This window comes from Anolis sagrei, chromosome 6 (assembly GCF_037176765.1).
Source record: "Anolis sagrei isolate rAnoSag1 chromosome 6, rAnoSag1.mat, whole genome shotgun sequence".
In the NCBI taxonomy this organism is placed as follows: Eukaryota; Metazoa; Chordata; class Lepidosauria; order Squamata; family Dactyloidae; genus Anolis; species Anolis sagrei.
Window position 1 is genome coordinate 52,738,718 of NC_090026.1, and position 66,339 is coordinate 52,805,056.

At 41.9% G+C, this 66,339-nt stretch overlaps 1 protein-coding gene across 1 annotated transcript; it reads right to left on the minus strand.

The window, feature by feature from the left end:
• Nucleotides 1-380: 380 nt before the first annotated feature.
• Nucleotides 381-27,449, minus strand: AREG (amphiregulin). Its single transcript, XM_060783162.2, has 6 exons — nt 27,251-27,449; nt 22,319-22,495; nt 12,196-12,385; nt 8,547-8,717; nt 4,986-5,079; nt 381-2,460 (listed from the first exon to the last, which is right to left on the minus strand). The coding sequence occupies exons 1-5, from the start codon at nt 27,294-27,296 to the stop codon at nt 4,998-5,000; spliced, it is 666 nt and encodes a 221-aa protein (XP_060639145.2). The 5' UTR covers nt 27,297-27,449; the 3' UTR covers nt 381-2,460; nt 4,986-4,997.
• Nucleotides 27,450-66,339: the final 38,890 nt, after the last annotated feature.

Consider the following 66,339-nt stretch of genomic DNA (forward strand, 5'->3'; position numbering starts at 1 on the left):
TAATTATAAATAAATAGATTTTTGAGTGGTGTGAACAATATTAAATACAGGAACACTTATTTACAATGATAGAAAATATCTCTACTTACATATTTACAAAGATAGCATGAAACCGTGTTAAGTACTGATTTTCTGTTACCAACAATGCAATAGACAGGCAATTGTAACTAACAGTTATTTACAGTTAAAGAGAAATACTGAAAAACATGCATAACTTGAGTAAATTAAGGTGCATATCTGTAAAAAGTATTTGACAGCAAGCTGTGGGTTGCTGTGAGTTTTTGGGGCTGTATGGCCATGTTCCAGTAGCATTCTCTCCTGATGCTTTCCCTGTATCCATGGCTGACATCTTCAGAAGTTCTGTTGTCAATGAAACGCCTGTCTGTCTGTCTGTCTGTCTGTCTGTCTGTCTATCTATCTATCTATCTATCTATCTATCTATCTATCTATGCAATGTCCAGGCTGGGAGAAAGAACCCATGTCTGTTTAAAGCAAGTATGAACGTTGCAATTAGTATGCTTGAAAAGTATTAAATAGCCATGAAGCTGCAAAGTCAATCAGTGAGAGTATCTGTATAGAGGTAGCCTGGCCTTTGTTGCTTGGCGGCATCCTCTATTTCAAACATTCCAGGAGAGAATGCTACAAGAACATGGCAATCCAGTCTGAAAAATTCACAGCAACCCAACGATTCTGGCCATGAAAGCCTTCAACAACACATTGAATTAAAGTTATCTTATACTGTACTTCAACAAGAATTCCTAGGGAAGTTTACATTTTTTTTCAAAATCACACTAAAGTTGCTGATTATCATATTGATCTCTCATTTTATTTTGACTGTGAAACAGAGCGGATTACCTTTGTTGGAATTGGGCATCTTTTACTAGGAACCTGCCCCGAGACAATTTCTATACGGATGAATGCATACTAAGACAAAACAGCTCCCAGAATATTGGCCCAAATATATTTTCTTCGAGATAGCAGAGGACTCTGCTATTCAATAGAGAGATCATGAGTATACTGAGGAGTCAAAATGAGGATGTTTTTACTCAATATTTTTCTAAGAGTTTCTTGAATAACTGAATGCCAATGTAGAGCTCATTGTCCAATCTACTTAAATCCAAAGTAGTCTCCAATTTGATAAGGACTTTAGTATGGACTTTTAACACTATTATTCTACAGCTGTGTATCTTGAACACCCTAATACCGTGATGGAACCTATGACATGCGTGTCAGCACTGACATGCATGGCTATTTTTGATGACACGCAGGCACATGTGGCCACATACAGAGAAATACACCTTATAAGAGCCAATCTAATTCCATCCTTAAATTTGGAAAAGGCTCTACAAATTTAACATATGCATGTTTGAGCATTGTTCACTCCATAACTCAGCATGAATTATACATTGTTCTTATTTAAACTATAAATATTGCAAAATTATGGTTTTTTTTCTTGAAGTGACACTCCACCTAAGTTATGCTCAGGTTTTGGGCAAATCTTGCCACATCAAGCTCAACAGGTTGCCCATCACTGCCCTAATATATCTGCTCATAAGACATCAGGTTTCTACTTCCACCTCAGCTTCAGAATCCTAAGGCAATAAATCCGTCTTGTATTCATGCATTGTAGATAATGGGCAGTAGAATATACTCCCAAAAAGCACAAAATTACCATAAAGCAATTAATCTTTCACAATTGGATGCAATCTGTCAATCTTTAAAATAATCTATTGTATCTTCCAACATACATGTTTAAAAATTATAGCAGCAGAAACCTTGAGAAAGGCTACAATTGCACACGTATCTTCAAATGGGATGTCCGGTATAAAAAGTAGATTGTAGTGAGTAATGACGCTCCTGGCCCGCTGCCTTTTCACACAGCCAGTGGGAAACCTCCAGTTGACAGAGGTGGAGGTGTGGGAGAAGGGAGGCACACCCTATGCCATTTGTCCCAGTTCTTTAAGCAGTGTGAGAGACTTAATCAAAGCCTTCTTTCTTTCTTTCTCCTTTCAGGGTGTGTGGAAGTCAGTTTTTTTTAATTAAAAACCTCTGTGTAACCATGAGCATCTCCTAAAATCTTCTCTTTCCTCATCTTTATCAGACATACATTCTCTGTGACACACACGCTTTTTCTCTGTCACACACACACACTTCTTTGTCAACCCTCTCAGTAAACAAGTCTCTGATGACAGATGTACATGCAAAAAGGGAAGTCTGCAAAGGCAATAAGCATTCGATAAGACTTTCCAGTGTTCCAAAGCTCCTCGGTGGCTATGAGAATTACAGGTGTTACTTCCTGAAAGTGCAGTGGCATGTTCTACATCCATTGGCAGTAGATGGGAATGCAAAATCCCTCTCTGTATTCTCTTCCATGTTGGGGCAAACAAGATCTCAGTCTCACGTTCTTCCACATGTGCCTCCATGGAATAAAATGTGCTTCGGCAATAGCTTGTTCATCACCTAAAAGGAATAAACATTATGGGAAGTTTAAAAAAATCATGGTAACTCATGATTATTAACATATTTCAGAAAAGTTAAAACTATGAAATATTGTAACACCTGTATAAACGCAAGCTTAGTTTCTCACAAATCTATCAATGAGAGAGCCATGAGTTGCCCCCGGTGGCACAGTGGGTTAAAGCCCTGTGCCGGCAGGGCTGAAGACCGACAGGTCGCAGGTTCAAATTCGGGGAGAGCGTGGATGAGCTCCCTCTATCAGCTCCAGCTCTTCATGCGGGGACATGAGAGAAGCCTCCCACAAGGATGATAAAACATTTATTTATTTATTTATTTCACTTGTATACCGCTTTTCTCAGCCAACGGCGACTCAGAGCGGTTAACAACCAGTATCAACAATACAGTACAAAATCATTAGTCATTTAAAACAGTAATATCAATTAATTAACATCAGGACATCAATACAATACGAGAAAACACCAATCCATCACGTCTCATCAATAGAATCAGCATCCGATCTCGTTGTCCATTAATCCATATTCCAGTAATCAATCAATTGCACTGCTTAGTTGAAAGCCTGTTCGAAGAGCAGGCTTTCAACTTCACTCTCTTCCTGAATGCCAATAAGGAGGGGGGCGATCTAATGTCTGTAGGAAGGGCGTTCCACAGCCTGGGGGCCACTACTGAGAAGGCCCTGTCTCTCATCCCCGCCAGGCATGCTTGTGAAGCCAGCGGGACCGAGAGCAGGGCCTCCCCAGACGATCTTAACGTCCTAACTGGTTCATAACATCAAAACATCCAGGCATCCCCTGGGCAATGTCCTTTCAGATGGCCAATTCTCTCACACCAGAAGCGACTTGCAATTTCTCAAGTCGCTTCTGAAACACACACACACACAAAGGTAGATGACCACAGGCTTTAAACACAAAAATATTCCAGGTTTAGTTATTGTTCACCCACATCTATTAAAGCATCCTAAGCAGCAGGATCAAGAAAAGTTCCAATGTGAAATTTGAGAGACTTGCTTCTACTCTGGACAGTTTATTCTTGGTCAGATTGACCAATGGGCTCACTAAATATATCATTTCTGCATGCTCCATCTCAAACACATTGCCCTGCTCAGGAAAGTCAGAAGAGCCCCTTCCCTGCTGTGCTTCCAGCAACAGGCTAAAACCTTTTTATTCAGGCAGGCTTTTAAAGAAGATGTTTAAGATCTAGTCAGGGGGTGATGTGGTTTTAACTTTGAATATGTTTTGATGGATTTTCACTGATTTTTTAGTGTTGTTTGTATTTAATTCTGTTTTAATTTTTATATATGTTTATATTGGAAATTCTGTGTTAATACTTTTATGTCAAGTTGCTTTGAGTCCCCTTTGAGGAGGTAAAGCGGGGTATAAAGAAATATAATAATAACTAGCTGTTCCCTGCCACACGTTGCTGTGGCCCACATGGGGGTTCTGTGTGGGAGGCTTGGCCCAATTCTATCGTTGGTGTGGTTCAGAATGCTCTGTGATTGTAGGTGAACTACAAATCCCAGCAACCACAGCTCCCAAATGTCAAGATTCTATTTTCCCCAAACTCCACCAGTATTCACATTTGGGCATATTGCGTATTCGTGTAGAGTTTGGTCCACATCCATCATTGTTTGAGTCCACAGTGATCTCTGGATGTAGGTGAACTACAACTCCAAAACCAAAGGATACTGCCCACCAAACCCTTCCAGTATTTTCTGTTGGTCTTGGGAGAACTGTGTGCCAAGTCTGGTTCAATTTCATTGTTGGTGCGGTTCAGAATGTTCTTTGATTGTAGGTGAACTATAAATCCCAGGAACTACAACTCCCAAATGACAAAATCAAAAATTTTTGAGTGAAGGACATACATTGGGTTGCTAGGTGTCTTGTGTCCAGATTGGGGGTCAATTCGTCCAGTGGTTTTTGAGTTCTGTTAATCCCACAAACGAATATTACATTTTTATTTATATAGATAATAATAATAATAATAATAATAATAATAATAATGTCCTAGACAAAAAAAATAAAAAGTCCTAGACACTTGGGAAGTGTCCGACGTGTGATCCAATACAACAGCCAGCAGAGTGATCTTGTCTGCTGTGGACTCATCTTGTGTTTCAAATAATAATGCAATATGAGGGGATAATCTCACAATGATAATCCTTCAACTAGATGTCTTAACAAGCCGAGAATGCCTGTAATTCTATTATTTTGACATATAGTAGTTTAATAAAACTCTATCCATTACATTTAAATTTTAATCAATTATATATCTTCTCAGAATAAATAAGAAGAAGCAAATGGGTATAGCATCACAATCCAGCATTCATTGAGGACCATGTAAGGAACAGCCAACAGAAAAACTGGAGAAAGAATACTACTACACGTATATTCCCCACTTCCCTGATTCAAGAAAGTACCACACACACCATCTTATACCTTTAAGCAAACCCCATTGTTTCCAATGAGACTTATTCCCAAATATGTACTGTGGAACATATTCTGAGAAACTCCTACCTCTTCTTCTCTTTAAACTCCATTGCTGGAACTTGCATTTTCATGTCGGAGCTTTTTCCTCTCCTCTTTTTCATCATATTTAGAACATCTTTTTCTAAATACAAATATTGGACTCTGTTATACACATTTATAAAAATGAAACTAATTTCTCCAATCCCACCAAAAACATAAGCACAAAATGGGTTTCGAACTACAGAGGCAATACAGATAGATCAATAAAAGGAAAAAACCAACAAGAATGAACAACTTTAAATAAAGAATTTGTAAAAACTCTATATTTAATACTATAATTAAAGACAGGCAGGCATCAATGCTTGTGGGCAGGGGTAGGCAGGGTGGAAGGAAATGCAAAGATTTCGGCATGAAGGCTAAAATGGAAATAAAAATTCAGGTAATGTTTATGGACAAGGGCACAATCCAGTGAAAAAAGGTCCCATGTAGCCCATATTGAAATGAATGGGAAATGAACAAAAGCTCAATACTGTTCTTTTGGAGCTTCCATTCATTTTAAATGGAGACTACATAGGAGAACTTTCTGCTGGATCATTCCTCTGGTCGATGGCAGCACAACATCACCAAGACACTGGATTATAGGATGAAAAATGAAAAACTTCATAAAATAGCTTCTTTGATACCAATAAACAGCACAGATTCAAGTCACAGCTTTTGAAACTCGATTTGCACAATCAGGCATGTAGCCGGGGGGGGGGGGGGGGTGGGGTGTGGTGGGGAGGGTTGGGGGTTGAGGGGCTTCAGCCCCCCCCCCAAATTCTCAGGGTGGTCCGCGAGAAGGCCTTACTGGTACATTATTTAAACTGTTATGTTTATTTATATCATGATCACCATGCTCAATATATCCCATATGCATGGGGCTATTGGGATAACGATACAAAAGGTTTGCTAGGGTAGATCCTCAGCCCCCCCCCCCCTTGAATCAAACTCAGCCCCCCCCCCCCCCCGAATCAAAATCCTGGCTATGGGCTCGTGAACAATGAAACCTTTCCCTGTTTCAGACTAGGAAAGCTATGAGAGATGTTCTTAACTCTCTCTGGAAAATCTACTTTTAACTCAGATTGACATCTAAACAATGGTGTCCTTAGCTGGATATTGTGCTACTAGTTCCCAGCATCATTGCAGGCAATATATGAATTGCTTCCTTTCATCAGACCATTCTCTACTAATATCAGATGCAAGATCATTTTGTCCAGTACAAGTAGTGAAAGGTATGACAGGAGTGGAGGATGACATCAGTGACATTAGTCATTGGCCATATGGAGACTGGCCATCAAGTTCTGGCCAATATTATCCTTAATTCCTTAATTTTTAATGTTGACTGTAGAATACATTGTGCATTGCCACTTATCCACAAAGATTTGAAAAAGCTGCTGTTCTATGTCACATTATTAAATCAGATCTCACCTATTTTAACACAAATTCCTACTATGACTGATATAAAATGCACCGTAGTTTAGCCATGGGCAATTGTTAAAGACCCATTTTCTCAGGTTAAACTTCATATAGCTCCACACCATGTTTGTGTACAATGAGTGATGAGGCTGGTTTATACCACCATATGCAATGCCGTTACGTGGAGGCCACATTCTGCTAGAGACTTTTAACATGAAAATGAAATCAAACATTGTTAGCAAGGTTCCTGCCCATAGAATCATAGAGTTGGACGAGACCTCATGGGCCATCCAGTCCAACCCCCTGCCAAGAAGCAGGAAAACTGCATTCAAAGCACCCCTGACAGATGGCCATCCAGCCTCTGTTTAAAAGCTTCCAAAGAAGGAGCCTCCACCACACTCCGGGGCAGAGAGTTCCACTGCTGAACAGCTCTCACAGTCAGGAAGTTCTTCCTAATGTTCAAATGGAATCTCGTTTCTTGTAGTTTGAAGCCATTTTTCCACATCCTAGTCTCCAGGGTAGCAGAAAACAAGTTCCTGCCCATCACAGCCAGAAGTCTCAATGACAGGGAAAATCACACTGAAATGAACTGGTGTACCATTTATAAATCCAGTATTAGCTTCATGGTGCCTCCTCATAGTAAAATGACTTTTGCCCAGACTATTGAGACCCATTACGTACCAACTATCAACGCTTGTGTATGAGACATTTACATCATATTTTTAGATCCAAATTTAATAATACTTGTAATAGATGTCCAAAATTCAATGGGATTTAAGGTACTCATGAAATATCAAGATTGAGGAGTGAAGATGCGGGAACTAATAGAAATGGATAAGTTAGCAACTTTGTTGAAGGATAAATCACTGGAAACATGCTTAGAAGAATGGAAAGTTTTCTATCAATGTATATCTGAGGAGAGGAAAAGGCTTTATGTACAGGTTTGGAGAAATAAATAACTTGCTGGATATAAGGTAGAAGAAAAAAAAATAAACTGTAGAGAAACTGAAAAAAGTGAAGCAGGAAATTCTCTTTTGAAAGTAATTTATGTATGTGTGTTTGTATTTTAGATGTATATGTACGTAAGCTGGAGTAGATACGTATATTTGTGAGAGAAACCGAGTAGCTAGTTATATAAATGTTTTTTTCTGTGAAAAATTGAATTAACAAATGACCAAAAAGAAAAAGAAAATCACTGCCATTTGATTTCAATAAATCTACTCTAATGGTCAAATTTGCATCCAACTCATCACGATCCCTCCTTATTAACACTGCCCAGGACCTGCAGATCTGAATGAGATCACAACCTGAGAACTGCATTTCATAACTTCAGCCAATTAAATGGCTAACATTCAGTCTTTTCTTACCTATTCACTTAAAGCTTTACCTTGGTACTTTAACAATGATATTTTAAAAATTATCTTTAACTTTTAGCTTAATCAAGTTTTAATTGTGTTTTAATGTATGTTCACTATTACAAGAGTTCTAGGACAGTGATTAGTATCTATTTGTGTGTTTACTTGTTTTTGTCTTTTACTGTTGATATGGTCAGTGGACTAATCAATAAACTTTACTTACTCATTTAAAGCATTTCTGACACATTTGCAACATACCTCATATAGGGTGCTTAAAAGAATAAACTTTCAAAGTCAACAATGTTCTCAAATAATTATTAAGTTATTGCCCTAACAAGGGCTTCAAAGGTGGAGCTAAACCCTTCATTAGCCAACCCTTCATTGTACTAATGATCTTTTTCATGTAATTGAGGCTATACAACTTCATTATGACGACTTTACTTTGCTTTTCTGCCACACAACATTCAGCTGGTATGTGGTCTCCTGGATAACTACTACAGTTCTGTGTTGTCAAAGGGTGTTTTAATGTATTTAAAATATCATATAGGCAGTGGAAATTTTTATTGTACTATGATTTGCTCACATAGGGCCCTTCCACACAGCCCCTATATTCCAGGATCTGATCCCAGATTACCTATTTATTTCATGTTATCTGGCAGTGAAGACTCATATATTCCAGTTTCAATAAGATAATCTGGGATCAGATCCTGGGATAAAGGGCAGTGTGGAAGGGCCCATGGCTGAATAATTCTAAGTCCACCTTAATAAACTCCAACTATAGACTTAGCATGTTACTTACCGCACTATGATAATGATGACAATGATGACAAAACTAAGGACTGTAAGCCCAAAAACGGCTCCCAAAATGGACCCAAGTACTTCAGATGATTTATTTGGTGCTTCAATATCACTCCTATGTGTCTTCAAAAACTGTTCAACACAACGCTCACCAAAGTAATCTGGAAGGCACCTGAAAATTAACCATGCAAATAATCATTTATTGTGTACTCACAACTTTTCTACATTTTGAAGAAGCACAAATACAGAGTGAAAGGAAGAAACATATTAAGAGGATATCACAGCAAATCCTTGCTGTGTCCACCATCCATCTGGAAATATATATCCTCAATGTGAAAGACTATGTGGCTCCAGAATAGGTCTTCATAATCATCTGTCCGAATGGATCTCCCTCTACGTTCCACCTCGGAGTCTAAGATCCTCTGAGGAGGCCCTGCTCTCGGCCCCGCCTCTATCACAAGTGAGGCTGGCGGGGACGAGGAGCAGGGCCTTCACAGTGGTGGCCCCTCACCCATGGAATTCACTTCCCGGGGAAATTAGATCGGCAACATCCCTCCTTTCCTTTAGGAGGAAATTAAAAACATGGATTTGGGACTAGGCGTTTGGACAATCTGGCAGATAAAGAAAGGACTACGACGACTGATAAGAATGGACAAAGTGGAATGAAGTTATGGACCCTGAGTGGCGAACGCTGAGCATGAGATTAGTTTATTGATTGTGTTATATATTGATTGTTTTAACTGCTATAACTGTTTAACTGCTATAACTGTTTAACTGCTATAACTGTTTTAATTGCTGTTTTATCCGTTTATCTGTATTATTGTGTAGGCATCGAATTGTGCCTTTGGTAAGCCGCCCTGAGTCCCCCCTCAGAGGTTGAGAAGGGCGGGGTAGAAGTACACGAAACAAACAAACAAACAAATAAATAAATACATTTACAGACCCACCATCAAGGCCCTACCTCTGGGAGATAACCAAACTTGGCCGCCAATGATCACCCATGATGATTATTCTACACAAAAGGCAAGCACTATTTTAGTGCTTCACTATAAAATTACAATAACTGGCTTTTAAAGATTTGAAATCCTTGTTTATTCATTATTTGAATATTTACAAAAATAGAACTGTCAGAAATAAAACAAGACAAGTTTTCACATTCCACATATCCCAAAGGATCTCCATCCCCCTAAAGAGCATCAAAACAGTCTGTGTTAATGCAAGGTTTGTTAGCAGTAGAGTAAGTGGTGTTTAGTTTGGATGGGATGCCTCTGGGAAGGCACACCTCATTCTTTCTTTTAACATATGACCACATTATGAATTCAGTGGCCTATTATGCAGCTCATGAATTCCACAATCATTTAAAATTTGCATAGCAGAAGGCTTTCTAAGTGATGCAATGAATGAATCAGGAATATTATTAAGTATTCCAGCATTCATGTCAACAGTGCTCTCACCTTTCAAAGCCCTGTCCCACAAAGACCACATAGCTCTTCCTACTTCTATGGTTCCTCAACTTGCACTTTCTCCCGTAGTGCTTGAGAAAATCACAGGAAACCAAGGGCTATAGCTAGGGCTACAAGTCATAGAATCATAGAATTGGAAGGCCATCCAGTCCAATCCCCTGCCAAGAAGCAGAAAAATCGCATTCAAAGAACCCCTGACAAATGGCCATCCAGCTTCTGCTTAAAAGCCTCCAAAGAAAGTGCCTCCACCCACACTCTGGGGCAGAGAGTTCCACTGCTGAACAGCTATCAGTCAGGAAGTTCTTCCTAATGTTCAGGTAGAATCTCCTTTCCTGTAGTTTGAAGCCATTGTTCTGTGTCCTGGTCTCCAGGGCCGCAAAAAAACAAGCTTGCTCCCTCCTCCCTATGACTTCCCCACACATATTTATATATGCCCATGATGTCTCCTCTCATCCTTCTCTTCTGCAGGCTAAACATGCCCAGCTCTTTAAGCCGCTCCTAATAGGGTTTGTCCTCCAGACCTTTGATCATTTTAGTTGTTCTCCTCTGGACAGATTGCAGCTTGTGAACACTTCCCTTAAATTATGGTGCCCAGAATTGGATAGAGTATTCCCGATGTGGTCTGTTTATAAAGCTATTGTCCTCCCAACCCTGCTATACGCCTTCGAGACATGGACTGTCTACAGACGTCACATGCAACTCCTGGAACAATTCCATTAGCGCTGTCTCCGGAAAATCCTGCAAATCTCTTGGGAAGATAGGAGGACAAACGTCAGTGTGCTGGAAGAAACAAAGACCACCAGCACTGAAGTGATGGTCCTCAGCCATCAGCTCCGCTGGACCGGCCAAGTTGTCTGGATGCCCGACAGTAAAGCAGTTGCTCTACTCCAAACACAAGAATGAAAAACGGAATGTTGGTGGACAGGAAAAGAGATTTAAAGATGGGCTCAAAGCCAACCTTAAAAACTCTGGCATCGACTCTGAGAACTGGAAAGCCCTGGCCCTTGAGCGCTCCAGTTGGAGGTCATCTGTGACCAGCAGTGCTGCAGAATTTGAAGAGGCACGAATGGAGGGCGAAAGAGAGAAACATGCCAAGAGGAAGGCGCGTCAAGCCACCCTGACCGAGACCGCCTTCCGTCTGGAAACCAATGCCCTCACTGCGGGAGAAGATGCAGATCAAAAATAGGGCTCCACAGTCACTTACAGACCCACCAGAACACTGATCCTGGAAGGCTATCCTACTCAGCCAATGAGGGATGGCCTAAGTAAGTAACTAAGTAAGAGGGATGGCATGACATCCCTGGATCTAGACACTATACTCCTATTTATGAAGCCCAAAATCCAATTGGCTTTTTCAGCTCCCGTTAGTCATTGTTGGCTCATGTTTAACTTGTTGTCCACGAGGACTCCAAGATCTTTTCCCACGTGTTGCTGTCAAGCCAGGCGTCCCCCATTCTGTATCTCTGCATGTCATTTTTCCTGCCTAAGTGGAGTATCTTGCATTTGTCATTGTTGAGCTTTGTTTTGTTAGTTTTGGCCCATCTCTCTAATCTGTTAAGATCATTTTGAATTCTGCTTCTGGAGTATTAGCTCTCTCTCCCAATTTGGAGTTGTTTGCAAACTTGATGATCATGCCTTCTAACCCTTCATCTAAGTCCACCTTAATAAACTCCAATCAAAGGCCTGACAACCCTAATCTCCGGGCTTCTATGGCATCATAGCAATCCAGCTAATGAAGTCACTGGTGGTGCTGGCAGGACTGCTGACTGACAGGTTGGTGGTTCGAATCTGGGGAACGAGGTAAGCTCCTGTCTCAGCTCTAGCTCCCCATGTGGGGACATGAGAGAAGCCTCCTACGGGACGGTAAAACATCATACATCCGGGAATCCCTTGGGCAATGTCCTTGCAGATGGCCAATTCTCTCTCATCAGAAGCGATTTGCAGTTTCTCAATTCCTGACATGAAAAAAAAGTCCAGGTCATACAAAAAAGGGGGTTTGCTCACCACTATTTTAGCTGCTAGGTATCATTTATTTTAGATTTATTCACTTCTGACATGTCCAGGGATTTCCCCAAAGATTTATGGATCCAGTTTTGTTACTCCATTAACATCTCTATGATAAAGTGATGCCTTAAAAAAGCAACCACACAGAAAACACAGCGTGTAGAGATTTATCGGTAAACTTACTTGCATCTGACTGCTTGGACATTTTCAATATATTTGCATTCACCATGAACACAGAAATTTCTAAATTCTCCTTCACATGGAGTTCTAGTTTTATTTTTATGCTTCTTATCTTTATTTCCTTTTCTTTTATGTTTGCTGGGGTTCTTTTTTCCACCTTCTGGTTTCATTGGTTTCTTCAGTTCCAATTCTTCTGCAATGACAAAATATTAATTTGAAGTTACTTGTATGAATAATCTGTACAACATACATGTCTGAGTGCATTTTGGACTCACATCCATCTCTCAAGGTAGACTGTGAAAACAGCTCGCAAGTGAAAAGGGATTTCTATCTCAGTTATGCATTCTAACCATTACAGGTAAAATTATGGAACAAAGGTCATTCAAGCTAAAGCAGAGACAGAAGTCACCATTCAGAAGTTGTTGGACTATAGATCCTAGCAGTCACAGCCAGTATAATCAATTGTGAGGAATGCTGGGAGCTGCAGCCCAGTAATAGCTGGAGACTGTATAATTTTCTCTCGTACTAGAGGTCATGCATACAAATGCAACAGTAGATTCCCTGAGTCGTGCTGAACAGTATATCAATACAAGCGGCAGGTTTAAATAGGCACAAAACCAAGACCCATATTGAATTCACTATGTAGTTCCCATGATGTTTGCTAGTTTCATTGGTTAAATTAGCTTTGAACCTCTTTGGGTAAGTCAGAAAATACTCCAGAGTTTGCTGAAAACTTTGGAATATTTCCATGGCTTCAGGTCAGTCTAGACAATGGGATAGTGGTGCTATCATCCTTTCTTTGTGTTGTTGAATGCAGGGAAAGGGATGCTCACATCACCACCACTATGATTCCCAACCAGTCACAGTGCTCCATGTACACTCCTTACCAGTGTGGGCACCCTATTCTGATATAACCTGGAAGAGGGAGGGGAAAATATCCCCACCTTTTCCTGGATTTGCAGGGGCCTCTCCCCCATGTTGTTTAACATTTACATGAAGCTCTACACCTAGTAGACATCAGGTGAAAGGTCCTAAAATTGGGAACTTCAAGGAGATTCTGATCATCTTAACGGAGTGATCTCGGGGGTTGGTAGGGGGTGAGGTGGTCCCTCAGGTACTCCGGCCCCAGGCCATATAAGGCCTTAAAGGTAAGAATCAGCACTTTGAAGGTAATCTGGTGCTCAATCGGCAACCAGTGCAGTTGCTGCAAGATTGGAGTGATATGACACCTCGCTGGGACCCCTGTGAGAAGACGGGCAGCAGCATTTTGCACTAGTTTAAGTTTCCGGGTCACCGATAAAGGCAGGCCTATGTAGAGGGTGTTACAGTAGTCCAACCTTGAGAGGACCGTAGCCTGGATCACCGTAGCCAGAATAAACCTATAAAAGATGCTACCAGACTGCTTTTTGTTATGCTGGGAAACCCCTCTCACTTTTCCTCTCATAGACATTTTTGTCTTTAGATAACACAATACCAGAAAAAAAATATGGAAATATGTTTTTTTTAAAGAGTTGATGTTTTTCACATGCTAGCAAATTGTGTTTGCTTCAGATCATGTATAATCTGCTAGAACAAAAAGCAAGTGCCCACTTCAGAATGGGCCACACAGTTCTTTGGAATAATGAAGTTTCCTTTCATACAATTCCTTTATGCTTCCTTTTGATGAACAACAAGATCAAATGTCTTATTCTTCAGAAGTTTGGGGGGGACGGGACGGACGGACATAGGAGTTGTTTTTATATTAGTGGATCACACCACAATCATTTCAGAAAGAAAGTGTGCAAGCCATTTTATCATAGGTTTAGGATTGCTCCCCATTTCTAAATGCAATAAAGTCAAAGCTAGCAAGAACGGTTGTTTACTAATTTATCATGAACATTATTGCTCAGGATCAAAGGCAAATTTAAGTAGTGTTGTCTAATTATGCTTAGTGATTCCAATGAAGTGTGGGAATACAGTTAACCCCAAAGTTACTTGTTTTCCTGGAGATAAAAGTTTGGATGACAGAACAAACAAGTGAGAAAGTTTTGAAATGGTTTCAAAACCATTAGCTAGTTTTCAAACACATAGTTATGGAAATAGGCTGTAACCTGTCTCATTCCAATTACCATAAGACGTTTATATCACCCCCCAACTCAACCTAGCTCCTGCTTGGTTGTTACCAAGCGAACTAGGTGTCGCAAAACAATAACAAACCCTGATGTATAATATCTGGCTTGTAAGGGCCCTCCCAGACAAGCCTGATAATAATAATAATAATAATAATAATAATAATAATAATAATAATAATAATTTATACCCCGCTCCATCTCCCCCAGGGAGACTCGGGGCGGCTTACATGAGGCCACGCCCATCAGTACAGAAAACACAATATTACACAAAAGCATAACACAATATAACACCAAAGCATAACAGAACTAAAAATATATAAACATAAAATGCAAAACCAATATAATAAGTGACACAGCAGTATAAAATCGGACATTAAACACACAGGATATCTCAGGATCTAATCCTGGGTTTTCTGCTTTAAACTGGAGTCCCCACTGCCAAATAATGTGGGATAAACAGAAAACCTAGGATTGGATCCTGGGATTCAGGGCCTGTCTGGAAGGGCCGTAAGTGGCACAGCAAATTCAGTCAGGAACCCTAGTTGGGAATAACCCAGTAAACTTTCCTTTTTCAATTGAGTTATGTACTTCTGCTGACACAAAACTAGGGTCAAAAGGTTGCATATACTGCAGCTGGTAATGCAGTCAGGCTTCTCTGTTATATTGCCATACAATAATATGACTACAATGTTGTAGATCTATTTATTTATTTATTTATTTATTACATTTTCAGTTTGTACCACTTCCAAAGAGTTTGGGAAATCTATTTTATCCTTACAACAACCATGTTAGGCTGAAGGAGAATAACTGGCCCCACTGAGGTTTTGAGACTAACTTCCTGTAAATAATTGTCTTTAAATCAGATTATATCCTACTGACTATTGTCAAACTTTCATGCTTGCAGGTTATGCATGAAGTCCGTTTTGACAATGCTTACATTGGTTTACACATTTATAGTTACAGAAGTACCAAAGGTGAGGTAGTGACATGTCAATAATATGCCTATTACACAAGTTCTTTTTAAAAGTTGAAATAAGGGACTATGTTTCAAAAACTTTATTTTATCTTAATGAACCTTTAGGTCTTACTTTTCAAAAGCAAGCATAAAAGCCAGGACAATTTCAATTAATGGTGATTTTCCATTGCATTCAAAGTAGGAGACACTGGTTACATTTTAGACCTCCCAGCTTGTTTACTTACAAATGGAAGAGAGAAGTGACTGTGTGTGAGCTTACAAGAAGCAGTTTCTCAAACCATGATATGTACATCCATATGAGCCAGTATATTGAACTCCCATTGCTGTCAAAAATGCTTTAGGGTGGCAAACAAGTTGTTCTGCCACACAACATCTTTTCTGCATACTCCTTGGCTTGTTGCAATTAGCATTGCTAATTTTGGAGCCAAATAAAAAGCAACGTATGTGTTGCCATATATATATACACAAAAAGATCTCTTTTACTGAGTTTATATTTGTGGGTGACATGTATGCAAGTATCCAAACATCTAGTCATACTGTTATAGTGGAGCCTGTAAGTAACGTTGCAAGTGGTAGTATGGGTGTCAGAAGGGGAAAAAGGAGTGCTCGTGAGCAGGAGTTAGATGAGGAACAACAAAGGATATACTTATGGCACCTACTGATGAAGACTCATTCAAAGGGTTATCTGATAACGAAGGGTCAATGAGTGAAGGCAAGGAAGGCGATACAGTGGGTGTGAATAGGGGAACTAAGAGGGTTACTCGGGAGCAAGAATCGGATGAGGAGCGACAAAGGAAGAAAAACCGGGCTATACTTACTACTCCCACAGATGAAGAGTCATTTGCAGGGTTCTCTGGGAGTGATGGGTTAGAGAGTGATGAAAGTGAGGATGACACATTGGACTGGACTAAGGTACAAGAGGTACAAGATGTATGTGCAGAGCCAACGTCTAGTGACACGTTTGTGGGGTTTTCTGGTGGTGGGGATTGGCAGTCGGAAAATACTTCTGAGTCTTGAGGGGGGATCTAAGTCTTGACAGAAGATGGAGGAGTTGGAGGGATGGGCGTCGGAGTTCACATGTGGAGTCAAGGACAGCTGTAAGAGATGATGATGGGGCGGAGGTCAGCTCATCTGCGGATGATGAGGTGTAAGATAAAAGTAGGCTCTGAAAAGGAGAATCTTTGCAGAAGGCAAAGTGTTGGTTTCATGGGTTTTGTCGCTGCCTATTTTGTGTTGGTATTGGGTCCTGGTTCTGCAGGTTGCTGCTTCCGTTTGTGTGTGTTTCGACTTGGCTTGGATTCTCGTGAGTGCGGATTTACCCTTCTTTGACTTTGGACCGGTTTTGACTACGACGCTGTCTACGTGGATTTTGGAACCTCACAACTTTGGACTTGGCTTACTACGACCTCGGACTTTGTTTGACTATGTCTTTTTCCTTGCGGCTCTCTGTTAACCCTTTACTTGCTGTGTTATTTTGTGTGACTTTTGGAGCCCTTTGTTTTAATCTGGATCTTTTCTCCGGATAATCCGGATTATTGCTTCAGTTTACCTTTTGAACTAGAACTACTTGCTACTTTTGAGTTTTGACCAGAGACACTGAGTTAAGTGTCTCCGAGTCCCTTTTGTTTTGTTTAAATAAACTCAACTTTTGGGAATATACTTGAGTCTGGTTCTTTAAGGCTACTCTTGCTTAGTCAGATTAAATTTATTTGATCAATGAAAATATCTACATTGTTGGTTTTACCAGTCAGCTGCACCTCTAAAGAAACTCTAAATGGGGGGTTAGTTGAGGTGTCCAGAGAATGCCCTCAAGTAACCACTTACTGAAATATTTTAACTAGGCAACAATCGGGCAAACAATGACTATGAATAGAGGCAGCTAGATCTAGCATAAGTGATATAAAATTGCAGGATAGTTGCTCTCCCTTATTTTCTGGAGACAACAACAGCTTAATTAAAACAATTTAAACACAGCCTTATGCCTCCCTTCAAAGACATCCAAAAACGATTATTAGTAAGGGCAACAAATATTACTAAATCAAATTATTTTGCTTAAAGGAAGAATTACAGGATTACGGATTTGCTTGCTGTTGTTCCTGTTCTTGTTGTTCCTGTTGTTATTATTATTGCTGCATCATCATCATCACCATCATATTTGTATATGATGATAATAGTAAGCTAATTAAACTGGTTTTTTTCTTCAAGGACTGGGTCCCAAAGTGTTTAATCAAGTGCAGACCCAATGAATCTACTCTAGTTAGGATTTCTAATTAGATTGAGACCAATGTATTACAATGGACCTGTAAATATCAAAACGTGTGGATGCTCAAGTCCCATTATAGAGAATGGTGTAGTAAAATACCAAAATGAAAGTTTGCTGTTTGGATTTTGTAAAAAATCTTTTTTTTGACAGAGATGGTTGGTTGATGACTTCTGGTTAATTGAAATTAGATACCAAATAATTTGATTTATACTCTCAACCCTAATGATCATAACTAATCTTCAAACTTTTATATTTTGCAAATATTCTCATATGACTAACCCCCCCACCAAACTTATGCAAATGTATTTTGGAGGAACACATTGAGAAATGGATATATAAATGTGACCTTTCTATGCAGATCAGTAGAGATATGGGATGGAACATACATGTGATAATAACATGGACGAGAAACAGTGATTTTCCCAACCCTAATATTATAGGAGAGGAAATAGCTCAAGCTTTAGCTGAGTTTGTCACAAAGTTAAAGGTGATAGTTAAGGGCATTTTTCAGAAAGCACTGCACTCCAGTTCTTTTGAATTGTATTAGCCCTGGCTCATCTCTTGGTTATGAGAGAGCAAGATTAAAGGTTGTTCAGATTTTGAGAGATTTCAGTTTCAAAGTACAGTACTATTAATAGAAGAAAATCCAATTCAATTGACATGGAGGGGGAGGGATAACATTTTCTAATTTATACACAACTACACAAACAACATCTTGATGTTGACTTTACGCCAAACATGTTTAGCGCTCATCTATGTCAGGTTTCAGGCTGATTAACATAAAGCAATATAAATTAATGTTAATAGTAAGCTAATTGAAACAGCATTCTCTATACTGGAGTATTGTATTCTTTTTTCCATAACTGAGGTTCAAAACTATCATCAAGAATAGGTTCCTGACAGAAGCAACGTACCTTTTAAGAAACCCATTCGTTTGATTATATTGACATATATTATTTTCTGCAAAGAATCATGGAAAGAAACTAATTGGAGTCATGGGTGGGCATCGCATGGCCAAATCCATATTGCTATGGATGGTTAAAGCAAAAACAAACTGCTACAGTGGTTCTCAACCTGGGGTCCCCAGATGTTTTTGGCCTACAACTCCCAGAAATCCCAGCCAGTTTACCAGCTGTTAGGATTTCTGGGAGTTGAAGGCCAAAACATCTGGGGACCACAGGTTGAGAACCACTGTGCTAAGAGATTCAAAGATATCTCTTCAAACGGAGGGAGTGGGCATAAAATTACATGGGTGGGCTCAACTGGGTGAAGAAAAATCTTGGGGTTATTGTAGAAAGCTTGAAAAAGATGTAAAGCGAGTGTGTGCCTACTATGAAAAGGGAAAATGAATTCAAAACAAAATTGGTAATATCATGCTGCCTTTGATCACAATGTGATCATACCTGGAATATTGATTTAAATGGTTAAGGGAGAAAAGGGTACAATGTTTGTGATAGTGTAGCTTAGAAAAGGAGGGAGTGGGTGGAGGCCTGACAGAAGTCTATAAAAGTACACACAGTGTAGAGAAAGGCGATCTTTCATAGTACAGGAACCAAGGAATACCCACTGTACGTGAATATTAGAAGACTTATTAGAAGACATGTCCACTAAGTTTGAGAGCTTTACAGGGGGATGAGACAAACTAAAGGATGATAGTGCTATCAATAGTTACTAGTATGACCCCTATATCTATCTCTGTCATAGCCATACTGCCCACCCATGACTCCAATTAGTTTTCCCCCATGATGGGATGCATTCCAAGACCCCCTATAGATACCTGAAACCACAAATTGTTAAAGCCATATTTTGATTATATTTGGCCATGGAACACCAAAGAATAGTAATAGAGGATTTAGAGAGGCCCACAAACAATTCCAAGGGGAATATTTTGTGGAGTGTAGGTAGGCAAACCCATGGCCCCTTCCACACAGCAAAAAACAAAAACAAAACAAAACAAACAAACAAAACTCCAACATTATCTGGTTTTAACTGGAATATATGGCAGTGTGGACTCAGATGACCCAGTTCAAAGCAGATCTTGTAGAATTTTCTGCCCCAAATATATCAAGTTATGGATATGGGGATCATACTATAGTCATAAAGAATATATATTGTCTTCAGCATCGTATACAATCTGCTTCTGAAAACCGACAAATGAACATGATTAGGATGGGTTTTCACTGTCATATGGCTGGGTATTGTATGAACATATTATTGACTAGAAACCAGGGTTTTTTCTTATATTCTAATGAACTTTATAGTTTTATGAGATTTCTGAGGACTGTATTTAGAGCTTTTTACATCCCCTGCCTCCATAGGAACAGAACTACCAGTATTCACTGAGGAAGAAAGAAAGACCACCTGCAGTCGACACTGTGCATGTAAGTCACAGCAACACATTTGCTGGTCATTGTTCTTTGGATTGATCCTGATCCCTGTATCCTTTCTGAATGTTTTTTGTTATATATTTTGCTACGTCTAAGGGCATGTTCTACACAGCCAATTAAACTGAATCCGGAAGTGAATTAAAGATAACTAGTTCACTGTGGAGCATCTACACAAGCACCCCGGGAACTGGTTGGAGGCTGGGATGGAAGCCTCAAATATCCACTGATTGCAGGTTGATCCAAATCCAGGAATATGTTTTTCTTACCTAGTCTGCTAGGATGTGTATCATCATGACCATTCAGAATTAGCACTAGACCAAGGCAGGTCAGAGCAAATGGAGATAATGTATCTGACAGTGGTTTTCAACCTGTGGGTCTCCAGATGTTTCTGGCCTTCAACTCCCAGAAATCCTAACAGCTGGTAAACTGACTGGGATTTCTGGGAGTTGTAGGCAAAAAACATCAGGGGACCCCAGGTTTCCGGTGGAAATGCTGTGGCTTCCTCTCTGGAGTGGTGGTGTTTGTTTACCTTCCCACCCAGGGGCGGCTCAACCCATTACGCAAAGTAAGCATTTGCAGTATAGTTGATTTTGCCCAGGGGCGCTCTTGAGGCACTCTTGGGGGAAAATAGACCATGACATATGCGAGTTGTAGTTACTCGGATGTATAGTTCACCTACAATCAAAGAGCATTCTGAACTCCACCAATGATGGAATTGAACCAAATATGGCACACAGAACTCCCATGACGAACAGAAAATATATATCAATGATTGGTTGGGGGTGGGGGGCAAAATACTGTTTGCTTACTGTTGAAAATTACCTAGGGCCGCCTCTGTTCCCACCAGCTGTGTTTCCAGGTTTTTCAAATATTTCAGCATTAGCTCTGTACTGAAGAGTGCTCAGTCTCGATTTCAGCCCTGCATGGCATATATACTGATCAACTGTAGCCTATTTATTTCTTATTTTGGAATTTCTGGTGAGTCTTTTAATACGCTGTTTCGATTTTGATGTATTCTGCAGCATGCATTGGGGGTGTTCATTTTGTAGGTACACCAACCTCAAGATGGCTTCAAACTGTGTGTAACCTCCAACAGAAATTACAGGTAAAATCCTGATTTTTTTCCCAGTCAATTGTGACTAGGGTCCCATATACACCGCCATATAATGTAGCTTTAAACTACCCTTAAATTGCGTTGGCCAGACAATAAACTCCCACAAATGCATGCAAAAGAAAGTCCTTAATGTGCATCAGTGCTCTGTAGTTTATGCAATCACCATCTTAACCTACTTCCAGGATTTCCTATGCAGTCATTTGCACAGTGAAATTATTTTCAATACGGGTTTAAAACTGCATTAAATGGTCATTGTAGATGGGGCCACCTGACATCCGCCGGGAAGTGGCAGCCAATAGTGAAAGGACCAAGGCAGAGACATCTCCAGCTCATCCCCTGTTTGGGTATCAGCCAGCACGTCAACGACTTAAATCCAGACATAATTTTCTAAGATCTAGAGACACTCGCTGGAACACCACAGCAAGCGAGAGTCCAAAAGTGGCAGACTCAAACCCAGAACCTCAATCAATGGCTGATACCAAATGAGAGACTCCCCCCTGGGCACACAGAGGACTGGGCGACTTGGAAGGCGCTGAACAGACTGCGCTCTGGCACCACAAGATGCAGAGCCAACCTTCAGAAATGGGCTACAAAGTGGAATCCTCGACATGCGAGTGTGGAGAAGAGCAAACCACTGACCACCTGCTGCAATGCAACCTGAGCCCAGCCACATGCACCATGGAGGACCTTCTTGCAGCAACACCAGAAGCACTCCAAGTGGCCAGATACTGGTCAAAGGACATTTAATCAACTACCAAACTCACAAGTTTTGTATTTGTCTCTTTGTTTGCTTTGTTCTGTTAGAAATGTAATATAATTGACTGGCTGCCCTGACACGAGAAAAAAAAGAGTAGATGGGGCCTTCATTCAGTTTGAACAGCACAGTTAGGAAGCAGCCAGGCTATTAATGTTTATAACTGCCTGACATTAAATATAAGTTTTGCTTATTATTTTAAGTAAAACAAAACAAAGATTACATAGGATTTCCCAATTATCAAAATGCTTAACTTTTAACATCTCACACTCACTCAACAGTAAACAGCAGTAAACAAGAAAAGAGAGAAGTAAACTTCTTTTGGTGTTCATTCTAAACTTTCTGTATCATTACAGGCCAATCAGATGTGCTCATTTGATTTCTTTCTGTCTTTCCTTATAAGAGAGAGAGAAATGAGTAGCTCTTTACCAAAACTCGCATCCCTACAACAGGTGTGTCTCCATGTGACTCACAATCAAGAATGAAGGATCTTTACAAGAAAAAACTCCTTGAATACATACCTCTCTCTGAGTCACCAACAAGCAAGTGTGGTGCCCTAACTTCCTTTACATCTTCCTCTTCAAAGTCAACTCCAAATGAAACCATCTCAGTTGCAGATATGTTGGAAGTCCTCAGGATGGACATGTCTTGCTGTTGTTCAGTCACATTTAGCTCTGATCCAGCAGCATGTTGGTACGCTACAGAAGAGAAATGAAACACATCAGGATGCCATTCTTACTAGTCAGCCAAAACACAGCAGAGAGATGTTTACCTGAAAATTACATTAGGCAGTTATTGCATATGTACTCCAATTCAACAGTGAGTCACTCAAGAAGCAGCTCTCAGCTTTTCTCAGCATACATTTATGCTGCCCTAGTATTTTAAATGTGGCTCCCAAGTCCTAGGTTGTTATGTACCATCAGCCAGAATCCTAGCAAGTGAGCTGTGTAAGCAGAGAGGGGAGAAGGGCTAGTCCCCATACTAGTCAAAACAAACAAACAAAACAACAACAACAACAACAAAACATGAGCTAATTAAGGTAATGTCAAGATTTGGTGGCGAAGTCCCACTGTGAATGCCAAAGATTTTATCCATCTATTTTCTCATCTTTCCAAGGATCTATTTTAATGTTCTCATATAAACATTCCCACCCATCAGACTACTGAAACAAACAAGTCATCTATATACATAAGACAGATGCGGCTGATTCTTTTTAATAGCCACATCTTATAGATGACACACTGGGTTTGGGCCAGAAAGCCGGGCTGAAGCTTAAATTAAGGGAGGAACTCACAGACAATCAGATCCAACATCAGTAACAACATTTCTATTCATAAAGTCATAAAGTTTAATGGAGTTGTTAAATGAAAAGGGACTGTGCGGAGTTCTAGGAGGAGAATGATAGCAACTGCAACTTATGGGGTCACCATAAGTTGACAGGCGACTTGAAGGCATGTACACACACAGCTCACACTCCATGAATACTAAACTTTAAATTAGTGATGCTGAACATAGTGGGATAAGCACTCAAATCAATTGGGAAAATGGAAGTGAGTATATTGTTAATTCAAATTGTGAATTCAAAAAGTTGTCACAGCCGGGCATTGAACAAAGTGTCCAAGTGCAAGCCAATACCTGGTCTCATCTATAATAGGAAAACAATACTGGATCGCCTTACATATAGGGGTGCCAGAGTGAGAACTGGAGGTCACTTCTGAACCTTTAATGACACTGTACATGAGAGGATTTCAAGATGTGGTGCTTTACCTGGCTGCCTGATACCTGATGACATTCCCTATTCTATGCATGATTAAAGATACAGCAGCCATCGCCAGCTTTTCACTTGGCAACCCAGCTCACACAGCTGTCCCAACCAGTCAGATATCAATGATCATCTGGGCCTTTTTGGTGGCTTCTCTAGGGCTCTTCCACATAGCCATATAATCAAGAATATCAAGGCTGATAATCCACAATATCTGCTTTGAACTGCGTTATCTAGTCCACACTGCCATATAGTCTAGTTCAATATGGATTTTATACAGTGTGTGGAAGGGGCACCAGACTTTCAAACTACTCCCCCCTCCAAGAGACCAGGATGGTCCCATCCCTCTTGCCTTTCGCAAAAGTGATATTATATTTGTTCTGTTTTAAATTGATATTAGATTGTAGATTTGTTAGCTGCTTTCTCTGGGGAGAAAGGCAGGATATCAAAAAAGTTACAATTAAATGTAATTTTAATTGCAATGATTGTATTTTAACACTATATCCACATACTAATATTGAACTGTCACATTTGTTTTCTTTTCAATTATTGCATTGTGTGGTTGTCAGCTACCTTGAATTCCTCCCAGGGAGAAAGGCGGGATATCAATAAAGTTACAATTAAATGTAATGTTAATTGTATTGATTGTATTTTAACTCTATAGCCACACACTAATATTGAATTGTCACATTTGTTTTCAATTCTTATTAGATTGTGTGGTTGCTTGCCACCTTGAGTCCCTACTGGAGAGAAAGGCAGGATATAAATGAAGATAATAATAATAATAATAATAATAATAATAATAATAATGTGTGATCCAATACAACAGCCAGCAGAGTGATCTTGTCTGCTGTGGACTCATCTTGTTGTGTTTCAAATAATAATAACTTCACACAGTCCTAGATGCGCGGGAAGTGTTTGACTTGTGATTTTGTGATACGAAATCCAGCATATATATCTAATTTGCTGTGACATTCTGTGTTTTTGTGTCAGTAAAATAATAATAATAAATGTAAAACTATGGGAAACAGTCTCTGGCTGGATCTACACTGCCATATAATCCAGTCCCCTTCTACATGTGGATTATCTAATGTGGATTATCTGCTTTGATAACCTGGATTATATGGCAGTGTAGAAGGACCCTCAGCTTCTGAATCAAGATGCAGCCCCTCTTCAGATAGACCAATGTTTCTCAACCTTCCTAATGTCGCGACCACTTAACAAAGTTCCTCATGTTGTGGTGACCCCCAACCATACCATTATTTTACTTCTTCATAACTGTAATTTTGCTCCTGTTATGAATGGTAATGCAATTATCTGATAAGCAGGATGTATTTTCACTGGACAAAATTTGGCACAAATACCTGATATGCCCAAATTTGAATAGTGGTGGGATTGGGAGGAGGGGAGATTGATTGATTTTGTCATTTGGGAGTGGGAGTTGTTGGGATTTATAGTTCACCTACAATCTAAACTCCACCAATGATGGAAGGAGCCACTATGCCAGCAGGACTGAAGACCGACAGGTTGCAGGTTCGAATCCGGGGAGAGGCAGATGAGCTCCCTCTACCAGCTCCAACTCCTCATGCGGGGACATGAGGGAAGCCTCCCACAAGGATGATAAAACATCAAATCATCCGGGCGTCCCCTTGGCAACATCCTTGCAGATGGCCAATTCTCTCACAACAGAAGTGACTTGCAGTTTCTCAAGTCTCTCCTGACACACACACACAAACAATGATGTAATTGAACCAAACTTGGCACACAAAACTCCCATGGTCAACAGAAAACACTGGGTTTGGTGGGCATTGACCTCGAGTTTGGAGTTGTAGTTCACCTACATCCAGAGAGCATTGTGGACTCAAACAATGATGGATCTGGACCAAACTTGTCACAGATAGTCAATATGCCCAAATGTGAACACTGGTGGAGTTTGGGGGGAAATAGACCTTGACATTTGGGAGTTGTAGTTGCTGGGATTTATAGTTCACCTACAATCAAAGAGTATTCTGAACCTCACCAACAATCAAATTGGGCCAAACTTCCCACACAGAACCTTGATGACCAACAGAAAATACTGAAGGCCTTCCAATCCAATTCCCTTCATCAAGGCAAGAAAACATAATCAAAGTCCTCCTGACAAAGAGCCATCCAGCTATAGATATAGTTCAGTGGTTCTCAACCTGGGGGTCGGGACCCCTGGAGGGGTCACAAGGGGGTGTCAGAGGGGTTACCAAAAGCCATCAGAAAACAGTTTTTTTCTCTTGGTCATGGGAGTTCTGTGTGGGAAGTTTGGTTCAATTCCATCATAGGCGGAGTTCAGAATATTCTTTAATTGTAGGTAAACTATAAATCTGATCCACGACTCCCAAATGACAAAATCAATCCCCCTCAACCTCACCAGTATTTGTGTCAAATTTGGTCCAGTGAATGAAAATACATCCTATGTATCAGATATTTGCGTTATGAGCAAAATTATAGTTATGAAGTAGCAACAAAAATAATGTTATGTTTGGGGGTCACCACAACACGAGAAACTGTATTAAGGGGTCATGGCATTAGGAAGGTTGAGAACCACTGACACAGAATCATAGAGTTGGAAGAGACCTCCTGGGCCATCCAGTCCAACCCCCTGCCAAGAAGCAGGAACATTGCACTCAAATCACCCCTGACAGATGGCCGTCCAGCCTGTTTAAAAGCTTCCAAAGAAGGAGCCTCCACCACACTCAGGGGCAGAGAGTTCCACTGCTCAACTGCTCTCACAGTCAGGAAGTTCTTCCTCGTGTTCAGATGGAATCTCCTCTCTTGTAGTTTGAAACCATTGTTTCACGTCCTAGTCTCCAGGGAAGCAGAAAACAAGCTTACTCCCTCCTCCTCCCTGTGGCTTCCTCTCACATATTTATACATGGCTATCATATCTCCTCTCAGCCTTCTCTTCTTCAGGCTAAACATGCCCAGCTCCTTAAGCCGCTCCTCATAGGGCTATCTATATAGATAGATCTGGACCAAACTTGACACAAATACTCAGTATGACCAAATGTGAACACTAGTAGTTTAGGGGAAATGTTGTTGTTCATTCGTTCAGTCGTCTCTGACTCTTCGTGACCTCATGGACCAGCCCACGTCAGAGCTCCCTGTCGGCCGTCACCACCCCCAGCTCCTTCAAGGTCAGTCCAGTCACTTCAAGGATGCCATCCATCCATCTTGCCCTTGGTCGGCCCCTCTTCCTTTTGCCTTCCACTTTCCCCAGCATAATTGTCTTCTCTAGGCTTTGCTGTCTCCTCATGATGTGGCCAAAGTACTTCAACTTGTTCTCTAGTATCCTTCCCTCCAGTGAGCATTGGGGGAAATAGACCTTGGCATTTGGGAGTTGTAGTTCCTGGGATTTATATTTCACCTACAATCAGAGAGCATTCTGAACCCCACCAACGATAGAATTGGGCCAATTTTTCCCCATGACCGATAGAAAATACTGTGTTTCCTGATGGTCTTTGGCGACCCCCTCAGGTTGAGAACCACTGAGATAGACAGACCAAGCACCGCCGCCTTCCTCAAGAAAAGCACGCGCTTTGGGCTCCTCGCTCAGCCCCTTCGACGGCGAAGCCCCGCCCCTCGGCAGCCCCTCGCGCTCGCTCTCTCGCGCGCTCCCCCCTCCCTTCCCCAACCCGCGCGCTCGACTTCAGTCACTCACCTGAGCTCCAGAGCAGCGGCCAAAGGAGGGAGAGGAGGGCGCGCATCGTCAAAGCAGGCAGGATGACGTCACGGAGTGGTGGTCCTGGCTAAAGAGCGCCGAAGCGTTTCAAAGCGGAGGCCGGCGCGGCGCGAGACGGGCGCTCCATAGCCCCGTCTGTGGAGCCGAGAGGGCTATATATACGCGGCGGATGCAAGGCTGGGTTGGACGCCGCTCGACGTCAGGCGCGAGGGAAGGGCGGCCCAGGTGCGCCTCGTCGCTGAGGGACGGAGGCGGAGCGGCCGAGGAAGAGGCCCTCAAAGCGCAAGGGCCCTGCGCCAAGGAGGGCCACGCAGCACCCTCTGGGCCTCTGACCCCACTCCCTGTGTCTCTCCTGCCACACAATTTATTTATTTATCGTGTCATCCGCAACCAGAACATTGCATTACATTTCTAACAGAGCAAAACAAACAGATAAAAAAAAACCCACAAATTTTGCAAACTTGGTAGTTGGCTAAATGTCCTTTGACCAGTAGTTGGCCACTTGGAGTGCCTCTGGTGTTGCCGCAAGAAGGTCCTCCATTGTGCATGTGGCGGGGCTCAGGTTGCATTGAAGCAGGTGGTCAGTGGTTTGCTCTTCTCCGCACTTGCATGTCATGGATTCCACTTTGTGGCCCCATTTCTTAAGGTTGGATCTGCATCTCGTGGTGCCAGAGCGCAGTCTGTTCAGCGCCTTCCAAGTCGCCCAGTCTTCTGTGTGCCCAGGGTGGAGTCTCTCATCTGGTATCACCCACGGATTGAGGTGCTGGGTTTGAACCTGCCACTTTTGAACTCTCGCTTGCTGAGGTGTTCCAGCAAGTGTCTCTGTAGATCTAAGAAAACTATTTCTTGATTTAAGTCGTTGACGTGCTGGCTGATACCCAAACGGGATAAGCTGGAGATGTCACTGCCTTGGTCCTTTCACTATTGGCTGCTACTTCCCGGCGGATGTCAGGTGGTGCAATACCGGCTAAGCAGTGTAATTTCTCCAGTGGTGTAGGGCGCAGGCCCCCCGTGATAATGCGGCATGTCTCATTAAGAGCCACATCCACTGTTTTAGCGTGGTGAGATGTGTTCCACACTGGGCATGTGTACTCAGCAGCAGAGTAGCATAGCGCAAGGGCAGATGTCTTCACTGTGTCTGGTTGTGATCCCCAGGTTGTGCCAGTCAGCTTTCGTATGGTATTGTTTCTAGCACCCACTTTTTGCTTGATGTTCAGGCAGTGCTTGTAGGTAAGAGCACGGTCCAGAGTGACTCCCAGGTATTTGGGTGTGCTGCAATGCTCCAGTGGGATTCCTTCCCAGGTAATCCTCAGAGCTCAGGATGCTTGTCTGTTCTTAAGGTGAAGGGCACATGTCTGTGTTTTAGATGGGTTGGGGATCAGCTGGTTTTCCCTGTAATAGGCAGTAAGAGCAACTAGAGCTTCGGAGAGCTTCTGTTCTACCATCTCAAAGCTCCCAAAGAGGTTCTATGGAGACATTTCCCCTCATGTTGAGAAAAAAAATCCTCATCTTTTTCCAGGACTTGATCCTGATACAAAGGAGGACAGTTTTTGTTTCTTCTTTTGCATGAGCGTTTTCCAGATATTTTAAGACCTCTTTTTAACAATTCATCTTCTTGAGCTCTTTCAGCTATTTTCTGTAGTCTCCAGATCATTTGCCATCCTGGTTGGTACTGTTTGAACTTATTATGAATGTTGTGCAGTCTGGCTCCTGTGTAAGCCAAGTATGGATGACAGATGAGAGAATTGGCCGTCTGCAAGAACGTTGCCCAGGGGGTGCCCGGATGTTTTTTATGTTTTACCATCCTTGTGGGAGGCTTCTCTCATGTCCCCACATGAGGAGCTGGAGCTGATAGAGGGAGCTCATCCACCTCTCCCCAGATTTGAACCTACAACCTGTTGGTCTTCAGTCCTGCCGGCACAAGGGTTTAACCCACTGCACCACCAGGGGCTCTGACATAGTGAAACTACAATTTATATTGGAGCCGAGTAACTTTGTGAGAGGAAAGCACATTGATCTCTTTCCATGGGAACTGCTTTGTAGAATCATAGAATCAAAGAGTTGAAAGAGACCTCATGGGCCATCCAGTCCAACCCCCTGCCAAGAAGCAGGAATATTGCATTCAGATCACCCCTGACAGATGGCCATCCAGCCCCTGCTTAAAAGCTTCCAAAGAAGGAGCCTCCACCACACTCCGGGGTAGAGAGTTCCACTGCCGAATAGCTCTCACAGTCAGGAAGTTCTTCCCAATGTTCATCACTGTACCATCACTGCTGTTGAATTTTTTTAAAAACTTAACTGCGGCAAAAAGGCCATGGTTTACCATTAACGCAAGCACCAGAGAAGCACAGAACTGAACACAATTAGGGTACTATTCAGTTTGAAAAAATATAAAATTATTTGTGTTTCTTGATTTAAAAATGGGAAGTCACTTTTTTGTTGCAATAGGTTGGGAGCCATGTGAGTGGACATGGTTAAAGCGCCACCCCTTGCCACCTCTTTTTACAAATACATCATTGCCCACTTTTTGCATATACAATTGCCCCCATGCAGGGAGGCAGACATTTATTTATTTATTTACTAGCTCTCCCCTGTCACGTGTTGCTGTGGCCCAGTCTGTTGATCTGGAAAATAAATTAATGAGAAAGTGTTGGTTTCTAATATATGTAATTTCTTTATGCTGGTGGATAAACAGTATTTCTTGCTGTTTCTTTGTCAGTGTTGATGTGGAGAGTGTATGATTTGTCTACTCTGGAACATGCAACATATAATTGTCCTTTTTCAGGGGTCCCTTTCAAATCTATGATACTATATTTGTTTGTGTGTGAGTCATATCTATCTATCTATGGCTGGATGGCTCTTCGTCAGGAGGGCTTTGATTACATTTTCTTGCCCTTGTGAAGGGAGGTTGACTGGATGGCCTTGAGTATTTTCTGTTGGTCATGGGGGTTCTGTGTGGGAAGTTTGGCCCCATTCTGTCATTGGTGGGGTTTAGAACACTCTTTGATTATAGGTGAACTATAAATCCCAGTAACTACAACTCCCAAATGTCAAGGTCTATTTCTTCCAAACTCCATGTATGTTCATATTTGGGCATATGGAATATTCGTGCCAAGTTTGGTCCAGATCCATCATTGGTAGTCTCTGGATGTAGGTGAACTACAACTCCCAAACTCAAGGCCAATGCCCACCAAACCCTTCCAGTATTCTCTGTTGGTCAAGGGAGTTCTGTGTGCCAAGTTTGGTCCAATTCCATCGTTGATGGAGTTCAGAATGCTCTTTGATTGTAGGTGAACTATAAATCCCAGTATCCAGAACTCCAAAATGACGAAATCATATTTTTTGAGTGATGGTCACTCCTTGTGTTGTGAGACGTTTTGTTGCCAAATTTGGTGTGATTTCGTTCATTGGTTCTTTTGTTTTTAAGGTACTCATTATGCACAGAGCATTTATATATATAGACTAGCTGTGCCCTGCCACGCGTTGCTGTGGCCTATAGTAAAACTTATCAAAGTTGAGGTAGATATCTGGACTATTATGAAAGAGAGGTACCTACCTATTCCTTCCCCCTTTTCCTCCCCCTTTCTCTCCTTTCTTCCTTCTCTACCTTTTTCTTTCTTTCCTTCTTTCACTACTTGGTTTCATCCTTCTCTCTTTCCTTCATTCCCTCCCCCTTTCTTCCTTTGCCTTTCTTCCCTCCCTGTTTGCTTCCTTCTTTCACTTTTTATTTCCTTTTATTTCACCACCATCATAACAATAACAATAATGCAATGCATTGCCTCTGGGACCTGACACCTCTCCCATTCCCCCTAAAAGGGTCTCATAGGAATAATAGCATCATAATAATAATAACAGAAATAACAACCTTTACCCGCCACGTGTTGCTGTGGCCAACCTTCCCTCTTTCTCTCCTTCTTTCCCTCCTTCCTTCCTTCCCTCCCATCTTTCCTTCTCCTCTTCCTTCTCTATCTCTTTCCTTCCTTCCCCCTTTTTCTTTCTCTTCTAGTCTCTTTTCTTCCTTCTCTCTTTCCTACTTTCCTTCCCTTCCTCTTTCTCTACATCTTCCCCCTTCCTTCACTCCCTCTTTCCTTCCTTCATTCCCTTTTTTCTTTCCTTCTCTCCTTCCTTCCTTCCCCCCTTTTTCTTTCTCTTCTGGTCTCTTTTCTTCCTTCTCTCTTTCCTTCTTTCATTCCCTCCCTCTTTCTCTACATCTTCCCCCTTCCTTCACTCCCTCTTTCCTTCCTTCATTCCCTTTTTTCTTCTCTCCTTCCTTCCCCCTTTTTCTTTCTCTTCTGGTCTCTTTTCTTCCTTCTCGCCTTCTTTCCTTCCCTCCCTCTTTCTCTACATCTTCGCCCTTCCTTCACTCCCTCTTTCCTTCCTTCATTCCCTTTTTCCTTTCCTTCTCTCCTTCCTTCCGTACCCCTTTTTCTTTCCATCCCTCTGTCTCTCATTTCTTCCTTCTCTACCTCTTTCCTTCCTTACCCCTTTTTCTTTCTCTTCTGCTGTCTCTCTTTTATTTCCTTCCATCTTTCCTTTTCTTTCCTTTTCTTCTTCCTTCTTTCTCTAACTTTCCTTCCTTCCCCCTTTTTCTTTACCTTCCTTTCTCTTTCTTCCTTCTTTCCTTCCTTCCCTTCTTTCCTGGATTTTGACAGGGCGGGAGTGATGGAGCGTGGGGTTGCGTGTGTGCGTGCGGCGGTGGGGGGGAGTGATGGAGCGTGGGGTTGTGTGTGTGCGTGCGGCAGGGTGTGTGTGTGTGCGGGAAGCGGTGCGGCGGGGCTTGGAGTGGGCATGGCTTCCGCAGAGGGAACGTTGGCCGGAAGACTGTGTGCGCGCGCCAGGGAACTTGCGGCTGGGCACTAATGCGCATGTTCAGTTGTTTTGCCGTTTTGTGAGTGTGTTGTTGTGTTGTTTTTCATTTTGAGTAGATATGTTTGTACCTTGTGGGTTGTGTTATGGGCATGGGAATTTTGGTTAAGTTTCGTTGGTTTTTTTTTAGTTTTGTTGTTTTGCCGTTTTGTGAGTGTGTTGTTGTGTTGTTTTTCATTTTGAGTAGATATGTTTGTACCTTGTGGGTTGTGTTATGGGCATGGGAATTTTGGTTAAGTTTCGTTGGGGGGGTTTGTGAGTTTTGTTGTTTTGCCATTTTGTGAGTGTGTTGTTGTGTTGTTTTTCATTTTGAGTAAATATGTTTGTACCTTGTGGGTTGTGTTATGGGCATGGGAATTTTGGTTAAGTTTCGTTGGGGGTTTTTGAGTTTTGTTGTTTTGCCGTTTTGTGAGTGTGTTGTTTTTCATTTTGAGTAGATATGTTTGGACCTTGTGGGTTGTGTTATGGGCATGGGAATTTTGGTTAAGTTTCGTTGGGGGGTTTGTGAGTTTTGCTGTCCGGTTGAACCAACCTAACAATTTATATATATAGATTTACTATATTTGTATACAGCTCTTCTCAGCCCTGGGAAAACTCGGAGCAGTTAACAGTAGCAAAATTCAATGCTCAAAAACATCATAAAACAGTTAAAAACAATTAAAAACAGTAGCATAATAAGCAGTCAATATAAATCAATAAAACATCTCATTAGCGTCTCATAGTTAAAATCAAGATCCAGTCTCATCGTCCATTTGTTCCTTATTCCTATGTTCCTCTCCTCTGAACATGAGCTACTATCTAATTCATAGATTTGTAATTTGCTACAAAATTCAGTAGAAGTGGGTAAATGTGGCTTGGCATCTCCTGCACATTATATGTGGATGTTTTATACCATGCTGTCTGTTGGTGTACAGAGGAGTATTTAACTAGGAAACAAATTACTAGTCTTTTCCTAGCTTTATGTGCTTTGTAAAACTCTTGAATATTCCCCAACGTGACCTTGTGTATTCCAGCTGCTCACGGTGATAAAGAAGCCAAGGGCTTAATTATGATAGCCCAAATAACAACAGTACTGGGAAGCAGCTGAGAGCCAGTTGGGTGTGAGGCAGGATGTCTGGGAACTACTCCTCTGTATTTAAAAAGAGTTTATTGTAGCCACAGGGAGAGAGCAAGATTTGGATCAGCATCATGGAAGGGGGAAGTACACGAAGGGCTAATCTGTTCACTAAATAGCACCATATAGTGCTGTATGCTCTTTGAGAATGAATTAATGTGTTAATTATCCTGTAAGGAAAGACATGCAGGTGTATGATAGTTATGTGTTTTGTCTCACGGTACAATGAACCGCAGAAGGATGCATTGATGGCAAATGAAAATGGGTAAAAGGGCATTGGGAAAAAAGAGACAGCACTGACCTGAGCTGTTTTGCTGGCTTCCATACTATTAATACATTAAAATGACACTAGATACTGGGTTGCTGTGAGTTTTTTGGGCTGTACGGCCATGTTCCAGTACAGCTTGAAAAACCCACAGCAACCCAGTGATTCCGACCATGAAAGCCTTCAATGACACAAGACACCCTTTTCACAAATTCATGTCATATCTAGCTCCATCTTGGGATTCAGAAGGGGCAATTTGTCAAATCCTCTTTGACTATTTGGGTTTGATAGGATAGGAAAAAAGGTTGAAGGATCCCCCTGTGCATTTTAGTGAGAGTACGAGTAAGATAGTACGCGTATTGATGGAATTTCTGTCTTTTGCGAACTTCTTACAGGTTTTATTTGAATTTAATGATGGCTAGGGTTTGACAGATGCAGACTGCGGCCAGGAAATCAGAAGACGCTTACTTCTTGGGAGGAGAGCAATGTCCAATCTCGATAAAATAGTGAAGAGTAGAGACATCACACTGGAAACAAAGATCCGCATAGTCAAAGCAATGGTATTCCCTGTAGTAACCTACGGATGTGAGAGCTGGACCTTAGGGAAGGCTGAGCGAAGGAAGATAGATGCTTTTGAACTGTGGTGTTGGAGTAAAGTTCTGAGAGTGCCTTGGACTGCGAGAAGATCCAACCAGTCCATCCTCCAGGAAATAAAGCCCGGCTGCTCATTGGAGGGAAGGATACTAGAGACAAAGTTGAAGTACTTTGGCCACATCATGAGGAGACAGCAAAGCTTAGAGAAGACAATTATGTTGGGGAAAGTGGAAGGTAAAAGGAAGAGGGGCCGACCAAGGGCAAGATGGATGGATGGCATCCTTGAAGTGACTGGACTGACTTTGAAGGAGTTGGGGGTGGTGACGGCCGACAGGGAGCTCTGGCCTGGGCTGGTCCATGAGGTCACAAAGAGTCAGAGACGACTGAACGAATGAACAACAAGGGTTTGACAAGCTCTAGATATTTTATTATGTGTTTTATGTTGTATTTGAAGCCGTCCTGAGTCCCCCCTCAGAGGTCGAGAAGGACGGGGTATAAATGTTCTAAATAGATAGATAGATATTACACACATAATATTTTTCTGCCTTCTTATCAAATATGTCTGTGAACAGTTAAATAGCATTCTGTGAAACATATATAATTGTTACAGTAAATTTTGTGTTTTGGTTTTGATAGACCAGCCTAGGATGAGTTAACCAAATTGCACTGGTGTAGAGGGACCATTGGTATAACCCACTCTGCCAGTTCTGACATTGTCTATCATGAATTGGTTTCTGTTACATAATTAAGTTAGTGACAAAACTCCAGCTGACAGAATTGGAAAAATAAATAGCTCATCTCAACTGATGTAAGCTTTATCCCAATCAAACAACTGGAATTTAACAGTGGCAACAGTCACCTCTGTTGCCAACCACTTCTGGGAGCCTGCTGGTGCATGGGCTTCAGGGGGTGGTTGGCAAAGACCATCACAGCTTCTCTACTCTTCCAAAATCCAACTCATTGGATGGGGACTTCAGGGGGCAGAAGAGTAGCAATGGCTCTTGACAACTACTGACCAAGGCCCACACAGCAGCTAGCTTTAGGAGGCATCCTCCTGAAGTGTGAAGCTACTATGTGATGACCATGCAACAGCCAAGACTTGTGGACAAGAGGGGGATATAACTCATCTCTCCTTCATTCCAAGGTATTGTGCTGCTATGTGAATTTGCACATATTTAAACTTGCCTTATTAGCAGGGACGGCTCAACCCATTACGGAAAGTAAGCATTTGAAGTATAGTTGATTTTGGCCAGGGGTGCTCTTGGGGGAAAATAGACCTTGACATATGTGAGTTGTAGTTACTGGGATGTATAGTTCACCTACAATCAAAGAGCATTCTGAACTCCACCAATGATGGAATTGAACCAAATATGGCACACAGAACTCCCATGACGAACAGAAAATATATATCAGTGATTGGTTTGGGGGGGGGGGGGGCGCCAAAATACTGTTTGCTTATCGTTGAAAATTACCTAGGGCCGACTCTGCTTATTAGCATGTGAAAAGACATTTGAATCCTGCACTGGTTCCAGGGTTTGTTGGGCTAAGAAAACACAAATGTGTCTGGTTTCAAGTACTGGTAATATGTATTACAGTTTCAAATACTGATCATGGCAATGTATATGATTTTGGGATTTAAAAGTTTATGTTATATCTCTGGGTGGCTGCAAAAAGATCTCCAAAGCACATAGGTAACTTTGAAAAAGCAAAATGAAGCATCACATTGACTGTATGCATGTTTACTTTATGTTTGATGTTTCCAGTCCTTTGATGTTCAAACTATTCCTAAGAGCTATTGTTGAAGCCTAGATCACCAGAAGAAACAGCAGAGATGACGGACATCCCTCCCTTATTTCCCTTCAGATGTTACACAATGGAGACTGCAGATTATTAACTATCACTATACAGCATGGAGTAAGTTGCATTGGCAAGAAAATTAGCCCAAAGACCACATTTAAATGTCACTTTTCCACATAGGACAAAAGCCTTCTGAGCTACAGTAAATTCCAAAGTCCTGGCTGTGGGGATGAGGTCTATTGTTAACTTTACATAAACAATCAGATGGCGATCTAGTATGCATCCAGACTGCTATAGCTGAATATCATTAGTAAAGATGGCAGTCTCAAATAGTGAATAAAAAATATTGGGCTTTGAGAGGTGAGATCATTGCTGGATGCAGAGATGACTGGTTTGAATTGAATTTTTTAGTTTGCCTTCTATAATGCACTCATGCTGGCCACATGACCTTGGAGACGTCTATGGACAAAGCTTGCTCTTCGGCTTAGAAATGGAGATGAGCACCACTTTCCAGAGTTGGACACGACTAGACTTAATGTCAAAGGGATATTTGTAATATAATCTTATAACATAATCTTATTAAAAAAACAATAATTGTAGAGATGAAAGAGTGTTTGATTTTTTTAAAGAAAAATTGCGTCGCTTAAGTTTAATAGTGCACAATTTGACTTTTATATTGGTAACCTGGGGACAAGCACACATGATCTTAGCCGAAAGACCCAGACAGACAGACATACAGCAAGATAACATGGAATGGGAAGACAGAACTGAATGGACATGCCAGAAACAGTGTGTGATAGATCCAATCTGAGAATGCAAACGTGTAATTGGATGCCCACCAGCAATTCTAGTAGTCATCAAATCACACTATAATTACTTCCTGAGGTGGTAAGAAAAAGTTGTGATTGCATTTCTAATAACATAAGGCTGCATCTTCCCTTAGTTTGAAATACACAGGTTTCTTAGGTAACGTATAACAGAAATACAAAGGAAAAATTGTTATATAAACTAAGATGGAGATTAAATTTTGGGCGGTGCACTAGTTTTAAGAGTCAAGCAAGGTCAAACTGATTTGTGGTTAATGCAGTCATCTTTAGGTGGTAGAATATCTTTATTTACTGACAGATTCTACTTGAAATGTTAAATGTGGTAGTTCTCAGAACAAATGTAATAAAGCTTGCAGTGTTGGTCCATTATAATCAAACAAAATCCAGAGAAAGCTAATGTTTTAAGATTATCGTTCTAGGAAATTGATTTCTAATAAATAGTTAAATTAGACATGCCCAATGAAGTCTGAAATGGGAAAAAAGTGAAATTGAAAAGCCATTGGGAAAAAGACATTTGGATGTTCACTTTTAATCAGACAAATTGGCAGGTCTCTTCTTGGAAGGAATAGCGTAATTAGGTTAGGCCTCGTTTATTCTTAGCCAAGAGCTTTCCCATGAGGTGGTCTTCTCATTTCCCAAATTGTTAGCCTGATTCCAGTGTGAATGAAAAAAAAAGGTTGAAGGTAATTGCTTGAGAGGGAGCAAAAGTTTGGGTGTTCCATTAAATACTAAATATGGATCAAGAGATTTAGGGAGGTGGTGATATTATTATTATTATTATTATTATTATTATTATTATTATTATTACTTTATTTGTACCCCGCTAGCATCTCCCAAGGGATTCGATGCAGCTTACAACAGGCCGGAGCCCAACACAATACAACAATACAATACATAGCAATCCTGTATTGGGCTGACCTTAAGCCATTTGGCTTTGATTACTGGCAAGTTTCTTTGAACAACAGTAACATATACAGTGGGCACAAATCTAGTGTCAGTTCTTTGCACACTGGGAGAAAAAATTACCAGTACCCCACATCAGGTAGTTAGAGAAGCATCTGTAGGGTATCTGTAGATCGATAGTGGGTTTATTTTATTTGTCGTGTCAGGGCAACCGGTCAATTATATTACATTACTAACAGAAACAAAGCAAACAAACAGACAAAATACAGAATTTGTGCGTTTGGTAGTTGACTAAATGTCCTTTGACCAGTATCTGGCCACTTGGAGTGCTTCTGGTGTTGCTGCAAGAAGGTCCTCCATCGTGCATGTGGCAGGGCTCAGGTTGCATTGCAGCAGGTGGTCAGTGGTTTGCTCTTCTCCACACTCGCATGTCGAGGATTCCACTTTGTAGCCCCATTTCTGAAGGTTGGATCTGCATCTCGTGGTGCCAGAGCGCAGTCTGTTCAGCGCCTTCCAAGTCGCCCAGTCCTCTGTGTGCCCAGCGGGGAGTCTCTCATTTGGTATCAGCCATTGGTTGAGGTTCTTGGTTTGAGCCTGCCACTTTTGAACTCTTGCTTGCTGAGGTGTTCCAGCGAGTGTCTCTGTAGATCTTAGAAAACTATTTCTAGATTTAAGTCGTTGACGTGCTGGCTGATACCCAAACAGGGGATGAGCTGGAGATGTCTCTGCTTTGGTCCTTTCACTATTGGCTGCTACTTCCCGGCGGATGTCAGGTGGTGCAATACCGGCTAAGCAGTGTAATTTCTTCAGTAGTGTAGGGCGCAGACACCCCTTGATAATGCGGCATGTCTCATTAAGAGCCATATCCACTGCTTTAGTGTGGTGAGATGTGTTCCACACTGGGCATGCATACTCAGCAGCAGAGTAGCACAGATGTCTACACTAGTGGTGTGTTGTCATTAATTGGCATCACATCAGTGTCAATTAATGGCAACCCTATACATGAGAAGCTTCAAGACATCTTGTTCTTTAACAGCCCTGTTGACATCTTACAAACTCAGCTCCATTGAATCTTTGCCCGACTGGTGCGGAGCTTTGGGCCTGAGTGCCACCAGTATGCTGATGACACTCAGCTCATTCTGAGGATGGGGGGGGGGGGGGGGGGGGGGCAACCGGACTCTGTACCCGAAAATTTCCATCAGTGCCTTGAGGTCATTACTGGATGGTTGCGTGCCAGCAGGTTGAGGGTGAACCCAGAGAAGACAGAGATCCTTTGGTTGGGCCGTCCGGGTGGGAGGGAGATCCAGCTGCCTACCCTGGATGGCGAGACAATACGTCTGTCACCTTCTGTAAAAAGTCTTGGTGCCTTATTGGACCCTCTGCTCACAATGGAGGCCCAAGTCACTGCTGTGAGCAGATCTGCGTTTTCCCATCTGCATCAGGCTAGGCGACTGGCTCCCTACCTATCTAGGAATGACCTGGCTACGGTGATCCAGGCGACGGTCATCTCGAGGCTTGACTACTATAACGCCCTCTACATTGGTCTTCCTTTGTCAGTGATCTGGAAACTAGCTGGTGCAAAATGCGGCGGTTCGTCTTCTCACCGGGGTGCCGGCGAGGTGTTGTATCACCCCAATTCTACAACAGTTGCACTGGCTACCGATTGAGTATCAGATTACTTTCAAGGTGCTGGTATTAACCTTTAAGGCCTTATATGGTCTGGGGCCGGCGTACCTGAGGGCCTGCTTATCCCCCTACCAACCCCAGAGATTACTTCGATCCGAAGACCAACATTTGTTTGAAGTCCCCAACATCTGGATTTATCATCTGTCCTCTACTAGGCAGAGAGCCTTCTTGATTGTAGCCCCTTATTTATGGAATGCCTTGCCAGTTGAAACCCGATCTATCCGAGACCTAAATGCTTTTCGGAAAGCCTGTAAAACCTTTATCTTCCAACAAGCTTTCAAAGGGTGAATAACTCGGGACTATGTCTGTTCTTGTTTTATTGTATTTTAAAGTTAATTGTATTGTTTTAATCTACTGCTGTAAACTGCTCCCAGCCAAATTGGGAGTAGCGGTATATAAGTCAAACAAACAAACAAACAAATAAATTTTCACCTGTTCCTCTTTTTCTACTGTTTTCCATTTTGTGGAGCATCAACATTTTTTCTAATGAGTCATGTGGTCTCATGATAGATTGTCCAAAGTTAGATAGCCTCTGTTTAATAATTTTGGATTTTAGGGAGAACTTAGGCTTGCTTTGCTCGAGGTTGGGTGGAGGGTTGGTATCTGAAACCTTTTCTCCAGTATCAATCAAGGATATGACAATTTACCCCTTTGAGAGTACATAACAGTTTGTCAGGAATAGTTTTTACCAAAAAAAGGAAGGAAATAACACACAAGTTATCTGAGGCTAAAAAGGAGGTTACTTTGGCCTAATTTCTATTGGTAGTAAGCTAGAATTCTTATAAATGGGAATCAAAAGGATTTACTAGGTTTAAATACACGACGTTTTAAAATGTGGGCATACTATTCATTACGAATGAACAAATGAACAACAACAACTATTCATTAAATAGATCTGTTCTAAAGTGAGATTAGCGATCAGGTTTCAGCCCTGGAGTTTGAGGTAAGAGAGCAGCCTGGACTAAATTGGGGATATTGTGGTTGTTCCTGTTGATAGAATTGCAAACACAGACAGCATTTTAAAAAATTAATTTGGGTGCATTATAATCTTTATCAGGTGAATTAAAAACACAGAAAACATGCCAAATCCAAATGTGCCTGATTGTGTATAGTCGTCCCTACGTTTAAATTCTCAGTTCACACAATGTGTGCATGCTGGAAAATACTTTAACGATAGCAGTCATAGGACAGTTCTGTTTGCAATCCTGTTACATATGATCACAACAAACTGAAAATACTGTTATGTAATATGGCAGTGTAGATCCAGATAATCCAATTCAAAGATGATAATGTGGATTATTTGCTTTGATAATCTAGATTATATGGCAGTGTAAAAGGGGCCCAAGTGCATAACGGCTGAGTTGTAAGCAAGCACAATATGTAATCTGATAGTATATCATCATCCTTCTTCATTAATTTACAGTTTTCTAGCATTGTTCTGTCACACGCTGGGCCTGTAAATAGTTGTCTTTAAAACAGGATGTGCAACCTTTGCCCAACGGGAAGCCAGGGGGCCTAAAGAGAAGTTCTCAGAGGTTTCTACCACAAACAGTCTTTAGATGGCTTGAGAAGTACAACAAAGTCTTTTATTAACGAACAATCAAACAGAAACTTCTCTTGTCTTCAGTAAAGTTAAGTAAATGATTCCAAGCTTTTGGGCAACTTGTGAATTCCTAAACTTGCCCACGAAGGACAGGCAACTATCTTCAGTAACTTCTTCTTTAAAGGAAAAACCCCTTTTTAACTTCTCCCAGGCTGACTGTAAACTTAAACCTAACTGATGTGGGCACCACTACCGGGTTGAACTGCGTCTCAAAGCACCGAGTGGACCTACCAGCAAGGCCTATAGTCTCTTCAGCTGGAGTTCTTTGATCTTTAGGGCTGTTTCCCTGGAAAGTATTTGGAGACTCTTTTCCTTCTGTTTCTGTTGGAATTTCTGTAACCCTGGATATTCTTAAAGGTTGAAGCTTTTGTACAGGGGAAGCTTTACACACGTCCTGTACATAGCTTTCCTTGCTGAGACTAACTAAAAAATGGCTCCCTTCCCTTCCCAATTGCCCTGAGCAAGGGGCGGGACCAAACTTAATGATGATGGACAGGCGGCTTGCCCTATAACTGCAACCAAAGAAGCCACCTATCTGCAGAGTCCCTGAAGCTTAGGACTGCAAACAAACATTCAATGCAAAGCAAACAAAATTGGAGCTCCTGGTACAGTTGTACCAGAACAAGCATTGTGAAGTTTGAGTTAACATCAGAAAGTCTTAACTTGTCTTAATGTGACAGATTATTTATCAATGAGTCATAATATGATAAGTATTACTATTTATTATGTTTATGGCACCATTGCCAAGATTGTAAATATCCCCAGACCTACATTAACAGCCAGCAACCTCTCTAGGATGATGTTTACAGCCTCCTCCCACCAGTGCAACAATCAGAAGTATGATTTCCACAACAAATCTGCTACAAACTGATCACTGATGGGAGAGAGTTGGCAGTGTCATTGTGTTGCACCTGTATTGCCGTTTGAAGATCACTCCATTGCTCAGGGTGGCTGCTGGCAGTTAAGGTAGAGTTGGTTAGTCAGTGCAAGAGATCATACATAAGTTTGCATTTGAAACTAAGTCTGTGGTGTAGGATTTCAGCATATATTTTTAGTTATGACTACTGTCATGAAATCTATCCATTCCCCATAGTTTCACCTTGGAATTTTTAAGCACTTGGAAAATTTGAATTTTCTATAAGATTCATCCCTATGTCTTGCTGCTCCTATGATGTGGCAGTTTTGAGTCTAATGCATCTTTACTGCCAAAACTATTTAATATTTTACATAGAGAATGAAGATCCCATTAATCATTCTTCTTGTGGAATGAATGAAATGTAAAAGCTGAAAGGAAGTGAAACAAGTGCATACAGATACACGACTCTGACCGCACAGCTGAGAGCTGGGCTTCTGAAGGTGTGGCATGCAACTGACCTGGGCATTCAAACATGAGTTATTCTTTCCCTGCATTCCAGTCAAGGGCAGACGATAAAAAGGAAACCTGCTAAAAACTGTGACTCAGAGTTGCAGCTTCACTGGGTATCTCCAAACTTTCACTTCATTTTTATTTCTTCTTTCTATCTTGTGTCAAATATACAGAGGCGGCCCTAGGTAATTTTCAGTGGTAAGCAAACAGTATCCCCGCCCCCAACCAATGATATATATTTTCTAATTGTCGTGGGAGTTCTGCGTGCCATATTTGGTTCAATTCCATCATTGGTGGAGTTCAGAATGCTCTTTGATTTTAGGTGAACTATACATCCCAGTAACTACAACTCGCATATGTCAAGGTCTATTTTCCCCCAAGAGCGCCTCAAGAGCACCCCTGGGCAAAATCAACTATACTGCAAATGTGCCGACGATATGATTTTACTATCATATTCGCAAGTTGGGCTACGTAGACTGCTGAGAAGGTTTAATTCCTATTGTCATAACAACGCTCTAACTAATAATAAATCAAAGTAAAAAACAATGGCATTTGGCAAACGACGTAACAGACACAGATGGTTCCTGGATGATGAACCAATAGAGCAAGTTTGCACTTTCACATATCTGGGAATTGTTTTTTCTGAGACCGGCTCTTGGCTACCACACCATCAAAAAAGCTCAGTTAGGGCAAGAGTATGTGCAAATCAACTACTTAAACTGACAAATCACAACCAACCAGGATCCTTAGACCCACTTCTCAAAGTATATAAAGCAAAGGTTACTCCCATGCTCTTGTATGGAGCTGAAGTTTGGGGTCTAAACCAGGTACCATTATTAGAGCAATCACAATCACAGCACCTGCGAAGTTTTCTAGGAGTGGACAGGACGACCCCAGCTGCCGCAGTAAGAGCGGAACTGGGAGTACACACAGTGGATGGCTTATCCAAAATCAGGGCCTACAACTACTGGGCAAAACTGATGGCCATGGAAAATGATAGACTCCCAAAATTGTGCCTGTTAGAGCAGATAGAAAATCAACATCAGACCTCTTGGTTAGTTCTCCTGACAAAATACATTAGGAGCTGTGGACTTCCGACTCGGTATCCGAATGTCTTAGAAGAGTTAGACCCAAAAATAGTTGCTCAACGAGTATTGGATATAGAAGGCCAAAAAGACATCGCTACCCTCAGTAAAGCTGGCTCACTGAAATGGTTAGGCCGCTTTAAACATACCTTCCAAACAGCTCGATATCTAAAAACAGAAATGCCTAAACACCTTAGGAGGGTATTTACCAGAGCTCGTTTTGAACAGCTGGATACAATGGACAAGCACGGAAGGTTTAATCAAGTCCCATACAACGAACGACTTTGTATTTGTGGAGCACCAGAGGTGGAGGATATCACACATGTATTGTTCAACTGTGAGCTGTATAAGAAAGAGAGAGACCATTGCCTTGGACCATACATTATTCAAAAAACACACTGGGACCCATATATTAAAACCTCATTTTTGTTGGCCAGCCAGAACCCTAAAATAACACACAAAACAGCCCTTTTTCTATTCAAAGCAACACAGCTGAGAATTGCACATTTAGAATCAATTGGGGTAAACTGTGGAGGTGACGCAGACATTTGACCTGAACGAGATCTTGTTAACAGCTTGTTTATTTTAACTCCTTTTATACCGAGGGTTGTATGTTGTATGTATGACTATGTGTTAATTGTGTTATGTGTTAAATGTTTTGATACGGCCAATAGGCCAATCAATAAAACATATCTATCTATACTGCAAATGCTTACTTTGCATAATGGGTTGAGCCGCCCCTGTGAATATAAGAAGGTGGACTTCAATTTTAGCTGCACAGGAAGCCCACCTCCATCCATAGAAGAAACACTTGTGGGAAGAGGAAAGTCTATGGGGCTCATGCATCTCTCTCATCCACCATTCAGTTTGAGACATGCTGGCATATGTTGAATTTTTGGGCCTGAAAGACAGCTTATCTCACAATATTTGTTAACATTTAATCATTGAGATAGGAGCACAGCATGGAAAGGATGCTGACTTCCAATCAACTTTCTGCTTTTAGAAGGGCCCCTCTTAGGCTTGAAATGTTCCAAAAGGGACAAAATTGGCAAATTTCCCCCTTTTGGGCAAATATTTTTCAAACTTTGCTGGAGTTGGAATTGGGTGGGGACAGGCCCGTAGCCAGGATTTTGATTCGGGCGGGGTGGGGGGTGGGGTGGGGGTGTGTGTGAGTTTTTTCAGGGGGAGTTTCGAGGGGGCTGAGTTTCGGGGGGGGGGGGCTGAGTCTGAGTGAAAGAGGGTCTACCCTAGCAAACCTTTTGTATCATTACCCCAATACCCCCATGCACATGGGATATATTGAGTATGGTGATCAGATCATGATATGAATAAACATAACAGTTGAAATAATGCACCAGTAAGGCCTTTTCGTGAACCACCATGAGAATCTTGGAGGGGGGGGGGCTGAAGCCCCTCAAGCCCCCCCCCCCCCCCCCGGCTACATGCCTGGGTGGGGACCTCCTTGTATACAATTTCTGAATGTATTCAAATTGTCACTATGGCCCCTTCTACACTGACATATAAAATCCAGATTATCTGCTTTAAGCTGGATCACATGGCATTGTAGAATCAGATAATGTGGATCATTTGCTTTGATAATCTGGATCATATAACAGTGTAGAAAGGACATCAGATGCCTTAACCTGTATTAATTGTATACTGCATATATTGTATTTCTAGGTGCAAAGATTACTGCAGACACAGACTGCAGCCAGGAAATCAGAAGACGCTTATTTCTTGGGAGGAGAGCAATGACCAATCGTGATAAAATAGTGAAGAGTAGAGACATCACACTGGCAACAAAGATCTGCATAGTTAAAGCAATGGTATTCCCCATAGTCACCTATGGATGTGAGAGCAGGACCATAGGGAAGGCTGAGCGAAGGAAGATAGATGCTTTTGAACTGTGGTGCTGGAGGAAAGTTCTGAGAGTGCCTTGGACAGCGAGAAGATCCAACCAGTCCATACTTCAAAAAATAAAGCCTGACTGCTTATTGGAGGGAAGAATAGTAGAGGCCAAGATGAAGTACTTTGGCCACATCATGAGAAGACAGGAAAGCTTAGAGAAGACAATTATCCTGGGAAAATGGAAGGAAAAAGGAAGAGGGGCCGACCAAGGACAAGATGGATGGATGGTATCCTTGAAGTGACCTAGATTATTTTTCCTCCACCAATTTCCACTTTTCTTGTAATTTACATATTGGTGGCCAGACGTCCAGATTTATTCTTTTTTTACATGTTGGGAATAGCTGGTCAGGCAGGCTTATGTGCTCTCAATTTTGCCTGCTGAGTTGCTATTAACACACACACACACACAGTTATTCTGAAGGCAACTGCTCTTTGCCTTCCCTGTTGTAAGCTGACATACCCAGTTACAGTAGGATCAACTAGAATAGAATCCCATTCTCATCCAGTTCTGGGTTTATTTCATTGTTTATTGCAACACTTCGCTGCTAAAAGTCTGTTTCTCCATTTTACAGTGTTGAAGCTACTCAAAGTATCCCCTTCCAACTAGACAAATGATAAGAAGAAAGTGGAGTGGACAGGCATAAAAAAAACTTTGTAGAAATAAGCTTTTTTTCTCAGAGGCTTTGTTAATGGGGGTATGTCTGTACTGCACTTTTCCTAAGATCTTGGCGCTCTTCTGTTATATTTTCTCTGCTGTTCTCATGCCTACTCTGTAAAGGAGGGCAGTAGTTATTAAGTTCATATTATAGGTTAGGATGCGTGGGTGGAGTTGAGAAAATGCCGCTTTGCTGGAGGCAACCTGGGGAATTTGTGGCCAACACACAATTATTTAATATAAGGAACACAATGTTGTCTTTCTTAAGAAGGGTGCTATATAAGCTAATTTTCATCACTTTTCAGGAAAAGAAAACCATTTAATGCCTCAGATCTAATACACAAATCTACTTTGCATTTAATTAACAGTGAGGGAGAAGGGTAGAGTCTTGCCTTTCATTGTAAATTCTGGCAAAAGCAAACTGCAACTTACCTTGGGTTACACATTCTTCCATATTTTTAATTGTTCTTATCTCCATCACACTCTGAATTTCCTTGGCCAGGGTTTTCATCTGTGAAAGTTTGTATCCATCTAGTTGAAACCATTGTTATCCCTTAGATATTCATTTTCCATTTTGAGGGACTTTTTGTATCCGGAAAAATTCTCTCTTGATTTCTTCTACTTACTGTCTGAAGTGATACAGTGGCAGCAGACACAAACATTGCCTGTCGCAACTTGAAATTGTCTTTCGTTTTCTTTTTAGTTTTCTTATCTGTCTTCCTTTTTATGGTTTTCCAGTACACCTGTGTAGTGAATTTTATGATCTATGTTTTATTTTTGGCGTGTAGATCTAGGTTGCAATATGGTTGATATGGAAGAATTGGCTCAAATAGGGTAGCAACAGTGAAGGCATGTGTGAAGCCGATTGGTTGTATGCAGATGAGATTATGCCAGGATTTGAAAAGGCCGCTGAGCCAGAATGGCAGTTATAGAACTGAACATTCTAAAGGGGCGGAGTCAAGTTTGAAAGAGGCAGTTAGAGATTGTCAGTTAAAAAAAGAGAGAGAGAAGTAGTTAGGAACCTCGGTTAGAGAGAAGCAGTTGGGAAATGGAGCTCAAGGTTTAAGGAAAAATAAAAAGCGCCAATGTGGCCTAAGTCAGAATATAGTTCAGCCAAGAGTATATGAAGAAAGTAACATTTTCGTTGATGTGAAACAGTGAGAGTTTCATAGGAAAAGTTAACCAAGTGAATGATAATGACTGTAAGATTCGAGACGATAACAAAACACACATGTAACCATAAAGCATTGGAACCAGAAGCTATAAATAAACTTTGTTACTTCGTTGCTTACCAGAGTGTCTCAAGCCTGTGATATAAAGCACAAAGGTTAAACAACTCACAAGAAAGCCCCAGCCAATTTAAAAGGGAAACTGCAGCAATACAAGGCGGTAAAGGAATTTAGAAAGGAAATTCTTTTAGGTATCTGGGTCAAATTAGGTATCTGGGTCAAAAGTCACTTTGGATTTGGCTATTGAGACCTTTCCATGGCTGCAGATTTTGGGGTCCTTGTTAGGATCCTAATGTTTCAATATTTTTTTATAGATTCCTAGAATTGTAGTGGAAAGCTCTAGCGATCTCCCTTGAACTACAGTAGAAAACTCTTAAGTATTCCAGGAAATTGCAAATTGCAGGATTCCATGGGATGTAGCAGTTAAAGCAATTTGAACTTTATAATGTAGACAGCCAAACTTTGAACACCAAAGACTCATTCATTTTCAGTACAAAATTCCATCTCTGTAATACTGTAATGTTAGACACTTTGCAAATCCAGATGGAAAAACTAACTCTGCACTATCATGTGGTGCTTGTTTGTTCTAATTACTTTTTTTAAAAAAGATTTTTTTATTAAAATTTTATATAGAATACAACGAAAGAATGAGAACAATAAAGTATAGAAAAGTGAAGAAAAAAAAGAGAAAGAGAGAGACCAGTAAAGTAAAAAGGACATCCTAAATAAACCCTAAAAAAATATAAACTACAAAAATACATCCACACACAAAAAGAGAAAAAAAGTGACTTCCATTCCATCTTCTTGGATAAAATATTCTTATTATTCAAAAATATAATTTTTTTAAATTAAAGATAATAAAATTCTCTCTCTTGTTTTTTATTTTTGCAAATTGTCCAGATAGTCATGAAGATTGTCCCAATTCATTCTTTTTATTATAATACCTGTATTTTTCTTCAACAAAAAAGTCAATTCGTCCATGTCCTTTATTTCTCTGATTTTTTCCCACCCAATCTTTTACTGAGTCTTGCTTCCACTCTCTAGCAAAAACAATTCTAGCGGCGGTCGTAATATATGTAAAACGTTTGTCCTCTTCTTCCGTTAGTTGTAGATCCAAGTCTATGAAGCCTAACATTCTTCTATATATATAAATGCTCTGTGCATAATGAAGACCTTAAAAACTAAAGAACCAATGAACGAAATCACACCAAATTTGGCAACAAAATGTCTCACAACACAAGGAATGACCATCACTCAAAAATGTATGATTTTGTCATTTCAGAGTTGTAGTTGCTAGGATTTATAGTTCACCTACAATCGAAGAGCATTCGGAAATCCATCAAGGATGGGATTAAACCAAACTTGGCACTACAGAACTCCCATGACCAACAGAAAATATTGGAAGGGTTTTATGGACATTGACCTTAAGTTTGGGAGTTGTAGTTCACCTACATCCAGAGAGCATTCTGGACTCAAACAATGATGGATCTGGACCAAACTTGGCACAAGCACTCAGTATGCCCAAATATGAACACAGATGAAGTTTGGGGAAAATAGACTTTGACATTTGGGAGTTGTAGTCACTGGGATTCACAGTTTGCCTACAAAGAGCATTCTGAACCCCACAAATGACAGAATCGGGGCAAACTTATCACACAGAACCCCCATGACCAACAGAAAATACTTAAGGCCATCCAATCCAACTCCCCTCATCAGGGCAAGAAAATGTAATCAAAGTCTTCCTGACAAAGAGACATCCAGCCATAGATATAGATAGATAGATAGATAGATAGATAGATAGATAGATAGATAGATAGATTCACACACAGAGAGATATAGTATCATAGATTTGAAAGGGACCCTTAAAGAAGGGCAATGATATGTTGCATGTTCCAGGGTAGGCAAACCAGACACTCTCCACATCAACACTGACAAAGAAACAGTAAGAAATACTGTTTACCCACAAGCATAAAGAAATTACATATATTAGAAACCAACACTTTCTCGTTACTTTATTTTCCAGATCACCAGACTGGGCCACAGCAATGCATGGCAGGGGACAGCTAGTTACTTATATGCTGACAATGGGCACTCTGTGGTGGGATGTTCTCCAATGCAAATCTGGTACTTTGGTAGCCCCATTCATTTAAACTAGGCTTCTGCAAAAGACCTTCCTACTGGTTTGTGCAGAAAACTTTCTTTCTGATGTCAATACTAACATGATGCATTCCTGAGATATTAGGTGTCAGTAAAGAATTTGTGCACATCAAAGTTTCAAAGAAGTCTCAAACCTCTAATCCACTAACTATAAAATCACAAGAAGATATTTTATGAGTCTCCCTGCCATTTTAATTTGTATTTTTGCAATTTTCTACTTGGAGAGATTAACACAACTATGTCTGAGTAAAAAATACCAGGTTTGTTTTTGGTAGAAGGGGACTTAATTTCCCTCCCAAAAATGAGTGGAATGTGTGGTTCTCCCCCCAAAAGGGAAAGTGTTGAGGCTATGGAATTATGACTAACAGCAAAGGGCTGTGGGATTGCGGAAGGTAGAGAGCTGTCGTAGCTAGCAGAAGTCCACCGCCGACAGCAAAAAATGAAAAACAACTCTTAGATGAAAAGTGCAATTAACTGAAAAACATTAATAGCAGAAATAAGGGAAATATTTGGAGAAGAAAGCCTGGAAGCCTGCAAAGATACAGAATGAGGGACAATGCCTGGCTCGAGAGCAGTACGCGTGAAAAAGATCTTGAAGTCCTCGTGGACAACAAGTTAAACATGAGCCAACAATATGATATGGCGGCAAAAAAAGCCAATGGGATTTTGGCCTGCATCAATAGGAGCATAGTGTCTAGATCTAGGGAAGTAATGCTACCCCTCTATTCTGCTTTGGTTAGACCACACCTGGAATATTGTGTCCAATTCTGGGCACCACAATTCAAGAGAGATATTGACAAGCTGGAATGTGTCCAGAGGAGGGCGACTAAAATGATCAAGGGTCTGGAGAACAAGCCCTATGAGGAGCGGCTTAAGGAGCTGGGCATGTTTAGCCTGAAGAAGAGAAGGATGAGAGGAGATATGATAGCCATGTATAAATATGTGAGAGGAAGCCACAGGGAGGAGGGAGCTTCCATGGAGATTAGGACGCAGAACAATGGCTTCAAACTACAAGAGAGGAGATTCCATCTGAACATGAGGAAGAACTTCCTGACTGTGAGAGCCGTTCAGCAGTGGAACTCTCTGCCATGGAATATGGTGGAGGCTCCTTCTTTGGAAGCTTTTAAACAGAGGCTGGATGGCCATCTGTCAGGGGGTGATTTGAATGCAACATTCCTGCTTCTTGGGAGGGGGTTGGACTGGATGGCCCATGAAGTCTCTTCCAATTCTTTGATTCTATGATTCTATGAAGTAACGGTAGGAAAAAAATGTATGATTGTGATAGAATGGGTGTTTGAAAGTGGCCTATGTTAAACCATGTATTGTGATATCTATATGCCCTTCTACACTGTCTTGGTATCCCAGGATCTGATCCCAGATTATCTGATTATCCCAGATTATTTGGCAGTGGAGACTCATATAATCCAGTTCAAAGCAGGTAATTCAGGATCAGATCATGGGATATAAGGACAGTGTAGAAGTGACCCTGGTTGATGACATATCAAGTAAATATACAGCATAATAGTTGTCAAAGGAAGGAGAACAACAAGACTGCTATGTGCCTGATGAAACATCTGAAACGATTTTAGCATTCAGATTAACTTGATTCAGTTAAGACAGTGTAAAAGTGTTTATGATGGGTTATTCTTACGGGTGTTACACCTGGCTTGTCTACATAGTGCCGCCATCGAATTCTGCAAATGATCCAGGTGGACTGCCAAGCAGTTCACCTGGACGTTGACACCTGCCAGGAAGAGATTTGCCCTGGGGCCATTGACACCTGCCAGGAAGAGATTTGCCCTGGGGTCCTCCTTCACCACATGCTTCCTGCTGGAGACATGTGCTTTCATGTTCCTCCTCCCACATCTGACTGAGTCAGAGATCCAACAAGGAGTAATCAGAGTTCCAAAGTGAGTGGAACTTAATGCTGCCCTATCAAGGATTCTGAGAAGCTAGGAAACCACCTGAATTTCACTCTCAGTTCATCTGGCCCAGTATTGTCAATCTGTTTGGTGGCAACTCACCAAGGTTTCAGGTAGGTTTCCTTTTTGGTTATTCCCAAAGAACTTTAGTAACTCTCTCTTGTGTTCTTCCATGCAAGAATGAACCAGGCCAAACTGTGATTTGTTCCAAAACTGAGCAAAATCAGTTGTGTTCAGAGTGGTGTAGTGGCATCTTAGTAACTCACTCCTGGTCATTATATTTATTTCTTATTTATTTCCTATATTTATATACCATCCCTCTCAGCCCGCAAGCGACTCAGGGCAGTTCACAATTGGTGCCAAGACCATAAAATACAACTTCAATAAAATAAAAACAATCGGATAATAAAACCATAACAAAATCAATTAAAACATGAATATTAAGGTCTCCAATTAAAAACATTGTCCAATCACATCGTTCAACCGTTCCATTTTCCTATGTCTGTTACACTGTATTTGGAAATGCCTGCTCAAAGAGCCAAGTCTTGACTCTCTTACGAAATGTTGAAAGGGAGGGGGCCGATCTGATATCCTTAGGGAGGGCATTCCATAGCCAAGGGGCCACCACTGAGTAGGCTCTGTCTCTTGTCCCTGCCAGCCGTACTTGTGACAAAGGCGAGACCGAAAGCAAGGCCTCCCCAGACGATCTTAAAGTCCTGGAGGGTTCATAAGGGGAGATGCATTTGGACAGGTAAGTTGGGCCAGAATAATCAATTAGAGCTGCCTCTGTGCAAAAAGGGACATGCCATGAACTCCTAGTATCCATTGAGGTTTGGTTTCAAGATCTCTGATGGATACCAAAATATGTGGGTGCTCAAAACTTATATAGAATGATTCAGGAAAATCCTTTCTTATATAAAATGGCAAATCAGGGTTTGCTTTTCCGATTTTTTTTTCAAACTGTGGATGGTTGTATCCATGGATACAGGATCTGGATATATAGGGTCCAAATGTGTTTGCAACATTTGTTGGCTGTCCCACATTACTGACATTGTTTTTCCCCCCAGAAGAATATATGAGCAACTGGGTTATTAAGTTGATAATAATAGCTAGTAATTGTTCTGGATTTAAATACAAGATCAGCTTTATGCGATTGTAAGCAAATAAGTGGACCAGTATAAAACTATTGTTGCAGTGGCTTGGGTCCTTCCTAGAGGATCGCACTCAGAAGGTGTTATTGGGGGACAACTGCTCGACCTCACAACCATTGTCTTGTGGGGTCCCGCAGGGCTCTATACTGTCCCCCATGTTGTTTAACATCTACATGAAGCCGCTGGGGGAGATCATCCGGAGTTTCGGGGTGCGGTGTTATCTGTACGCGGATTATGTCCAACTCTGTCACTCCTTTCCACCTACTACTAAGGAGGCTGTTCAGGTCCTGAACCGGTGCTTGCCCGCTGTGTCGGACTGGATGAGGGCTAACAAATTGAGATTGAATCCAGACAAGACAGAGGTACTCCTGGTCAGTTGAAAGGCCGAACAGGGGATAGGGTTACAGCCTGTGTTGGACGGGGTTACACTCCTCCTGAAGACGCAGGTTCGCAGCTTGGGTGTGATCTTGGATTCATCGCTGAGCCTGGATCTCCAGGTTTCGGCGGTGACCAGGGGAACATTTCCACAATTAAAACTTGTGCGCCAGCTGCGCCCATACCTTGGGAAGTCTGACTTGGCCACGGGAGTCCACGCTCTTGGTACATCCCGTATAGATTACTGCAACGTGCTCTACGTGGGGTTGCCTTTGAAGACGGCCCAGAAGCTTCAAATGGTCCAGCGTGCGACAGTCAGGTTGCTAACAGGAGCGGGGTTCAGGGAGCATACAACTCCTCTGTTGAATCAGCACCACTGGCTGCCAGTCTGCTACCGGGCTCAATTCAAAGTGCTGGCTTTAGCCTATAAAGCCCTAAATGGTTCTGGCCCAGTCTATCTATCTGAACGCATCTCTCCCTATGAACCCCCCAGGAACTTAAGATCATCTGGAGAGGCCCTGTTCTCGATCCCGCCTGCTTTGCAGGCACGTCTGGCAGGGACGAGAGACAGGGCCTTCTCTGTGGTGGCCCCCCGGCTGTGGAACTCCCTCCCTAGGGATATTAGATCAGCCCCCTCCCCCCTGACTTTCCAAAAAAGAGTAAAAACTTGGCTCTTCGAGCAAGCATTCAGAACCCCGGAGTAAACAGACAAACTAGAGTTGGAAATTGATCCAGGAACGGCCAAGACAATGTAACGGATGAAGATTTGAACGAGAGGACATAGTTTATTTTTAAATTGTTTATTATGCACTGTCGTTTATGTTTAATTGCACTTGATGTTTTTGCTTTATCAATGTAAGTAATTTGTTTTGGCATCGAATTGTGCCAACTGAGTCACCTTTGGGCTGAAATGGGCGGGATATAAATAATGTAAATAAATAAATAAAATATATGATTGCTTTATACCAGAAGAAATTCCAAATACTGTGAAAATGAGTCTAGCTGTGCATAGGCTACCTATGTAAGTACTGTCTGTTCTTTGACTTCAGTGAAATTACTTCTAGTTTACACTGCTATGGGTGAGCTGTAGGACTATAGAGCATTCTCATAACTACTTCGTTTATCCGCATGCATGATAGAGGAATGCTATTACCTTGATGCATATCAATAGTAAACCAATATTCAGGGGCGGCTCGTCCATTACGCGAAGTAAGCGGTCGCAGAACACTTTTTTTTTTGCCAGGGGTGCAGAGGCACCTCTGTAAATGCCCCTCGACTGCCACTTGAGGAGCGCCCCCTCAGCTCACAACAGCTCTAGCAGTCCGGGGGGAGCCTCGGCTTTCTTGCCCCGCTGCTGGGCGATCATCTTCCCAAAGGGGCTGGGCCCTTGAGCCTCACCTAGCCCCTCTCATTCCTGCTCCACCCGGCGACGGGGTGTGCAAGCAGAGCCGGCGCTCAATCGTTCTCTGCATTCAATCTCTTCCCTATGACCAGCTCCCTTTCCCAATCCCCCGGCGCTCCACCTGCCTCCTCTCCTCTCCCCAATCCACGGGTGGGCCAAGGGGCGGAGCTGCCGCATCTGGCCCGCTTCGGGTCCGGAGGCCTGTCTGAAGACCCCAGCGTGTGCACCAAAAGTCACCTCTTCTCCTGACTTGCTCTTCAGCCATTGGGACCGAGAGAGAGAGAGAGAGAGAGAACCCCTCCGGCTGGAGGTATCTCCCACCTCCGCTCCCTCCTTTGTTTTTGCGCCTACCTTCAGGAAAGGTGGGCATCTCCACCTCTGTCTCTCTCTCTCTCTCTCTCTCACTTGGTCCCAATGGCTGAGGAGAAAGTCAGGAGAAGAAGTGACTTTTGGTGCACACGCTGGGGTCTTCAGGCACGCCTCCGGACCCAAAGCGGGTCAGGCAAGGGAGCAAGTGCAGCAAGTGTTGTTACTGGGATGTATAGTTCACCTACAATCAAAGAGCATTCTGAACACCAATGATGGAATTGAACCAAATATGGCGCACAGAACTCCCACGACGAACAGAAAATATATATCAATGATTGGTTGCGGGGGGCGGGGGAGGGCACCAAAATACTGTTTGCTTACCTTTGAAAATTACCTAGGGCCACCTCTGCCAATATTCACCAGAAAGTATGTCAGCCTTGATGGCTAATCTACGCACCTTAAACATTCCAGCCCATGAAATAGTTTATTGTTGATCTTTAATTGTCGAGAAATATGTATAATAATTATTTGTTTTAAATTGATTTTTTTTGGTCTTAATTGAACTATATGATTTCGAAGTGCTCAGAAACCATGCATCACAAAAGGAAGCTGTGAACAAATAAACATTCCATTCCTCCTGACTCTTTGCCAAAATGAGAATTTCATACCAGCTCTTGAAATGTGTAAACTCACTAGAACAAAGCCTGGGCAAGCCTGTAGACATAGTGATTACACACATCTTAGAGGAGGTTCTCCCTCCGCCTGAATTCAATGAATAAGCACAGAAACCCATTAATCGTTTTCTTTTCTTGTTGTTGCTGGTATGTTTGTTATGCCTCCTTAGGAATCCTATTGTTAGCTGGGAACACCTGATATTGCAATTGCTGTGATGATGTCAGCAGTAATTTTGCCATAGCGTTAGAAAACTTTCCACAAAGGGAGGTCTGATACTTGTGTGATTTTTATTTTCTTTTTTAAAAATCTTAATTTCTTCCAGCTTTCTACTAAATTCTCAAAGTTACTTACATGGCTGTATCAGTCAATAATATGCTAATATATAGTCTGACTGTCTATGAGGGACATGTTCCTGTATTATGCTAAATATGCAGAATTGTGAATAATAGCTAACCCTGTTGGAATAAAGGGCGTCTGATCCAATAACACCATGGAGTGGTACTGGACAATCTAGAAAATGCTTCAAAAGAACATTTTTTATGTGGATAAGTGAAATAGACACCATTCACATGAATATAGGGGCTGTACTGTATATCCAAATCACAGTTTGGGACCCGCCTACCTGCGTGACCGCATTTCTTGTTTATGAACCCACGCGATCCCTTCGATCATCCGGAGAGGCCTTGCTCACGATCCCACCTGCATCGCAAACGCGATTGGTGGGGACGAGGGACAGGGCCTTCTTGGTGGTGGCCCCCCCGACTCTGGAACTCTCTCCCCAAGGACATCAGACAAGCCCCAACGTTGGCAGTTTTTAGGAGGAGTTTGAAAACATGGTTGTTCCAGTGTGCCTTCCCAGAATAAGGAAACTCCAGGCAATATGCCCCTCAATGCACTTTACTAGAGATCCAGGATGTCTGCACGCCCCATCCCCCTCAAATTACCTATCCTTTCTCGCCTTGTCATGCCCAGCACTTTTAAAAATGTTTCAACTACTACACTTGGCCCTGCTACAGATTTTAATGCGTCGTGATGTTTATTAATGTTTATTGCTTGTTTTATGAGTTCATATATTTTGCTTTGTTGTTGTTGTTTTGTTGATGTATTTGGGCTCGGCCTCTTGTAAGCCGCACCGAGTCCTCTGGGAGATGGTAGCGGGGTATAAATAAAGGTTTATTATTATTATTATTATTATTATTATTATTATTATTATTAGTTTCTATGCAGAGCTAAGAATGTTACTTCTTAATTTTTTATTACTCTGTTATTTATTATTAGTTATTTATTACTGTGATCACTCAATGGATCAGGACTTACTGAAGTCCAGAAATATTACTTTCATAGTTACTTATTGCTAGCATATTACCATTAATGTTAGGAGCCCCCGGTAGCACAGTGGGTTAAACCCCTGTGCTGGCAGGACTGAAGACTGACAGGTCGCAGGTTCGAATCCGGGGAGAGGTGGATGAGCTCCCTCTATCAGCTCCATCTCCTCATGCGGGGACATGAGAGAAGCCTCCCACAAGGATGATAAAAACATCAAATCATCCGGGCATCCCCTGGGCAACGTCCTTGCAGACGGCCAATTCTCTCACACCAGAAGTGACTTGCAGTTTCTCAAGTTGCTCCTGACACGACCAAAAAAAACCCCCATTAATGTTACGGTACTTTTTTCCCTTTGAAGAATATGGGGAAATGCTCCCTGGTTCCCCCAAATGGCCAATTCAGATATTGCACACTGGAAATATTAAGAAAAACGTGAAAGCAATTTTCCCATCTTCAGTACAAAATATGGATCCATTTACAGTTCAATACCCCCACCTTAGTAAACAATTTCCAAAACCGATCTTAATAATATATTTATTAGACGAAACAAAAGGTAAAGATGGGAAAATAGCATGTAGGAGAAGGAAAGTGATGTTGTTAGAGTCATAGTGTCTGTGAAGATAAAAACGACATCACTCTCTTGTGGTCAGGTCAATTGGAACAAAAGTAATAAATCATAGTCAGTAAAAACTGATAGTTATCAAAGAAACTCATTAGAAAATGGTTACTTACTAGTTCTCAAGCCAACTCCACTGGCTACCAATCATCTTTTGAGCACAATTCAAAGTGCTGGTTTTAACCTTTAAAGCCCTAAACGGTTCTGGCCCTGACTACCTGTCCAAAAGTATCTCCTGCCACAAACCATCACGAAGTTTAAGATCTTCAGGAGAGGCCCTGCTCTCGATCCCACCACTATCACAAACACGGTTGATGGAGGAGAGAGACAGGGCCTTCTCAGCAGTGGCTCCCCACCTATGGAACTCCCTCTCTAGAGATATCAGATTGGCCACCTCCCTCTTGTCTTTTAGAAGGAAAATCAAGACCTGATTATGAGACTAAGCGTTTGATCAGTGAACAGCAAGTGGAAGAAGATCATACAACTTATGGCAATGAATTGATCCGGACTGGTTTTTGGATTTCGATTTTAATGGATGTGTCTTAATTAATTGTTTTAATTATTGTTTAAATTTTTAATATTTTGATTGTACTGTGGTTGTTTTCATGTTGCTAGCATTGTATGATGCTTTTTTAGGGCCGCCCTGAGTCCCCTTTTGGGGAAAGAAGGGCAGGGTATAAATATAGGAAATAAGTAAATAAATAAATATTTTCTCCAGTCCACAGCCAGTCCTACAATGGACTGTGACAGGTGTACTTTTTTCTTCTTCCACAGCAGAAACCTGCATACCACAGAAGTGCAAACAAAGCAAAGGTGACAGGTTTCCACTAAACACAGTGACTCACATTATGGGAATGTAGAAAAGGAGAACCGTGATGAAACCTTTGTGAACAATGAGGCTGGAAACTAGATTATACTGCCCTCTGCAACAGTGAATATTGGAAATATTTCATTAAAATTTAACACGATCCTTTTAGCTTTAATGAGTTCCCCCCCCCCCCCTCTTCTCTGTTTGTGCTTTGAGGTTCTTACTGCAGCCTCTAGTGGAAGGATTGCAGATGGTTTCCATGTCATCTCTTCTCTGGAGTAGTCTATTTATGGTCCTTGTCCTCGTCCTTTGAGAAGGTCACTGCTCACAGGATGTGGTGTAGATGCAACAGCAGTAACAGAAAAAATGCCTGTACCTTTACAATGAGCTGGGTCTCTGCTGCTAGGCAGATCGGTTTTGGAATCCATGTTAGTATCATGGCCAAATGATAACAACTACCCAGTGTGGCATGAAATAATCAATTTGTATTAGCAACTTTGGGTACATCCACACTGAATTATCGCAGTTCAACACCACTTTAACTGCCATAGCTCAATGCTATGGAATCATTGGAGCTGTAGTTTGGTGAGGCATCAGCACTCTGGCAGAGAAGGTTAAAGATCTTGTAAAATTATAACTCCCATGAATCTTTAGAATTGAGCCATGGGACTTAAATTGATGTCGGACAACAGTAATCCTCAATTGTAGAATTATTATTTATTTATTTAAAACACTTATATTCCGCCCTTCTCACCCCGAAGGGGACTCAGAGCGGAGCACAACATATACATGGCAAACATTCAATGCCTGGATACAATACATAAACATTAAAAACATTTATCTAAATACTAAAATACACCATTTAAAATAGCACAATTTAAAACCGTCCTAGCCATCTGCATCAAATCCAATTGGCCCTGTCATCTTTCCCATTGTCACTTCATTGCCCTGTCCCAAAAGCTTGGTCCCACAGCCAAGTTTTTACCATCCTTCTAAAGGACAGGAGGGAGGGGCCGACCTGATCTCAAAAGGAAGGGAGTTCCATAGCCGGGGAGCAATCACCGAGAATTTATTTATTTATTTATTTATTTATTTGCTGCATTTGTTGACCGCCGTTCTCAGCCCTAGGGCGACTCACGGCGGTGTACAACATATAAAAAAGACAATTTACAATAAAGCCATAACAAAATATCAACATATCACTAATACTACAATAATATAATTACACTAAACAATCCGCTCCGTCTCATCGTAGAATCATAACCAATCTCGTAATCCAAATTCCGTTCCAGTCGTCATTACCAATTATTGTAGCACTCAGTTAAATGCCTTCTCAAATAGCCATGTTTTTAGGCTCTTACGGAAAGACAAAAGGGAGGGCGCCTGTCTGATGTCAACAGGGAGAGTGTTCCACAGCCGGGGGGCCACCACCGAGAAGGCCCTCTCTCTCGTCCCCACCAGACGTGCCTGTGAGGCAGGTGGGATCGAGAGAAGGGCCTCCCCAGATGATCTCAAGGTCCTCGTGGGCTCATAGGCCAAGATGCGGTCTGAAAGGTATTTTGGGCCGGAACCGTTTAGGGCTTTGTAGGCCAACACCAGCACCTGTCTCTCATCCCCACCAATCGCGCCTGTGACAATGGCGGGATGGAAAGCAGGGCCTCCCTGGAGGATCTTAATCTCCACGATGGTACATAGAGGGAAATGCGTTTGGACAGGTAATTTGGGCCGTGGCCGTTTAGGGCTTTATAGGCCAAAGCTAGCACTTTGAATTGTGCCCGGTAGCAAACTGGCAGCCAGTGGAGCTGGCGTAACATGGGAGTTGTATGCTCCCTGTATGCTGCCCCAGTTATTAACCTGGCTGCCTCTCGTTGGACTATTTGAAGCTTCTGAGCAGTCTTCAAAGGCAACCCCACGTAGAGTGCGTTGCAGTAGTCTATTCTAGATGTAACGAGAGCATGGACCACCGTGGCCAAGACTGACTTCCCAAGGTATGGGTGCAGCTGGCGCACAAGTTTTAATTTTGCGAACGCTCCCCTGGCTACCGCTGCAACCTGGGATTCCAGGCTCAGTGATGAATCCAGGAGAACTCCCAAGCTGCGAACCTGTGCCTTCAAGGGGAGTCCAGCACAGGTTGTGATCCTATACCCTGTTCGGCCTTGCGACTGACCAGGAGGACCTCTGTCTTCTTTGGATTCAACTTCAATTTGCTCGCCCTCATCCAGACCGTCACAGCGGCCAGGCACCGGTTCAGGACTTGGACAGCCTCCTTAGCATCTGGTGGAAATGAGTGATAGAGTTGGACATCATCTGTGTACAGATGGCATCGAACTCCAAAGCTCTGGATGATCTCACCCAGTGGCTTCATGTAGATGTTAAACAATATGGGGGACAATACTGAGCTCTGCGGGACCCCACAGGAGAATGGCTGTGGAGCCGAGCAGGAGTCCCCCAGCAACATCTTCTGGGTACGACCCTCCAGGAAGGACTGGAGCCACTGCAGAACAGTCCCTCCAAGACCCATCCCTGCAAGGCGCCCCAGAAGGATACTGTGGTCTACGGTATCGAAGGCTGCTGAGAGGTCCAGGAGAACCAACAGGGACACACTCCCCCTGTCGAGCTCTCTGCGGAGATCATCCACTAAGGCGACCATGGCTGTCTCAGTTCCATGTCCCGGTCTGAAACTGGACTGTGACGGATCCAGATAATCAGTTTCGTCCAAGAATCCCTGGAGCTGCGAGGCAACCACACGTTCCAAGACTTTGCCCTTTGCCCTTTGCCCTTTAGATATATCCTTTGATACCTTTTTTGGCATGAGTTTGCCGTTTTGAAGCTAGAAAAACATCTGATGAAAAGGAACAGACTAGGTGATTAATTTTCTTCTGGTATTAACTTGTTTGCTAAGTTCTCATAACTATTTGGTGACAGAGATGGGTTACACTTGTGCCCTTTATTTTCTTTGTTTGCTTCTGCTTTATATAACCCCCGGGAATCAATCTTCCATTGGCCTCGCTGGTGAGGGGGGATACAGCCTGCTTTGGTAACTGAACTCCAGCAAAAAGCATGCGGGGAATGCGGAAGTACTTCATCCGTGTCGCAGATGGACGATGAAAGTGAAAGCTCCCCTGGCGGCCAGAAAAAGTTAAATAGCCTCTGTCTATTAGGGCTGGGCGGTTTCGTTTCGTAATTTCGTAATTCGTTAAAAATTCGTTATTTTTTTTTATAACGAAGCGATATTGAACCATTCAGGAGCATCTTAAAAACGAAACGAATTTTTCAATTCGTTTCGTAATTGCTTCGTATTCGTTTCGTATTCGTTTCGAAATCATTTCGAAATCGTTTCGTTATTATTTCCGCATGTCTGGGGCAAGTTTTTTAGCTGTTGTTTGTTTAATCAGTGAAAAAAAATTATAAATATCACACCAACAGTCAACAACAGAGGGAGAGGGAAGCTTCAGAAGTTCCCCCTGTCCCATATGGAGGTTTTTTAACGTATTGCGCGGTCGCGTCCGCCATTAACGAATCGATTCGTATTCGTTTCGTATTGTTTCATAATTTTATGAAATTTCGTAAATATCAAACTTTTTTAAAGAAAAATTTCGGAATTCTTTTAAATATCGAAACGCAAAAAACCCCAAAAAACGAATCGAGTTTAGAAACAAATTTTTCCGTGGTTACCCAGCCCTACTGTCTATGTCTGTATATGTTGTATGTCAAAATTGGCATTGAATGTTTGCTATATATGTGTACACTGTAATCCGCCCAGAGTCCCCTGTGGGGTGAGAAGGACGGAATATAAAAGCTGTAAATAAATAAATAAATAAATAAATAAATAAAATAAATAAATAATAAATAAACTATATCCCTCGCTGGGAATAGTTTGAATAAATTTTGCTGTTTAGGGATTCAGATCCATCATTGACTGTGATGGAATACTAGAAATTGGCAGTGAAAAAGCTGGAATGGTTCTATACTGTGTATCACCCACTGCGTCATTCATCATTAATGAAACTTATCTTATGGTAGTCATGTCTGTCAGTGATTAGCATAGAAAGAACTATTGGGATGCACAGAACTATGGTGGGCCCTAGATTAATACTGGGGTTTAGTTCCAGATATTGCCCCCTCTCATGGATACCAAAATCCATGGATGCTCAAATCCCAGTCTATACAATGGTACAGTGAAATGGAGTCCCTTATATAAAATGCAAAATCTAAGTTTGATAAGAGTTTCATTCAAGGGTGGTTTGTGGCCACAGAGATATAATGATTTCAAACTGAGTCCATCTTTCTGAAACACTCAGCATATATAGCAGAGAAAAGCTGGGGCTCGGTATTGGAGTATACTACTGTGCAAAATGTGATTCTCATCTTTCAGGAAGTTAGGGAGTTGAGATAATTATGTGAACTGTCCCCAGGCAGGTATTATATGAGCAAACTGTAAACAGATCCGTCTCAGAGATGCTGTTTGTCATATAAGTGCAACGTCTGTGCATACCACCAGCAGGCAAGCTGTTGTTTTGGAGTTACAGCTTCTGAGGATGAGGCAAGGCAATCCAGGTGAAAGACACCATGGGGATGACATACCAAGATACAGTCATGGTGTACGTTAGACTTTCCTACCTTTCTCCCTCTCGTTCCAAAGAGGTGAGGTTTGGGATTGTAACTACTTGTGCATCCTTCATACATCACCCTGCAATCTTATGATAGCAGTGAAATATATATCTTTACAGAAATAAATACATCTCCTCCAAAATGAACTGAACCACCTAAACTGGGCTCTACAGGCCAATGGATATTCCACCTCAGACATCAGAAGAGCTGAAAGACCAAGAAAAGGCCACGAGAGTAAAGATGAAGATCCACCCAGAGGAAAAGTGTTCTTGCCATACATCAAGGGAACCACTGACCACATAGGGAAGCTGATGAGGAAACACAACATACAAACCACCTACAGACCCACCAAGAAAATCCAACAAATGCTACGTTCAGCAAAGGACAAGAGGGATCCTCTCACCTCTGCAGGAGTCTACCGTATCCCATGCAGCTGTGGACAAGTCTACATAGGGACCACCAAACGCAGCATTGCCCAAACACGAATCAAGGAACATGAAAGGCACTGCAGACTACTTCAACCAGAGTAGTCAGCCATAGCAGAGCACCTGATGAACAAGCCTGGACACAGCATTTTATTTGAGAACACAGAAATGCTGGACCACTCTCACAATCACCATGTCAGACTACACAGAGAAGCCTTTCTTCCTTTCAACAGAAAGGAAAAAACCATGAAAATGAACAAAATCTGGCTACCAGTATTAATAAAACTCAAAAATTACAACGGCAAAACTACAGAGAGTAAACAATCAGGCACATCAAATCACCTCTCAACAAAAGATTCCCCCAGACACTTCCAAGCCATTAAATGCTAATCACGGTGGTCAGTTGAAACATTCACACCTAGCTCCAGCAGACAAAAGTCCTTTGTCTCACCCTGGTCATTCCACAGATATATAAACCCATTTTCCTACTTCCAACAGACCTCACTACCTCTGAGGATGCTTGCCATAGATGCAGGCGAAACGTCAGGAGAAAATTCCTCCAGAACATGGCCATATAGCCCGAAAAATCTACAACAACCCAGTTTGACTATTGTTCATCTTTCTACGCTCATCTGGGAAGAGGGAGGTGTTTTTTTAAAGCTATTGTTTGGGTTCCCTGTTCTGTTTCAATTTTAATCTGATATCATTAATAATAATAATAGACTCTGCAAGGAAGCAGATGAAACAATAAATCACATCCTCAGCTGCTGCAAGAAGATCGCGCAGACAGACTACAAGCACAGGCATAACACCTTTGCTCAGATGATTCATTGGAACCTATGCCACAAATACCATCTGCCTGCGACAAAGAACTGGTGGGATCACAAGCCGGAAAACGTTACAGAAAATGAACACATCAAACTCCTCTGGGACTTCCGGATTCATACTGACAGAGTTCTGGAACACAATACTCCTGACCTCGCAATCGTGTTAAAAAACAAAGTATGGATTGTCGATGTTGCAATCCCAGGTGACAGCAGGATTGAAGAGGAACAACAGGAAAAGCTGACATGATATGAGGATTTACAGATCGAACTGCAAAGACTCTGGCACAAGCCAGTCAAGGTGGTCCCAGTGGTGATCGGCACACTGGGTGCAGTGCCTAAAGACCTTGGCCTACACTTAAACACAATCGGCGCTTACAAAATTACCATCTGCCAGCTGCAGAAGGCCACCTTACTGGGATCTGCACGTATTATTCGTCGATACAGCACACAGTCCTAGACACTTGGGAAGTGTCTGACATGTAATCCACTACAACAGCCAGCAGAGTGTCTGCTGTGGACTCATCTTGTTGTGTTTCTAATAATAATAATAATAATTTTGTTGTTGTTCATTCGTTCAGTCGTCTCCGACTCTTCGTGACCTCATGGACCAGCCCACGCCAGAGCTCCCTGTCGGCCGTCACCACCCCCAGCTCCTTCAAGGTCAGTCCAGTCACTTCAAGGATGCCGTCCATCCATCTTGCCCTTGGTCGGCCCCTCTTCCTTTTGCCTTCCACTTTCCCCAGCATAATTGTCTTCTCCAGGCTTTGCTGTCTCCTCATGATGTGGCCAAAGTACTTCAACTTTGTCTCTAGTATCCTTCCCTCCAATGAGCAATCGGGCTTTATTTCCTGGAGGATGGACTGGTTGGATCTTCTCGCAGTCCAAGGCACTCTCAGAACTTTCCTCCAACACCACAGCTCAAAAGCATCTATCTTCCTTCGCTCAGCCTTCCCTAAGGTCCAGCTCTCACATCCGTAGGTTACTACAGGGAATACCATGGCTTTGACTAGGCGGATCTTTGTTGCCAGTGTGATGTCTCTACTCTTTACTATTTTATCGAGACTGGACATTGCTCTCCTCCCAAGAAGTAAGCGTCTTCTGATTTCCTGGCTACAGTCTGCATCTGCAGTAATCTTTGCACCTAGAAATACAAAGTCTGTCACGGCCTCCACATTTTCTCCCTCTATTTTCCAGTTGTCAATCATTCTTGTTGCCATAATCTTGGTTTTTTTTATGTTTAGCTGCAACCCAGCTTTTGCGCTTTCTTCTTTCACCTTGATTAGGAGGCTCCTCAGCTCCTCCTCGCTTTCGGCCATCAGAGTGGTGTCATCTGCATATCTGAGGTTGTTAATGTTTCTTCCAGCAATTTTCACCCCAGCTTTGCACTCATCAAGCCCCGCACATCGCATGATGTGTTCTGCATACAAGTTAAAAAGGTTGGGTGAGAGTATGCAGCCTTGCCGTACGCCTTTCCCAATCTTGAACCAGTCTGTTGTTCCATGGTCAGTTCTTACTGTTGCTACTTGGTCCTTGTACAGATTCCTCAGGAGAGAGACAAGGTGGCTTGGGATGCCCATCCCACCAAGAACTTGCCACAATTTATTATGATCCACACAGTCAAAGGCTTTAGAATAGTCAATGAAGCAGAAATAGATGTTTTTCTGAAACTCCCTGCCTTTCTCCATTATCCAGCGGATATTGGCAATCTGGTCTCTCGTTCGTAATAATAATAATAATAATAATAATAATAATAATAATAATAATAACTTTATTTATATTCTACTCTATCTCCCCGGGACCTGTGGCCCCATCTTGGGCCACAGGTTATAGTCAACCTTTGGAGGTTCCCCAGCAGTTCAGGGAGTTTCTTCTCACTTTATCTATGATCAGTGATTGAAGACTGGTGATAAGAACCTATTTAAAGCATGGGAAAGTTTTGCAGTGTAGCTCTGGTTTGTGGCCCTGGAAGATAAGGAGACAAAGAACTTTCATTTGTAGACTGTCACAATTTTGCATGGAAAACAAGTTCTAATCAACAGGCCATTAAGGTCTAGTACATAAGTATTTTCAGGGCACAAGATTTCCAGTGATAGACTGACAACATTTTGGATGTTTCATGTGGACAGGTAGAGAGGTTGCATGCCTGAAAGTTGTACTGGTGCCAGTTTATCCGCATCTAGCTCATTTCCATGTTGCCTTATGCAGTGCCCTTAGCCCTACTCATCTCTGGAACACAGCCTCCAAGGTATTTCCCTTCCTGGGAACAGTTCCCTGCCGCTTCTGCCTACATACTCACTTGCGGCACAAGTAGATGTTGTTGCATTGGGCACCTAATCAGGATGATATTTACAGTGTATTTGAGACATATTTTAATAAAGGAATCGTGATGGGATTGTAGTTGTTAAGCATCATATAAAGAATGAGAGGGAGGGAGCGAAGGAGGAGAGAGAGGAATTACAAGATGCCATGCATTAGAGATGTCAGAGAAGTGGCACCATTTCTAGAGCAACCACGAATTCATTAATGGTTGTAATGGGTTACAAGCCCTCAAATGTGAATTTGACTA

Coding starts and splice junctions, on each gene's coding strand:
- AREG (XM_060783162.2), bottom strand. CDS start 27,296: ATGCGCGCCCTCCTCTCCCTCCTTTGGCCGCTGCTCTGGAGCTCAG. Junction 8,718..12,195: donor GTCCAAGCAGTCAGATGCAA/GTAAGTTTACCG, acceptor GTTAATTTTCAG/GTGCCTTCCAGATTACTTTG. Junction 5,080..8,546: donor GTCATCATTATCATAGTGCG/GTAAGTAACATG, acceptor ATTTGTATTTAG/AAAAAGATGTTCTAAATATG.